Source organism: Amaranthus tricolor, chromosome 15 (genome assembly GCF_026212465.1).
Source record: "Amaranthus tricolor cultivar Red isolate AtriRed21 chromosome 15, ASM2621246v1, whole genome shotgun sequence".
Taxonomy (NCBI): Eukaryota; Viridiplantae; Streptophyta; class Magnoliopsida; order Caryophyllales; family Amaranthaceae; genus Amaranthus; species Amaranthus tricolor.
In genome coordinates, this window is record NC_080061.1 from 1,741,221 (window position 1) to 1,813,309 (window position 72,089).

The 72,089-nt window shown below is 30.7% G+C and overlaps 5 protein-coding genes across 5 annotated transcripts; 4 read left to right on the forward strand and 1 right to left on the reverse strand.

Annotated features, from left to right (window-relative positions):
* Nucleotides 1-253: 253 nt before the first annotated feature.
* On the reverse strand, nucleotides 254-9,464 carry LOC130800785 (glutamine-dependent NAD(+) synthetase). The gene is made up of 13 exons (XM_057664455.1): nucleotides 8,827-9,464; nucleotides 6,963-7,259; nucleotides 6,603-6,829; nucleotides 6,383-6,486; nucleotides 5,994-6,128; nucleotides 4,908-5,076; nucleotides 4,563-4,698; nucleotides 3,502-3,640; nucleotides 3,100-3,276; nucleotides 2,676-2,843; nucleotides 1,944-2,039; nucleotides 976-1,104; nucleotides 254-897 (listed from the first exon to the last, which is right to left on the reverse strand). Exons 1-13 carry the CDS (start codon nucleotides 9,018-9,020, stop codon nucleotides 673-675), a joined length of 2,196 nt encoding a protein of 731 aa, XP_057520438.1. The 5' UTR covers nucleotides 9,021-9,464; the 3' UTR covers nucleotides 254-672.
* Nucleotides 9,465-12,423: 2,959 nt separating this feature from the next.
* On the forward strand, nucleotides 12,424-15,821 carry LOC130800786 (uncharacterized). The gene is made up of 4 exons (XM_057664456.1): nucleotides 12,424-12,706; nucleotides 12,875-12,988; nucleotides 14,382-14,486; nucleotides 15,015-15,821. Exons 1-4 carry the CDS (start codon nucleotides 12,568-12,570, stop codon nucleotides 15,260-15,262), a joined length of 606 nt encoding a protein of 201 aa, XP_057520439.1. The 5' UTR covers nucleotides 12,424-12,567; the 3' UTR covers nucleotides 15,263-15,821.
* Nucleotides 15,822-16,859: 1,038 nt separating this feature from the next.
* LOC130800787 (ABC transporter F family member 3) lies at nucleotides 16,860-27,574 on the forward strand. The gene is made up of 18 exons (XM_057664457.1): nucleotides 16,860-17,262; nucleotides 17,869-18,084; nucleotides 18,634-18,826; nucleotides 18,997-19,205; nucleotides 19,358-19,516; nucleotides 20,863-20,991; nucleotides 21,061-21,162; nucleotides 21,260-21,406; nucleotides 21,599-21,661; nucleotides 21,962-22,008; nucleotides 22,131-22,190; nucleotides 22,391-22,473; nucleotides 22,987-23,081; nucleotides 24,015-24,101; nucleotides 25,624-25,711; nucleotides 26,179-26,264; nucleotides 26,868-26,930; nucleotides 27,022-27,574. The coding sequence occupies exons 1-18, from the start codon at nucleotides 17,059-17,061 to the stop codon at nucleotides 27,139-27,141; spliced, it is 2,151 nt and encodes a 716-aa protein (XP_057520440.1). The 5' UTR covers nucleotides 16,860-17,058; the 3' UTR covers nucleotides 27,142-27,574.
* A 1,192-nt stretch (nucleotides 27,575-28,766) lies between these two features.
* LOC130800788 (probable trehalase) lies at nucleotides 28,767-37,194 on the forward strand. The gene is made up of 11 exons (XM_057664458.1): nucleotides 28,767-29,933; nucleotides 31,760-31,879; nucleotides 32,974-33,089; nucleotides 33,187-33,287; nucleotides 33,374-33,483; nucleotides 34,215-34,287; nucleotides 34,373-34,528; nucleotides 34,614-34,701; nucleotides 36,050-36,146; nucleotides 36,260-36,473; nucleotides 36,738-37,194. Exons 1-11 carry the CDS (start codon nucleotides 29,338-29,340, stop codon nucleotides 36,822-36,824), a joined length of 1,758 nt encoding a protein of 585 aa, XP_057520441.1. The 5' UTR covers nucleotides 28,767-29,337; the 3' UTR covers nucleotides 36,825-37,194.
* A 23,011-nt stretch (nucleotides 37,195-60,205) lies between these two features.
* Nucleotides 60,206-64,249, forward strand: LOC130800789 (short-chain dehydrogenase TIC 32 A, chloroplastic-like). Its single transcript, XM_057664459.1, has 8 exons — nucleotides 60,206-60,706; nucleotides 61,232-61,463; nucleotides 61,570-61,649; nucleotides 62,215-62,371; nucleotides 62,880-62,961; nucleotides 63,452-63,539; nucleotides 63,678-63,724; nucleotides 64,022-64,249. Exons 1-8 carry the CDS (start codon nucleotides 60,583-60,585, stop codon nucleotides 64,208-64,210), a joined length of 999 nt encoding a protein of 332 aa, XP_057520442.1. The 5' UTR covers nucleotides 60,206-60,582; the 3' UTR covers nucleotides 64,211-64,249.
* Nucleotides 64,250-72,089: the final 7,840 nt, after the last annotated feature.

The window sequence follows — 72,089 nt, forward strand, 5'->3', positions numbered from 1 at the left end:
AGCGTCTACTTTGTATTGTTAGAATCTGAAAGATTAGTGCGAGTCTGAGACCTTACTGTTTCATGCTAGTTGGGTCTTGGCTTTGTATGTAGTCCAAACACCCAAAGGACATTTGACATATGTCTTGAGAAACTTCTCTATGTCAAGAAATAAAGAAATTTCAATACACAATAGAATGAAACAACAATTAACCTAGGAAAAGCAAATTCAGAAAAACTAGAACTTTTCATTAAAGGACTAGAAGGAATCTAGATTCGAGCCTACGTAGGCTATGATATCTCTATTTTTATTAAATTATATTAAATTATGCAACATACAACATTGAAAAAATAACAGCCGAGTTAGTTTTATACACATGTAAAGATAGTTTTCGGCCCACCTTAGGATTCCCTTGTTATAGAGCAACTCAAAGAAAAACAATCATGGCTTTATTGACACTTCCACTTCTTTCACCATTCTACACTTAGAAGAGGATGCCTATTTAATCTCTACCCTTTGTGTCGAGGAATAAGAAAATCGAGTCTGATGAATGAATCAATGACAAGCGTACATCGTGTCATCAGGACCAAGGACAGATGTTTGGTCTGTCTCAAGGCGAGCAAACTAGTATGATTCATAAAGATGTACAAGGCGAGAGAGCATTCAGAACGATCACAAACTAGTCAAATGCATTTAAAAACCCACATTAGGGTTTCCAGATCCGGCTGCTGCTACTCCCATGCCACCAACGTGATCTGAGACAAGTCCTGGTTTGTCATTGTCATCTGATCCAGCTAAGAGAACCTTGTCCCCATTCATCTCGTTTACAAGTTCATCAATTTTCCGAAACTGAAATGGCCATCTTGAGTTGTATAAAAACTGACGTAGATCAAACCTGTTGTCCTCGGGCGAATAGCTCTTCAAAAAACAACAAGGCACATGAGGAATTGAAATCGACTAGATGCTATACAGAAAAATAGTTTCCTGAGAAGATACCTCAGCATGGTAGGAAGGTGTGAGTACAGTCATCTTGTGCCGATTGATGGAGTAGTATTTGAAGAAGTATTTCACTTTTTCACCAATTTCTGACGGTGTCAATTTTGAACCCCATTTGAAGCACAAGTCCTGAAAGAAGTTGAAATTAAAATTGATAGGAAAATCCCAGAGTTTCTAACTAGCTAAATCACATTTAAGTATTGTCAATTTTCACCAATCAGTTTGATTTGTCATTGGCATCGGTTGACTTGTCATACACAGACTAGCTAAATCCCATTTAAGTTTTGTCACCTCATATTATACTTCAAGAAAACCACAATTATACTCATCTACTGTCTATCAGCAACTTCAACTTCTAGAAGCTACACTATATAAGACAATGAGGATGTTTGGCAATTAGCTTTTTTATTGGCTTTTTGATTGGCTTTTGACTTTTGACTTTTTGGTTGATCAAACAGCCAAAAAAAGGTGTTTGATAAATAACTTTTAAGCTAACCGAAAAGCTAGATAAGCCAAAACTAAAATGCTACACATAGTAGCTTCTTTCATAGGTCTCTGGCTTTTAGCTTACTTCTTTTCTAATAAATTGCCAAAAACCAACAAATAATGTTTACCAAATATCTCCTTAACAGCTGACTGAAACAACTAGCTTAAATAGCCATTATCCAATACTTTCAGCACGTCAAAACAGCCAACAATTCCAACTTACAGCCATTTGCCAAACAAGCTTAATATCATACATTGTCCTTTTTGATGGATAATGATGCAACAATTATAAGCATTTCCATTTCTGACCATGAAATCAAAAGAAAGTTGATCTTTTTTGATCTTTTGGTCTACACAAAACCACAATGCTTTTATTTCTATAAAAAGAAAGTCATGTTCTAAGCCTAATTGCAAGAATTGAGAAATGGATCACTACCAATATTTAACAACGGATCTTCAATATGAAGCAAAACAGTACATACCTTGAACATCGATACTGGACCACGACGGAAAACTTTACGCAACCTGCCATAAACTGAGAGCTCCTCGTAAGTCATTCCCATGTCCACTTCATCCAGCTGTAAGCAAAACACAACACAGAGGAAATAAGAATCAACATTCTAGTAGGCACTAGAAAGTATTGTTCAGCAATCCAATGGAAAACAAAAGTAAAACCCATGTTAAGTTGTATGCAATGCAAAAAAGTTCTAGCCACCGTATTTTCCCACAGATAAAAAAAAAGAAGGCTATTTTTTACCAGCTTTTTCTTTTTTAAGAAACTATGATTCCAAGAAATTCGAAACATCTTGCTATTTAGATGTTCAAATTTCTTCAAAGGGATACCAAGGTAAAAAAAAAAAGGTCAAGAGAAATAGTAAAATTGAGAAAAAAGAATAACAGATAATCTGTTATAAAAATAAAAACAAAGGCACTTCAAGAGAATAGAATAGGAGTTCAATAACTAGTCAATGTAAAAATGTTTAGTCACTTTGGGCTAAGAAGATGTACAAGTGGGAATAGAGAAGTACCACAACTAAGTTGATCCTATAAAATATAAATCTACAGTTCCTCGACCTTCACTCAGAGTTGGAATAAGAAAGTCCCTAGTCCCTCTAGGAAAATAGTCGAGCTACATATACTAATGGGTGACTAACATTATATAAGCTATACATTTGAGACGATGCTGTGCACAGGCAAATACGCTACAGTCTAACCTGAGTATAATCAGAGCGTATTGGTTCCAATTCAGCAGTTGGAGGCGCAGCTTCAACCTCGGCCAAGGAAGAGTAGCCTAGATGGACAGCAGCCCACCGCAAAAATGCTCGAAGATCTGTCTTGCTGATACTACCAATAGGATTAATGTCTGCTGCACTACAGTCATACTGAGAAACATAGGCAATTAGGAAAAACTCCATAACACAATCAACTATCAAGCTAGGTGGCTTAGAAGAGAATATCCATCAACCAAAAATCAGCAGTTATAAATACTTTAACATCACAGAAAGGGTTCTTCCCCGACGAAAAGTATGAATAATTAAGATCCTCAAGGCTCAAACTATTCAGTGACTGGCCCTGTCTAGAAAAGATAAGTTTCAATTGAATGCAACTTTTTGAACTTTTGGTGCAAGATCACACTACCTTTGTCAAGTAACCACGTAATGCTTCGTCAACATTGGAACTACCGAGGACAAGATAAAACCCAGATTTGCTATGAACCCAAGGCATAAGGGACGCCAACATGAAAGCCAACACCATTCGAATGCGAGCTTGAATGTTTTGCAGCCCTAAATTCTCAGCATTTGATCCCCCATCAACCTGCATAAGCAATACATAAAATCCCACACATCTTAAATAGTGAAATCTCATATAATAGCATTAATATTTCTAGCTTTCGGATGTAAAATACATCACTAAACCAATGATAAATCATTATTCAGAATGCAATGCAACAGTATTAATCATGACTGAATCCTCAATCAACTATACAATTATCAAAACTTCTCTTCTCTTTCTTTCTTTCAGAAGGGTATCAGCGATCACCTTATAACGAGGGCGTTTTCCTGTTAATGTCTGAAATAAAGTTAGCAAAGCTGAAATAACACCATCTATGCAGACATCGAGATGCCATGACCCAATTTCATCTGCAAGAATTTTGGCACGAGACCTAGTAGCTACAGAACTGCGAAAGAAACAAGTTCTAACAATTAATATCATTTTACATAATCTACACAGCAGCAGAAACACATTGTGTATGTTTTAATTACAATGACCCAACTGAATTAATTTTAACTTTTTGAGCTTACTTATGAAGTGAATTTGGTTGGACCTTATTCAAATATTGGAACTTATCTTTTCTGAACATCCCATTTATATTTACTTTTAGTTTGAATTCATTAAAATTCAGAACTTATCTCCTGAGATATTAAGGTGAACTAAACACAGCCCAATAATCCTGAACCTTACCCTTATCCTTTTACATATTATAGTATTTCATTGGCCTGCTATAAAGTTCAGATATCCAATTATCAAATACTGGATGGAAAAAATCAAGTTTAGAGATTTTTGAAACTCTTAACATGGCTTACTCCAAAGATGCAGTGTTCACATCAACCACACACATACTAGATAAATGATGTTTCAAAATATATCTTGCATAGAAGAACATTCCAACAATTGAAACCCTTATCACAAACTCTCTTTACCCCACAATATAGTGCCTTATTGATATACAACAATACAATTCCATTATCACAAACTCTTCACCCACGATAAAGTCCTTAATAATATAAAACAAACCAGCCTAGGTGGGAAAGGGAGCTCAAATATACATGGACTTGCCTATGCAATAACAAAAAGGTTGTTTATAAGTGATCCTCAAACTCTTATTACAAGTCACAATTTACGCCGTAAAGTCTTGTTGTCCCTCAATCCTCACAACTTTCTCTTCACACGACATCCTTTTAATTAATTATAACTCTTTAAATTTGTGTCATTGTTATCATAGAGAGCATTTGGGACTCATACATGATAACTATGTACACGAACAACTATGATGCAGAGTGAAAATACATTGCTTAAAGTCATAGAGAAGCAGTTTGAACCTATTTTGAGTTCCCATGAACACAGTATAAAATATGCGCTTTGCGAACTCCTTGCTATCACTTGGGAATTGTCCTTCAGGATACTGGCCAATCCTAATTGCATCCATTTTCACTTGCTCATCCCCATTTTCAATTTCTATAAATCAGAACACCTATATTTTAAAATAAACCATAGAACAATATATAGAGTAAAAAAACATTGGAAGATTTCACCCAAGGGCCAAGAGTACAAAATGACAGCAAAAATTTAAAAGAATAAGACCAGATCCCAATCATCCTTGTAATCATTATATACATATCCAACGAGTTAATACCGTAAAATAATAAGTACGTTTGTCAACTCACCTTGGACAACAAGCTGACACATACAACCAACAATTGCTGCAACAGAGGAACTATCAGCACCTCCAGAGAGGGGAAGCAAGAAACCAGAAGCTCCACTTCTTCTTAAATAGTCCCATAGCCAACAAGCAGGTCCAAAAGCTATCTCTTCCTCAGGTTCATGATACTTGATCTACAAGTCACCATTGGATCTTAAAAAATCGATAGGTATAGACAAAACTGTAAAAATGATCAGTCGGATGGTTTTCATGAAATCATTCGGGTTTTTTTTTTTTTGTGATAAATTCGGGATGTTTCTAGTTTCACCAAGCCCGGATTGCCCCAACGGTTAATGCTTTTGATTTTTTTCTTGTCATAAAATTTTTTTGAAAAAAATTATAATATAGTATATATTTCATATATTATAATTGCAAAAAAAACATAAATGTTATAAAAGTTACTTTCTTATAATAGTAGATCAATATACAACTTTTAAGCCTTCAACAAGGAAAAATCGAAACAAAACACAAAACTTGGTTGGAAGTATAGTAAGCCTCGACTCAAAAGTAATGATGTGGAACTAACAAATTTGACCAAATTTGCTAAACGGGTTGAAATGGTAGGGTTATTTTCACATCACCATTCAATGTCGTGGGGTTATGTGTATGACCCAGATTCACGTCAAATTTAAAATTGATAGGACTAGGTAAACACAACAAATCAGTAAACTCTTGTAAACAGTTACATGGATAGTAGTATAGCACCTCATCCATGTTCAGCAATGTAGGGGAATCCAAAATCGTAACTAATGTCACATGATTTACAAATCTCCTCGCGAATCGAAAATCAAAAATAGCCAATTAGCTGGCAAGTAAATTATGTTATAGTGGTCTTAATACGACAAATGCATCTTCAGGTTGTACCGGAGTATTGCAAACTCTCAACAAATGTTAGGTGAAGTAGTAAGCTAATCAATCGTCTTCTGAACCAGTGTTGGATTGTACCTCAAGAAAAAGATGGGGAGGTGTGCACTTCATGAATTACACTACCTTGACTTACATTCCTATCATGCCAAAAATTTTTTAACCGAGTAGCAGATGGAGGATTAACCTTAAGCGGGAGGGAAATAGGTTCTTCCATGTTAAATGAACGACAAAGCCTGTGACGTGCCGACACATATGGTACTTTTGTTTTGCAGCTTGCCTGTTCTTGAAAACTGCTTATTGAACCCCTAAGACTAACAACCTGTTACGAATAAGAACAATGAGCATGTTAGAAGTGATCAATCACCAAATGTGGCATGACTAGAAGCAAATTAATGCTAACCTTGGATCAAATCGAAAATCCAATATAAAAGGATTGTATTCAGGTCTTTCCAAAATGTGGAATTCATATAACATTTCTTGCTCAAGAGGAAATTTGAAACCCAACTATAAGGGCATAATAAAATAAATAAAAGTACAGTTGGTGCAAAATCTAAAAGATTAAAATCAACTTACTGCATCAAGGTCCACTTGAGCAATGACAACCTCCACATCTTTCAATGAAAATTGTGAGCCTTGAGCAACCACATCTCCATTCACAACAACACAACTACATCCATCTACCACATCAATTCAAGGAAACAAACAGACAAGTTAACTATATTGATTACATTTTATGTATTCAATCAAAGGGAAGAAAAAAGAAATGTATAAAGTACAAAAACTTAAGAGATACCATAGTATAAACGTCCACCATCACAACCCTGTTGATTGCTGTACATATAAACTCCTCCGCGAGGAGTTTGCGTAGCACCTATAAAAGCACTCATACGAACATCAAGTTTTCTTAGTTGATGGTGACTTCCACTGGCATTCATAAACACTTCAACACCATTCAAAGAAAGCTCAGCATGAGGTGGATCTGGAGTAAATAGCTCCTCACAAATTTCAGCAGCCACAGTTCTGACAGGGAAATAAAGAATTAACATAGAACAAATGTCAAAAGTTAATTATAGGAAGACAATTAAAACAATATACGCCAAGGGATTACTCAAGACGTATTGTGCAACAAAATGCGAAAATTCACATAACATACGTGTCCAAGAAATCAATGAATCCATAACCAAAGGGAGCTATCTCTTGAGATATGGCATCTGCAATCGGTAGCTGAAAGTCCACCAATTCTTTTGTCTTCCACGCAGTGAACCAACGGAGCTCTCTATAATTACCATCATTAGCAAGCCACATCTTTGGTCGTATCATGATGACCTTTCTATTCATACAAAGAACTTGACAATTGTAACGTTGTGATCTATAAATTACAGGCATCCCAAAGCTGCATAATATGCCATCTGTCCAATCTCCAAGCAAAAGTTTCTCTAAACATTCCCATCTGCAGTTCCATAGTCAAACATTACAATACGTATCTACTCACAACTTGCAACAATTAATTAAAAGAGGAAGATAGGGTGGTGAAACTTCCAGTTGGAAAGCAATTTACCCAAATCCAAACAACATAAAACTTGATAGGCATATAAAATATCCGCACCATTAATATGACATGGCCTAGATTGCGCTGTTATGTGAAACTTGTTAGTAATATTTAGTAATTCAAAACAAGAAGTCGCATAAGTGGTGACTGCATAAGCAACATTGCCAATTCTGGAAAATTAAAAAAGATGTTGGGCACAACCAATATGGTGAATTAATCATACCCGATGTCACATGATTTGTTAATCTCCTCGCAAAAACAAATTATGGTCAGTCTTTGTCCATATTTGGGTCATTTTGAGTTATGTTACATTGGGCATACATAATGAATATGTCTTCCCTAGCACAAAATGATAATAGCACATGAAATTTAAAAATAAACAATCAAAGTATATTTCATTAACAAAGTTACAAAATATGCAACTTATTAAGAATCAATCATCACTAAGCAAATATATAGAATCGTAATTTGCTAATTCATCAAAGACAAACACAACCACCATCTATCTCTTTGCACTTCCCATACATGGAAATAAAAGCATACCAATTACTCCCTCCTTCCCAAGGAATTTGATACAGTTTTTTCGGTTTCTATATTGAGTTATGGCCTATGACTCACAATTCTATATTTTCATCACATCCTCATATTCTCTTATACACCTTGTTTCCCATCCCTTGAAAAAAACTACTCGGCCTCGTGGCAAAGTGAATAAAGTTTCCTACCAGCTATTAACAACCTAAGGTCCTCAATAACTTATGAAACTTTAACTAAAGTAACCTCATTGCTTTCACATGATTCGATTGAAACTAATTGGGACAGCCTAAAAAAGAATATGTAAGCAACTAATTTAGGATGAAGAAAACACAATTGTGATGGAAATTTGGGGGCACGCAAAATTTATAATGGACCCAAATAATGTTGTATTACATTGTACTGAATACAAATAATTGTCAACGTCATAAATCGTACAAATTTGTTTTTGGTGGGACACTTGTTCCACACAGATATACCTATCTCCTATTTTTTATGTGAGCTCGTGTCTCATAGTACTCTCACAACTCTTGTATTTTTGTGTATGGTGAGCTCATGTCTCGCCTTTCTTATATTTGATTGGCTTACTCACCACTCTTGGTGTGTGATTGCTGTGAGCATCTACATCTCCCCTTACAACCATTATTCAACTGTTCAATTGTAATCTAAACTTTTCGAAACTCACCTATCATGGGCTTAATAATTGGGAGATAATTCACCATTATACTAGATTTTCAAATTATATTTCAACATTTTACTCATAATTCATCAATAAGTTAAAGTATTAACCATAAAAAATATGCATAGATAAGCTCAAAATCAAAAGAATGAAGTAGTGAACAATCATCAAACATAACAAAAGTGCTACCCTGATTAACTCCACCAAAATTTTAAAAAATGGGAAGAAGTTAAAAAACGAAAAAGGAGAAGAATTTACGCATGATCAATAGTTTCTTGCTCTAAAAAATGATCTTCGCAGCCATAACCAGTGATTTCAAGTTCAGGACCTAATCGAATAACAGCACCAGCATTTTTAGCCCTGGTGATTGATTCTTGTATGTTTTTCAAATTGCAGTCGAAATCCATTGCCCATTGATTCAAATTACATGTTGCCACTTTCAACAATCTCATTATTACTGTGCAGATTTTTAGCCCAGATAAAAAATATTAGGAATTAGGAAGGGTTGAAATAATGGCGGCGGGATTTTATATAAGGGATAATCAAACAAGGAGAAATTCCAGTGAATTGGGAAAATTCCTTCGATGGATTCAAACTCAAACCTAACTACAACGGCGTAGAAGTCGAACTTCAGAAGCCGTGGGTTTTGGATTTTATTTTTTACGGTGATTTTCAGCGGTTAATAAAAGGTATAAATATACAGGAATTCTTGTATGCGGCGTCAGGAGCAGGGGCTGGTAAGACGGCGGCAGCGGCAGCGGCAGCGGCAGCGGCAGCGGCAGCGGCAGCGGCAGTAGCTGGGGTAGGCGGCGGGCCGGTGGCGGGAGTGTCCTGTGGGTGTAGCGGCAGTTTTTTTTTTTCAGAATATTATCTGTTAGAGAAGGGGAGAGGTAATTGAGAGAATTCTGATCCCGATTCTTAAATATCGCCACCCTTTTCATTTTATCGCTACCTCTGCAAATAAAATTACGAATTTGCCCTTGATTTTTAAAAAATTACAATTTTGCCACTCATTTCAAATTTCTTATTTATAATAATAATAATATTAATAATAATTATAATAATAATTATTATTATTATTATATCAATAACAATAATAATAATAATTAACTTTTTTATATTCTTTAAAAAAATATAAATAAAAATAATAATAATTACAGTAATAATAATAATAATAATAACAATAATAAAATTAAAAATAATAATTATTATTGAAAAAGAAAAAAAAAGAAATTGGAGTCGCCCAGAACCGGGCGATTGAACCGGGGTCCAATCGCCCGGTTCTGGGCGATTCCCATTTCTTTTTTTTTCTTTTTGGAAAATTTAAATAATAATAATAATAATAATAATAATAATAATAATATTATTATTATTATTATTATTATTAATAACATTAATAACAACAACAATTAGTGGTTCCCATGACATTAATTATGAATTGGTGGTTCCCATGACATTTATTAATAATAAGCCTTAATAAAGGACATTCAAAGATTTACTCCTATTAGCATTGGGAATACATTAACGTTAAGATGCGCTCAGTCTCCCATACATTAACGTTAAGATTTACTCCTATTATTATTATTATTATTATTATTATTATTATTATTTAAATTTTCCAAAAAGAAAAAAAAAGAAATGGGAGTCGCCCAGGACCGGGCGATTGGACCCCGGTTCAATCGCCCGGTTCTGGGCGACTCCCATTTCTTTTTTTTTTTGAATAATTATATTATTTTTAATTTTATTATTGTTGTTATTATTATTATTATTACTGTTATTATTATTAATTTTATTTATATTTTTTTAAAGAATATAAAAAAGTTAATTATTATTATTATTGTTATTATTATTATTATTATTATTATTATTATTATTATAAATAAGAAATTTGAAATGAGTGGCAAAATTGTAATTTTTTAAAAATCAGGGGCAAATTTGTAATTTCCTTAAGGAGGGGTGGCGATAAAATGAAAATGGGTGGCGAAGTTTAGCAACACCCATTCTGATTTTGTTCGAGTGAAATGCGCCTTCTTCCCTATTCTGAATTTCGATTTTGTTTATTAATTTTCACAGCGGCACGTGCCAGGGTGACATAAATAAATTTGTCCCAGATTATATATGCCTTCAAAATAAGAGAAATTCCACGGTGTAGCATCTAGTTTTCATTAAATGTTAGTGATAGCACTTTTTTAAGAAAATTATACATGTTAGCATCTAGTTTATGCACAAACTAATTACCGTAGCATTTTCCGTTAAATTCTTGTTAAATTCCGTTAAATTTATCATTTTGTAAGTTTTTTTCACATGGTAGAATTCAATTTTTGTTTAATTTACAATTTTAATTTTAAATTCACCAATTTAATGTTTAAATAATGCCAACAATTTGAATGAAAACAAAATTATTACAACATTGATGGACGTTAATGAATAAAACAGTGAATTAAACATTAAATTGGTGAATTTAAAGTTAAAATTGTGAATTAAACAAGAATTGGATGCTACCATGTGGAAAAAACTTTACAAAATGATGAATTAAACGGAATTTAAGAAAAACTTAACGGATATGGCAATTAGTTTGTACATAAACTGGATGCTACCATGTGGAATTTTTTTTAAAAAGTGCTATCACTGGCATTTCATGAAAACTTGATACTACCATGTGGAATTTCCCTAAAAATAATTATATACATTAAAAGTAATTACATATATCTCAAAAATGATCATGTAGGCTTTAGAGGTAATTACTTACAAATTTGCAATAATAAAAAGTAATTACATAGACTTTTAAAGTGATCGTCTTAAAGTGACTACACATGCTTTAAAAGTTGTTACATAAACCTTAGAAATGATTACATAAGTTTTAAAAATGATGACATAGTATTAAAAATGTCACATATGTCTTTTATAGTAATCACATAGACTTTAAAAGTGATCACATCAGCCTTTTCAAAAAAAAAAGTAAGCTTTTAAAGTGATTACATAGGTTCTAATTATAGGACGGTCCTATTAAAAATTTAGTGTACATGATTTTTCAAACAAAAATATTTCGGGGTCAAACTTGAGAAGAAATAAGACTAGTTTTTATTTAGTACAAATGTATAATTTAAAAGGGACAATCTAAAATAATTCTTAATTAATACTTAACACATAATTCAATTATGCACTTAACCATAAATAATGTAATATCACACCAACACACTAACTTTGAGGGTGATCAATTCATAACACACCAAGATAATAATAATGCAATTAAATTGTTTGTGTTTTTTAATAAGGACATATTAACAATAAAATTTTGGTGAACTTTTGTAGGTGGACCAACCATATAAAGAAATATATTCAAGTAAGATGATTCATTATTAGGATTGATTTCAAGCTTAACTAGTACAACTCAAAAGTAAAAGGATAAGAATTTTTAATTTACGTTAATTGTGATTTTTTAGTTGATAAAGAGATATTGGTTATAATTTTGAATGTAATATTAATTGTGATTTTTTAGTTGATAAAAAGACATAGGTTATGATTTTGAATTTAAGCTTAACATAAACGTCACTTAAATAACAATTAATTAAATATTTTTTATCCTCCTCATCACTATCAACATATTGAATAGACTTGATCATAATCATATAAATTTGCTTTAATGAAAACTTCAATTTTTTTTTATTCTTTTACATAGGAAAATAACGTGTATTATTTTATTAGGAAATTTATACATTTTGAGTAAATATTTAAATCGAGATCATATATTGTATGAAACCTTTTTGAATAAATTATTTCGTTTCAAAATATAATTTATCCTTTAAAATTGTATTGTAAAACTTAATACTCCTATTAAAAATAGTGATACCGATTGTTAAAATGAAAATTTAGGTTTTTCTAATACTAAGCAAAAAATAATCGTTTTCGTCTTCTTTCCCCCTCTGCAACTCATTTTATTAGAAATGAACTGAACTGATTACTATAATTTTCGAGATTTGTAATTCTTGGAGGCACAATATGGCAAATTCTTCGTTATCATCATCCACAGAAGCTGTTGATAAATTGCAGGATGTTGCCGCTCCTCTTCCAACTCCATCGCCATCTTCGTTTTTTGACGACTGGGAAAGAAGAATCTTCTACCCTACACTTCTTGGAGGTGTCTCGCTAGTCAATTCTTCTTTAATATCTCTGATTTTCAAATTTTCTGAATTTCAGATGCTTGATTTTAACACTCAGATTGTCGGTCTTGAGATTGATGAATTGAACATATTGAATATTGATGATGTGAAAAAGGGCTAATTTTAATTTCTTTTTGCATTCCTAGGGATTGTTGGGGGAGCAGTTGGGGCGATGTCAAAGCATCGTAATGTTTATGGCCTTGCAAATGTTTCAGCTACTTATGCTACCAATCTCGCCGTTGTCACTGGCTGCTACTGTGGTTATTGTCTTAATCATTTTTGTTAATTTCTATCTTTATTCATTATTTGTTGAACTTATTGTTTTTCATAATTGCAAAGGGTAACTTTAATAATCTAGATTTATATGAAGACTTGTCTATATAATTTAATGATTCAATCTTTTCTTTAATGTAAATCATTATGCGAGCTCCTTTCTTAAAATTTGTTGTGTTTCCTTCTCCCGATATTCACCATTTGTACAACTTGTGGATTTTCATATTTGGTAAGGGTAAACTTTGTTGAAATTGTTTTTATATGAAGTTGTAATTTATAGCTCAGTTGACATTTTGATGTTATTCAATTGCCAATATTCTTTCTAAAATGTGGTTGTAATTGTTTTCTTATTAGTGTTTATGGGATTTACAGTGAATTTTTGAATAATCTTGGGCTTTGGGCATTAAGAAATGGTACTACAAACTAGGGATATTTTTTATTAGTTGGGGTCCTGGTGATTTTTAATGGTAGGGAAAGATTTGCTGATATTGTAATGTTATTGGCTGTTGGGGCTATCTGTTGAACTTATTCTGGTGAGAATCGAAAAGCCTCTTTGTTATAATTTGAGGAGTGATTATTATTCTATAGCAATATGAGTTTTGCATCTGAGTTAACAGGACATATGCAAGGCAGTGTTTTGAACACCTTAAATCCTTAATGCAAATATTGACCTGAGATTACTATTCAAGAACGGTGAGTATTCAACAAGACTTGCTGTGGAGTCAAATACTAATGTGACTGAGAGTCTGAGACCTCCCACCAACCCATTGTGGAAAGAGGAATGCCTTTCAGAATGCTGATGAGGATGGTAAAGGAGATTATGCTGCTTAAGGTCATTAGGGGACTGACGAAAATGGTTTGGAGTGTCAATAAGGAGGCTAAATTATAAGAGGATCCATGGGTCAAGGCGATAACATGTTCATGTTACAGAAGTGTTGGGATGTAGCTAAGATTTTTAAGCCTTTGGATACAGATTCAGCTACCTAACCTTTTAACATCTTTATACGTAAGTTATCAATGCTCAAAATAGAAGAGGCTTAGAAGATAATCGTTAAGGGCCTTACTTATGCCTTGGGATTGTGTTGCTTTGTTGCTTAACAAGATATTCACATTATTCTTGGACTTTTGTTCCTATGATGATGACTTTCAATTGTTGTAACTTGGGAAGATTTACAAACAATATGTGGCTAAACGCTATTCCTTTTCCATGGTTCTTTTCTTGATAGAAAATTCATTTCCCTTGGGTTCCTTGAGTGCGCACCGCACACTTGGTGATTAAATGCTAATTAGTATCCACTTGCCATATCATGTGAAGATACACTTAAGCTAAATGTTTCTTAAGATTTTAACTGATTTATAGTTTTCTTTTCCAATTTGCAGGAGCTCGTGAGTTTGCTAGAGTTACCCGAAAAGCTGAACACGATGATCTTATCAATTCTGTTGTTGGAGGACTTTGTAGTGGAGCACTTCTAGGTCGTTTTCAAGGTTAGTTTTCTCTAGCATATATAAGAGTAAGAGGAGAATGGGTAAGGGTTATATTGGAGGAGAAGAAAATACTGGATCTTCCCTGCTGTGTGATTCCGGACAAAGGCTTAGGACTTTGAGTACCATTCAAAAAGCACAATCCGTGTATATCCTTTTTAAAATCCAGTGACAGCATTCAGATGTCCTTGTAAATAATTTTGATATGTTGCTTCTTTGTCTCAAAGCGGTTTGTTTGATACATTTATTGGAAAGTAAACCCGTCACAGAATTTGGCCACTCATGTTGAAGGTTTTACTGATTTCTTTTAAGGCATATATGTGCTGAAATCTTCTGGCTTATGAATTCTTGTCTACACAACTACACTGTAAAAGAATAACCATTATAAAGTGGACCATTGCTTTGGCTTTGTTTATTAAAGTGCCATTGTAAACTGAGTTTGCGCTCTTATGTTTATTTTACTGGGGAGGGGGTGTTTATCTACTCCATTATATTTGTCTTAATATATGCCTTTGTATTGTTTCCTTACAGGTGGTCAACGTGGGGCTGTTCGCTACTCTCTTATGTTTGCCGTTGCTGGAACAGCATTTGATTTTGCCACACTTAAACTGGAACCTCTTGTGAGGAGCTACTACGATTCATTGTTCGGCGGGGACTTGAAGTTACCTGAGTGGTCTCCCATTCAGATACTCGATGAGGAAGCCCTAGCTGCAAAGAAAGCTCGTGAAGAACAACTTCGTGCTCAACGAGCTATTACTATGAGGAGCAAAGAATCTTGATTGCAAGCTCTTTACATGTGATTTCTCGAAGCATCTTTGCTCTATCAAATATGCTACCAATTTGAATGGATTGATTCCGGCTAGTCATATAGTCAGTTGGCCACATTCATCCATACGCGGTAAAATGTGGACTTCAATCAGTAGTAATGTGCAATTTTCTTGGTCTCTTAGACTGATATTTTCGAGTTAATGATGGGTATGGTTGTAGTTGTTGCCATAGTGCCATATGCATATCCTCAAGTTTCGTCTCATTGGTGGATACTGCTTGTTGTCCATACTGACGTAGACAAATATCGAAATTCCGGCTTGCTGAATCCCGGAATTGAGTTACAATACAAATACGCTTTGGCCTGATCAGATACCTAAATAAAAGCTTAACCTTCTTTGAAAAGTTTCTTCATAATGTAATTTTGATAAAGCTTTTGCTTTTATTGCTAGTTTATCTATCAAGCTAAGATCTTTTGTAATTAAGCTTTGGTTTATCATGGTTGAAAATGAATATGATTTATCGCAGTTCATATATATGCTGGGCATGAAGTCATGTCATCATCTTTCAGAACAACCTAGTTATGGTTAGAATCAGAAGTTATTTCTAATTTAAAAATCCCTTCTAACTCTATGTTTCTTCATAAAACATTGACAAAGATTAGCTTATACTTCTACGGTTTGTTGGTTATTGGTATTAAACGGTTGTAATGAGAATGATTTGTGGTGTAAATTTTCATCATGTTGGATCATGTCATCCCATGGTGATGGAACTTTTATTGTAAAAAAGTTTTTTTGTATATAATTTGCCATTGCCACACATTTTTAAATGATGATACATTGGAATGAATTTTGTGAAGATAATGAGATTGTTGAAAGAGAACAAACATAGCCATTAACCTTGTCAAGAAATATTCCTACTAAAATTATACTAATTTTTTATTATCATTCACACCATTTAATATCGATTACCAAACGGACCGTTAGTTCTATATGATTTTAGACTTCCTAATGCATGGATCTTAAAATGAAAAACTTAGCTTATGGGGATATTTTAAATCACTATTTTTTTAGTGTCTTAAAATGAAAACCCTAGATTACATGTACATCTAACAAATATACTTCTTCGCGTCAAGGTTAATTTTGCTTCACTTTATCCTATTTATATTTAATTATAATGAAAAAAAATCAAAAAAAAGTTATTTAATATGTAGAAAGAAATAAAAAAAAAGTCGATTGTATATCTCCATCTTTCAAGGGCCCACATCGAAAAAAAAAGAAATACTCATATAAACTTGTTTTTAAATAAAATATTCAATATTTTATGTAATATTTTCTTTGAAAATTAGATGCAACAATTAGAACATACACCCTCACCATAATAGTTCTATTTGACTGGGTATATTTGCTATTAGCCTATTATAATAACTATGTCAATAATATTTTTAAATATATATAATTAAAAATTATAAAAAACTAGTATTAATAATCTTTATATTGAATAAATCAAATAAAATTTTACTAACTTATATACTAAAAATAAAATATAAAAGTCAAGAGTAATCAACCATAATATTAAAAGTCAAATGAGATTATTAAGCAAATGAGAGGAACTAAAAAACAACTAAAACGGTGCACGGCAAAACAAGGTTTTAGTTAGTAGTACAGTTCGTCTTGAATCAGCTAAACCGCCGTATCCCCTCCGAAAAAACGCTAAACAAACAGTAAACTGCAATTCAGAAACGAAGAAGATAGAGAGAAAAAGATAAAATCTCAATCTCTATTCTGCAATCCCTGTTCACGTTTCATAGATGACGGAGGTTGCGAGCTCCGTAGTTCATGAAGTTTTAGGGAAAAACTTTCAAGACTTGGACGAACCTATAATCGATTACATCGTTAATGTTCTCGCTGATGAAGATTTCGATTTCGGCGAGGAAGGCGATGGAGTTTTCGATGCTCTTGGTGAACTTTTCGTTGATTCTGGCTGCGTCGCCGATTTCTCCGAGTGTCGTTATGTTAGTTTTTTTTCTCTCCCTCTCAGTGATTTTATTGCTTGATATGATGAATTGTGATGTTGTTGTGATGTTAATCATGACCTAATCTGAGAATTTCTCTCCCTCTCCCTCTCCCTCTTCGTTGTTATGCCTATTTGTGTCGCGGAGAAATTGTTGTAGTGTTTGTTTGGTTTTTGTGAAATTCCAGGGTCTAAAAGGTGTTATTTTGAGTTTTTTCTGGAAATGGATTGTATGTGACTGAGAATTGAATTTTTTTATAGGCTTATTTGATGATCGCAGAATCTAAGTGTGAAAGATGGTTAATTTTTTGAAAATATCAAAGTGAATAGCACATACTGATTTGCAAATTGATAATATGATACCGAGAGTTCCTTGAAGTTTTTTTTTTTTTTATTTTTTTAAAACAATTATTTATAATTCGTAAATTCGAGTTATGGCTAGAAGAACATTTAGGATTCGTATTTCTAATCTTATTTTGGCAGCTATTATCTCTATAGATTTAGTTTCCATGGCTGTTTAGTGTATGATGTTCACGATTTATTAATGTGTCAACTCGAAAACGTATAATATTTTTTTGATTGTTTGTGGTGTCTGCAATTTTGGCAGGTCTGCAGCATATTATGTGATAAATTTGGGAAGCATGGGTTAGTCAAGCCAAAACCAACAGTAAGAAGTTTGGCGGCACCAGTTAGGATGTTTGATGGGATGGATGAAGAGGTTGTGCCAAAGAAGAAGGTTGAGGAGATAGACGGCCCACTTTTGACTGAGCGTGACAAAATGAAGATTGAAAGAAGGAAAAGGAAAGAAGAGCGCCAAAGAGAGGTCACTTTTTTTATTTGATTATGATTTGGTTCGCTTAACCTTTTAATTCTCTATTTTTAATGATAGTAGATGCAATCAGGAGGCATTAATCATGGCCTCTTGTACGTGATCTTGTCCATGCTCCATATAGATTTATTCAACACCATATGAAAAGTGTGATGTGATGGAGCTTCCTGTACATTTATCTGGAGCCATAGGTTGAGTGCTTGATTTTTCTGATTGAATTCACATCATGATTCACTTGTAGCTATTGAGTAGTATTCTTAACACTCAAACTATGATGGTTTAATGGTGTGATCTGGCCCATATAGAAGCAGCTGAAAGTTTATATTCTACAAGCATCTGTTTTTCTAATCTTATATTCTATAGAGCGAGCAAGATTGAAGTTATACACGTCTAAAGCTGATTATATTTCTTATAACATGCTGTTTCTGTTCATAGTTCAAATTGGTGTGCATGTGTGTGTTAAGTATTGTTTTCTTGATCAATAGTAGTGTTCAGTGTCTTTTTGTGATTCGTTTTGAATATCTTGTTTTTCAAATGATGTAGGCTCAATACCTGAAGCATGTAGAAGAAATGGAAGCTGTCAGAGCAGGAATGCCTGTTGCATGCGTGAACCATGGACAAGACACTGGCGGACCTGCTATTAGAGACATCCATTTAGATAACTTTAGTGTATCCGTTGGAGGTCGGGAGCTCATTGTAGATGGTGAAGTGACGCTTTCTTTTGGAAGGCATTATGGTACATTTCCGCCTCACTATATAATGTGTCCTTATCTTATTTTATTGACGGCTAGAGATTAGAATTAGAATTAGAATTAGAATTAGAATTATAAAGGAATGGTTTGTCATATTTTTTGAAGCAATTATATATCTGGTGACTCATCTAATGTTAGCATTCTCCTTTTGCAGGACTTATCGGAAGGAATGGTACGGGAAAAACTACATTCCTTAGGCACCTGGCCTTGCATGCCATTGACGGCATCCCCAAGAATTGTCAAATATTACACGTGGAGCAAGAAGTGGTTGGCGATGACACAACAGCTTTGCAGTGTGTGCTTAACTCAGATATCGAACGAACGCAGCTTTTGGAAGAAGAATCTCACTTATTAGCGTTGCAGGTTAAACCTCAACTTGAACTCACAAGTGTCGTGTCTCGATAATTATATAGTTACAGTTTTTTTTCATTTATTACACTTATCCTTTTCATACGTAATATTTATTAATCATTTTGTGGAGCCAATTTATGTATTTCTTTTTTTTTTTTCTGTAGAGAGAACATGAACTTCAGGAGTTAGATGGGAAGAGCAATGGACAATTAAATGGCGATCTAGATAAAGATACTATTGTACAGAGGCTCCAAGAGATATACAAAAGACTTGAACTCATTGACGCAGATTCTGCGCCGGCACGGGCAGCTTCAATTCTTGCGGTTAGTTTAGTTGTATTGTGATATTACTGCCTTTTAATATGTATGCTAGTTCAGATTGAAAGTAAGATACTGCTTTTAGTTCTTTTTACCAATTTAATGCATAGGCCTATGACATTAGTATGTAAAACAGTAAAAGCAACAAGCTGAACTTAAGCAAACAAAAGTTTTAGGGGAGATCATGTCACATTGTTCCATATCTTGTCCATAATAATTATTGATATAGCTAAACGGAACCCATTAAAACAGTTCACTTACACACTACTGACTTCTTGCCGTTTAAAATTAAGGGTTGAGGTTATATCTAACTATTGTTTTAAAGCATTAACTAAAAATGCAAAATCTGATGTCTTTAAGTGCTTTGGGAATTATTTCGGATAGTTTCTACGATGCTGTATTCTTCGCCAAATTAAAGCTTAATGCTTATGAGGGCTATTGAATATAGACAACATACTTAGACTGCCACCTCTCGGGGAAGGGCTAAAGGTTTTCACCTATTATTCAATCCCTTGTAATGAATATTGATTGCTCCTGTTGCTTTTCATTGTTATCATATATGAGCAGTGAGCTCCCTTGTTAAGTGGGTGTATCTGTACGTCATTAGAGTTCTAATCTGGTTTGTCACATTTGTTCCTTGAGATGCTCACAGTTGTTTTTTTGACGTATTCTTTGGCTTGTTGTTGTATGCCTCTGCATTTATATTAGTATAAGCCTTTGTAGTCTGCACTTATATTTATATAAGCTTTTGTACTGTTGTTGTTGTGTGATGGGAGCTCACTAGTGGTATACAGTGGGTTGGTTTTGGCCAGAACTTGGGGCAGCCATCCATAGCTTGATGTGGATGGCTCAGTTTGCTGTCCATCTTTTGGTCTGGACCAGTTCAGCTAGCTTTGTTAAAACTTTTGATAAAATGGGGGGAAAACCACCCTATAATTTGCACCAGCTTGATATGCTGTATAGCAAGTCATAACTATGTCCCACTGGGATGTGGTTTATCGACTCCGGTACAGCTTAATGGCTGAAGCAGCTCAGGCCTGTTTCATGCTCATATCTAGAGCTCACAAATATAATGCCACTGCTATACTTCTAAAGAAGCTCTTGTTCATGGTAAGTATTTTCCTGGGGGGAAGGGTGAGGTATATCAACATATGCACCGTGTATGGATAATAATGAGCTGCATAACTGAAGCTGACTAATTCAAGCCCGATTCACTGCAGAGTTGGTGTAATATGCACTCCTTGATGATCCATGCTCTTAGTTTTTTTAGTGCAGCAAATCATTTGCTAATGAGTGCTGCTACGGTCTATATAAAATACTGAATAACTTGATGGCATTGGTAATATTTCCAGGGTCTAAGTTTCTCACCGGAGATGCAGCATAAGGCAACAAAAACATTTTCTGGAGGATGGCGAATGCGTATAGCTCTTGCTCGTGCATTGTTTATTGAACCTGATCTGTTACTTCTTGATGAACCAACGGTAAGTATTATGCCATATAGTATCGGTTGTAATTGATAATTGTAATGTTTACGTTTGCTTTATGCACAGAACCATCTTGATCTACATGCTGTACTGTGGCTAGAAGCTTACTTAGTGAAGTGGCCAAAAACATTTATTGTTGTGTCTCATGCCAGAGAGTTTTTGAACACGGTATGGGTTATCTTTTGGAGGATTGTTTTAATTATGCCCTGTTTTGAACTTTCTCAAGCATAGCTGTTGATTAAATCCTGCCAAACTATGCTTTCAGGTTGTCACGGATATCATTCATCTACAAGGGCAAAAGTTGACATCATACAAAGGGAATTATGATACATTCGAGAGAACACGAGAGGAACAACTCAAGAATCAGCAGAAAGCATTTGAGTCTAATGAGAAATCCAGGGCGCATATGCAGGTCTTCTGTTATTAGTTTTAATATTCTAGCTTGATTTTGCTGCGTCGAATGTTGCTTCCACATTTGTTTTCCACCTTCACACATATTTCATATTGTTTATTTCTTAAATTATTTGATTTTATGTTGAATGTGCCAGCTCCTCGACATTTCCTTCAGGATTGAATTGTCACCTCCACTCTTCCTATCTTGCAGGCTTTTATCGACAAGTTTCGTTACAATGCAAAGCGTGCATCTCTTGTACAATCTAGGATCAAGGTGATGATTAATTTTCTTACGCTGTTGAAATAGCTCGTAAATGTTAATGTCTTTGGTATCTGATAGAGGATCTAGATTTTTTTCTTCACCACTTAAAGTTCAAGTGGAAACATAATTAAAGCGGGTTTTGCAAAGATTTCAATTTGTAAATGTTACACATGTTTTATTACTGCATACTGATACTGCATATCTAGATAATTCCTATAATTTTTGTGAATCATACATTATGCTCACTTTTGCTCTTTCCAAGCCATGCTCCATATGTCTCTTGTATTCATATATCTTTCTTTTTTCTTTTAGGCACTGGACCGCATGGGTACTGTAGATGCAGTAGTTAATGATCCTGAGTATGCACTGCCACCCTCATTGCTTGTTTCTTGACATTTGAGATGCCCTTGGCTTTCTCTGTGAGACTGTGACAATGGTTGTTCTGCGAGTTAATTCAGCTTTTTTCCTCTTCCTATGGCAGTTACAAGTTTGAGTTCCCAACACCAGATGACCGTCCTGGCCCCCCTATCATAAGTTTCAGGTACCTTTGGCAGTCTTTCTTTCCACACCTACTTCATTTTCTAATACTTGGTCTGTCATTGAAGAATTTTAATCTCTTCAGGAAAGTATAGTTGATTTTTTTCCGAAGCTATGTAGAATCTTGTCCTTGATGTACAACAAATCCTAGATGTCAAACTTGGATCAAATTCTAAATGTTTTTAAATGGAAATGTTATTACAGTGATGCCTCATTTGGCTATCCTGGCGGGCCAACTTTGTTCAAGAACTTAAACTTTGGGATTGATCTGGACAGTCGTGTTGCTAGTAAGATTTTCATCTTAATTCATCATCCATTGTGTGCTTATAAGTTATCTCTTACCCTCTTGTGGCCTTTGTGATTTTGGTTTTAAGTTTCAACACTTTTCTTTTTTATTGATGGCTTGATTTCCTCAATTGCATTAGCATAACATGTCTGGACACTTGCATTCATTTCTTGATCTGGTTGTTGATAATTGTGTGGATTTGGCCAAATATGTTATTTAAAGGACCCTACTATGCTGCACAGGGGCAGTCTTGTCACTTGTGTAATTTTTTTGCTTATGCCACCAAGCAATGAACATGATTTAGGAATTGGTTTCTTCTGCATCCATCAATTTTTTTTCTGTATTGATTAAATGACAATTACTCAATTTAGATGAAACATTATGGTACCTATTTGAAACGCTGAATGATCCTGCCTTGATTTGGACAAGGCTTAATGGTATACTGTCTGTTTTTTAAGTTGAAAAATCTTTACTATATCTTTGTTCTGATTCATTTTTAAATGTTTTTCTGCAGTGGTTGGTCCTAATGGTATTGGTAAGTCCACAATACTCAACTTGATTGCAGGAGAACTGCAACCTAGCTCAGGAACTGTTTTCCGCTCAGCCAAGGTATACTGTGTGTTCATTAGTGTGATCTATCTTTGTAATATCCCACTTGACTAAAAATTCTTTCCTTGTTGCACACTATGCTGTTTAAGCTACGTATTGTATTGTGCAAAAATATGGTAATGGTCGCGATCGCAGTAATGGCATTGTAATGCGTTTATCATAACATCAAATGTCAGTCGAAAACACGAGATAGTCCTTGTAACGGTCCAAAACGCAATTTTTATACCCGTACAACGTCGCCTATACGACGGGATCTTGTTTTTGCCCTATGTTTCGTGGCACCCTACCTGTTTGTTTATATGTATAATGTGTTGCTTGCAGTAAGTTGGTTACTGTAATGAGCTGAGTATCCAACGTTTGCAGTGCAAATTGTAAAGGTGTCGTTTATTTGCTTCGACTTCGTTGGAGCCACTATGACTTGATCTCTGGCATTGTGATGTTGTCAGTTGTGGAATATCACAATTGGTTTCATTTTTTTCTTCTGTGTATTTTCAAATTGGAAAGAATTGACATCCTTTATACTGAATTATCATGAAGTCAGGGGCCCAAGGCATGCCTTCTTGGCTTGGTCTCTTTCCTGGTCACAATACATTATGCTGTTCACAGCTGGAGATAGATTTGCCTCCTTAGCTATTTTTTGAAATGAATAGTAATTCTGCAGTTATTTTCAAGGAGTATGAATACTGATACTGTTTAGGTCCATCTATTCACTGCGGTTTTTTTCCTTGACCTTGTTATGTTCTGAACATTCTGGGTTCAACCTTTAAAGCTGGCTTTTTAACTGGTCATTTTATTTGTCTATATGACTTGGCGTTTGATTTGCTAAAAATCCATTGCTTCATGGGCATGCAAGTTTATTAACAAGATTCGGGGTGTATGGTTTGTCATTTATGTCTTAATTCACTGAAATCCACTTCTGTGCTGTTTATGCAGGTGCGTATTGCGGTATTTAGTCAACACCATGTTGATGGATTGGATCTGTCCTCAAATCCTCTTCTCTATATGATGCGGTGCTTCCCAGTAAGTATTTGTAGAATTTGTCTCAATTTTCCTGTTTACACAATAGAGTTATATAAAGGTCATTGCATTTACTTAAAAGCTTATTGCATTTTGTAAAGAACACTCAACTTGCCATTCCTCGGAACCCGTCATCAGAGAAATGAGTTTTTTCATCAGCATTCACGTTATCTAGTCGTTAAAGCCATTACAAACTTGATATTACTAAAAGTTACCTTTACAGCGTCCTTGGGTAGAAGGATTTTTGATGGAAGGGAATCGGGATCCATTTTCCGTTTAAAGGGTATTACATCAATTAATATGAAAGCATATTAAACTTTACTGTATTTTGATCAAAGGGATCCATTTTTATGGAGCTTTATAGAATATAAAGATAACTTGTTTTTGTGCCAAAGGTAATCGTTGTTGACTTTATACCACTGTAGCATGTAGCATGTAGGAACTTATAGATGGTTAAATGCGGAATAAATGATAACAATTGTTAAAACATCTGTGCCTAGAAAAACATGTATAGTAAGATATGAATCAAGAAGGGTGTAAAGAAATAACAACCGTTGATGCGTGACTTGTACAACGTTCTTTGATGCGTGACTTGTACAACTTTGTAGGATAGATTCTGGTAATTAGTCCACTTAGATCCAGATCATTGTTGTGCTAGCACCGAGAAAACAGTGAAAGAAGGAAGCAAAACATTACGCTGCATTTTTCTATTCTTGACTACTAGGTCTTTATATACAAAAAGTTAAAACCCTATCAGAAAACCCTTTCCAAATAAACCTTAATATCACTTATTGAGGGCAATTGAGTCTATTATCTTAATTGTATTTACCTGGTCAACAAATGATCCTTGAACTACTTTGTGTGACCTTTTATGATTATACGTTTAGCTTTATTTAATCTATTCTCATTAATCTAAAACCGTATATTATTCTCTAGCAAGCAATGTTCGTATATTAAATGTACAATTTATATCTCTAAATTAATCCTATACGTATTTATTATGTATTGTTAGATTGATCCTCAAACATAATTCTTCAAGCTCCCATTTGTCCGTAGACAAGATGAAAATACTAGAATAATTCTAGTGATATCAGATTTTACCATAACTGCATACTACTCGTGCTATTAAATTGTTACCGCAAAATCCATTCTTGATTTCTTTGAGTTTGAATTAATCATATCTGAGTTAGAAATTAGCCCAGAATGCATGACCATGCTTTAATTCTTAGTTTTCACTTGCAATTTGCCTAATGCATTCATTTGCTGCTCTGCGTTATATACTTTAGAGTATTTTCTTATCACATTATGCATGTGCATGTGTCTGCGTACGGGGGCTTGCGCGAGTGTAGGTTTGACTGTGCCGAGGCACACACGCCTTCTGATTGCTGAATTGAGTTCTAGATGGGCCTCCAAAGTGAACATATGTGCTGCTTCTATTTATTTGAATATTTCTGTATGTTCTTGAGGAACATTCAGAATATATAATAGAAAGATTTGTAATATCTTATCTATTTTATTTTTTCAGGGTGTGCCTGAACAGAAGTTACGAGGTCATTTGGGTTCATTTGGTATAACAGGAAATCTTGCGCTTCAGCCCATGTACACCTTATCCGGTATGTCATTGTCAACTTTTTTTGTTATGTTATGGTCATTGTGGATGTTTAATCTTCTCCTAGCTTGTAAGATGGAAGAAGGAAAGCTGGAACTTATTTGTTTCTAATTGGTCCTATTTGTTAGAGTATGTAACATATCTTGGGACCTCAACTATTAGCTTAAGCTTTTCGTTGAGTTGGTTCCTTGACATGGTATCAGAAACCATCGTGAGAAAAGGTCACAGGTACGAATCTCAACCACCCCTCATCTATAGTGGAATATTTAGCGCCATGTATGAGTAGGGGCATGTGCTGCATCCACACTTTTAGCCCAAAGGGCTCTCATGTGAGGGGGCATGTTAGAGTATATAACATATCCTAGGGCCGCAACCATCAACTTAAACTTTTGGTTGAGTTGGTTCCTTGACACTATTGTTTTTTGAAGTTTAGAGATTAGAGATAGAAGATTAAATGGTTTTATGTAACAGGTGGTCAAAAAAGCAGAGTTGCATTTGCAAAGATTACTTTCAAGAAGCCACATTTATTGTTGCTAGATGAACCGTCAAATCATCTTGTAAGTGTCATTTTTATCATTGTGATCAAGGCAGCGAAGGGCTCTAAATTTTTTTAGAGAAAGCGACTTTTATGGTTTATCATATCAAAACATAGTTCTTACAAGTCTTGTAATTTTTCTACGTGTAATGTGTCAAAATTGCATTGAACTTTTCAAACTCTGCTTAGGTGGGAGTCAATTATTCATATTGGGGTAATGGAAATTTATTTGTGTAAAATCATGTTTTAAATTGCTCAAGATTTAAAAGTCCATCAACATAGTGGGGAACTATATAAAACTGTTGGCTTATGTATACACTACAGTCTACATTGGATAGATTAGTTTCTGGCATTTGATAGTGTTCTTTGAGATTGTGCATTTGATTTTTTGTAAAAAGAGTGCCTACCAATCTCATCAGCACAAATTGTGTTCCGTTTACACACGACTCTAGATTGTAGATGACTTCATCATTTTGTTTTACTTCTGGTATTCGAGGTAGATTTCGAGAGACTTAATTGCAGTGCTATGGAAGTATTGCACCTCTATAGTCTACCATGTACTGCGTTGATCATTGTAGGGACACTTTGCACATTCTTTAATAATGGCATTTTAATTGAACTGCAGGATTTGGACGCTGTGGAAGCACTAATCCAAGGTCTTGTGATGTTCCAAGGAGGAATTCTGATGGTATTATCATTATCCATTTGTCTCTGTATTTGAACTCTGCACACAATCACATAACAGCTTTTGACTGGACATATATTTTCTGTATATGCAGGTTAGTCACGATGAACATCTGATTTCCAACAGTGTCGATGAGCTGTGGGTAGTTTCTCAGGGAACAGTGAAACCCTTCCATGGTACATTCCAGGAATACAAGAAATTATTGCAGTCTTGAATTTATCATAAACAGCAAAAGTTTCATAGTTGGCTTAGCTTATCACAGTTCTGGAAAAGCAAAATGATTGAAACAATGGTATATGTGCTATATATTTCAAGGCCATAATGCGAGATTTTCTTCGTGCTGGATCCTGTATGGCTGTAACCGATCAGCATAAAGCATGGAATTTTGTTTGGCTCAGTTTTCTTTAGTTGATATGTTTGCAAGGATGATTGCAAACAACCTCTTTGTGGAGTATTATAAAGCAAATGTTGCATACATTTAACTCTTAGCTTGTTTAGGTGGGAGCTACATAATCTGTATTTTGGGGATAATGGTATGTGATGGAATGTTGGTTGGGTTTCCCCGGTTGTCCAATAAGAGACTGACAGTTCTATTTATAACCATCTCTTTTCATTATTGCGAATTTACTATATGATTTTGGAGAAAATTTTCTTTGATAATTGTTATCGTTTTGTTAATAATTTAATTAGAAAAATTTACTAGGAATAATATAATTTTTGCTTATTTTTCTATAATAATATCAATTTTTAATTAACCATAAATAATATCAACTTAAGGGGTTGTTTTCTTAGAATATACTTAACATGTTAAAAATTAAACTATAAGAGATTCTATTTAAAAAATTTTGTAATTTAGTTAATAAACTAAATTTAGTATTATTCTAGGAAAAGATTCCCTGTTGGTATTATTTATGGTTAATTAAAAGTTGGTATTATTATTGGGAAATTAACGAAAAATTGTATTATTCACGGTGATTTTTCATTTGATAATAAGCCAGGTAAGTATAATTTTCACTATCTTATTCGATTAATTAAAGTACTGTTGATCTTATTCCCTAATCAAAGATTACAATGGAAATAGAAATTTTCTTTTCCTCTTTGCACAGTTAAAGGTCTAGTTTGAAGTTCATATTGTAATGAGAACAAATTGGATTGATTTTCATATCTTGAGAATCGAATATTAAAAGCTTCAACAGGTGCGTAATTCTAGAAGAAGAATAAGTTTTTTGTTTACATTTTGTATTTGAAGATTGAAGATTTGGGAACATCTGAGGTTCCAAAATCAAACTTCAAGTTTAATTTGCACTCCTCAGTTAAAGTTTTTTGGGTGTTTTTCAATTTATTTTACAATTTTATTTATTTATTTATTTTTTTTATCTTATAAGGAGAATTCTTGTGTAACATTAGGGAAATGCAAATTGTTGTGAGAAATGGTCTCTTCGAGAGATATGTTAGATATATAATTCAATTAACACAAATTAAAGAGAGAAAATAAGAATATGAGCTTCTTATTTTAAGATCGTCTCTCGCAAGAATAGCTATAGTAATTTTTTCCTATGTGATCTTACTAATGATTTTCTAAGCACTGTCATTAACTTAAAACATAAATTCTAATGACGATATTAAAGATGCTTTTTATTATTTTTTTTTTCTGTTTTCTTAACATTATATGTGAAAAAAAATTGAGATTGGATCTCTAACGTCATATGTAAATCGATTCAGTGAAACAAGTTTTTCCTTATTAAGAGAAATTTGTTTACTTGGGTAAATTTCTATTTCAGGCCAAAAAATCTGATCCATTCATTTTCAACCAAACATTTTTTTCAAACTGTTCTTGCTGTTGAAGTTTTAGGATCAACAATATTGTATAATAATGCGTAATTATCTATGTTGTTTGCAAACATTTGATTAGCTTCTAATCTAAGCAACAATTAATCAATCATAAGCTAATTGGAAAATGGACGGTTAATCTTAAACTGTCCCATAAAGACACATACTTTATTCCTTTTCCAAGAAATCTTTTCATCAGTCCAATGAAAGTTACTGGGAATCGGAGAATTCACCTTTTCTTTCCACCAGAATAATCAAAATAGAATCAATTGAGAATTGACAAATTTCACTGGAGTATTGTTCGTTCATCAAATTAGGGTTTTTCTACGTATATAAATCTCAACCTTGCTACCCCTTCCATTGTGGAGTAGAGTTCTTCATTAATGAGAATACTCTTTTACAGTGGAAGTAATCGATTGTTTCGTTGACTTTATATTTTTCTATTCCCATTTTAGTTGACTTTGCCTTTTGGTCTTCCCATTGACCTTTCCAATGATGGGATTAATTTCTTTAAAATCTTCCAATCCAATTTCATATCATCCCACATACCCAGAATTTACATCCCATAATCTCCCACAGAATGGCAAGTTTTTATGGTAAATTTTCATTCATTTTTACAGTCTTAATCATTTATACTTCTATTTTATCAGTTATGTCACACCCTCAAAGATGTAGTTCGCTTGATTCAGGTCCAGTAACATCCACTATACCTCTCATATCTTTTCTTGAACAAGTTCAAGAAACTGCCCTTAATAGTTTAGGACCCAACAATTTTGATCCTAAACTTTACATTGATTTTTCATTGAAATCTAATCTGTCAATCACCCAACAAGCTTTTAATAGATTACCCAAAAATCAGAATGGTTCTGTTTCAGCTAATGAATTGCAGAAGTTCATACAAGAGTACTTTAATGGAGCTGGGGATGATTTGATTTATGCTCAACCTCCTGATTTTGTTGCTGAACCGCATGGGTTTTTACCAAAAGTGAAGAATCATGAGGTTAGAGCTTGGGCATTACAAGTGCATTCTTTATGGAAGAATTTGAGTAGAAAAGTCTCTCCTGCTGTAAAAGAGCAGCCTGAATTGCATACTTTGCTTCCTATTCCTGATTCCTGTGTTATTCCTGGTTCAAGGTTTAGAGAGGTCTACTATTGGGATTCTTACTGGGTTATAAGGTTTGCTTTTTCACTTTCCATACTCTTTCAATTTGGAATTTATTGTCATTTCATATTATCTTCCCAATCGCTCATACTTCACTATGATTTTAGTTTGAAAATTGATGTAAAATACTCCCTCTTGACAAATTTTGGGCTTGTACACAAGACCCACGCAATTGCACACAAACCTGACGAGGTTCTTGGTATTAGGAATAGCAAACCCCTCTCTATTTTTCTTCGACGTGTGATCACATGTGGGTTATTTTCTAAGACCTCTATCTCTTTGAATTTGCTGCACAACATTCAAAAAGCTCCCACTCTCACTTCGTTATGTAGCAAATTCAAGGGGATATAGGAACAATGTTTATTTCTTTATTGGCCATGTTCTATCACCTTTTTCTGCACTTACTTTTGTAAATTGGAGTTTTTTATGATTTTCTCTAGTGTTTAATTATGTTTGCTGTTTTTGAAACTGATTTTTACTTAAATTTTTTACTGTACAGAACTTATTATGTTATGCTTTAAGGCAATGCAAACAAGGCCATAATAGTTATTTTACTTATATTTGGTTATTTGAGAACTAAATACATACTTTTGTTGCTTTGTTCTTACCATTCAATTGGGGTGTATTTAATATTCAAACATAATTACATGGAGCAAAAGAATGCTGCAATTTCACAAAATTATGATATTTTTCTAACAACTTCCTATTGTTAAACACTTAACATATACTACATAACTTAATATTTTGGCCCCCAATTTTTTGGTGCGGTTGAACATGTTGAACATGTTGAATATGCTCAGATTTTCCCCAAATAATTAACATATGCTGAAGAAATGTGATCCAGTGTTTTTTTTTTTTAAAATCAGATATTTGACCATTGTTTTCTGACCTGCAAAAACATTTCTGTAATGCGGCTTACATAATTACTGGTTTCTGGTGATAAAGTAGCTAAACTTTAAGAAAGCAGATGGTTCTTCTCCATTCATTGTGTAGGTTGATGTGGATGTTTTGCTACCACTACAAAAAAAATCTTCAAACTTCAACGGCTAAAAGGTTTACCTATTTTTGGTTTTATCAAATGTTCATACACCTAGAAGTTTGACTTTGTATGTTTTTGGGGTGTTATATTATTCTAGAAATTCTTTTTCACTTTAATTGAAACTCTCTTTCTGATGTTGAAATTATGAATATGTAAGCTTTTTAATTATTACTTATGAAGACTTCAAAGCCAAACCAAACCTTTACATTTGTTTGAAGCCATATTGCTTTGACGTTCGAATATTTCATTATATTATCATCTAGAAAAGTCCGTGTCAATTTTTTCTTATTTGGTCATAAGGACAATTACAGATTGTTGCATTCGTCAGATGGTATATATGATTTAAAAACTTTAAAGAAAATTCAGTTTGTTTACTTTAATTATGAGGATAATTACAGATTGCAGCACCGTAGTTTGAAGTTTGAGTCTTGTATGTGTAAATGGTATCAATTAACCTATGATAATGGATTGAGTTAATGAAATACCATACCAAATAGTGAGTAACGGAAATGGTCTCTTGTTTCCGTTACCGAACCTTGATTCTTAACTACCAAAACGACTCCTAAATGTGTTGTTTGATATGGATTTTATTTCTTCTATCCTTGAAGGAGAGAGTTGTCTTAGATTATAAGGTTTAGTCACGTGACTTATTCCTTAGATTGCCGATTTTCATGAATCTTCTTGTGTAACGTCAGTTTGTTTTATCTATCCAAGAATTGTAGTAGAACTCTACACTAGTACATTAGTTAGAATATTTACTGCTTGAGACATTTCTTATGGTATTCATATATTCTTATGCAGAGGATTGCTAGCTAGCCATATGCACAAAACGGCGACAGCAATTGTAACTAACCTTCTATATCTTGTTGAGAAGTATGGCTATGTGCTTAATGGTGCCAGAGCATATTACACCAATCGGAGGTGACAGACTTATCTATGTCTACTATTTACATGGACAAAATTTCAATTCTAAATCTTTTTGTTATTATAGGTGATCATGAAATGAAGCCGATTAACCGATTTACTAACCTACAGGGTACACGTGATATATTTATTAGCATTTTTTGAAGTATTCTTTTAGTAGGGTGCAATAAAATATATTTCCCAAGGGATTGGATTTTCACTTCCTGTGTAAGTATGAATGACGTTATGATACCTAGTGACAATAAATTATCGTACGTGAAGTTAGATTTCCTAAATTATATTGCCTTATGGATCAGACTTTCAATTCTTGTGAAGTATGAATAACTATATGAGCCTAGTGAAAGTAAAACTTCCTTTTTGAAGTTAGATTTCCTACGTGTGCACTATTCTGCGTCTTCCTCCCTTTTATAAGTAAACCTTCCTACAAAGTTCACTTTTGCGCCATTAATGATCATTACGTGGAACGAGCCAACCGATGAAATCTACCCTAGCCTTTGCTCTTAATTTTGCAATTGTTGTTTATTATTTGAACTTCTCCTGGTCTTAACAGATCCTTCCCCTTTTTAAGTCATCTTGAATATCTTTCATCATTCCTGTGTAAGTATAAGCTTATTTCATTGAATATAAAGATTTTACTTTCTCGATAATCAACTTATTTGACTTTTGACAAATGTAGTGATAATAATTAATGAATTTGAAGTTAATCTAGTGTTACGATAGGGTGAATGTGAAATTTGTTTGAGAAAGAGGATATTATTTTGATTTGAGAAATCCAAATGGGAAGGAGGATTTTTGTAAAACGTAACGAATCTTCTTAAAATTTCCTTAACATGTCCATTTCCAAGGGGAGGTGAGATTATGCATTGATTTTGTTTCTGCTTAGAGTTTTGATGGATATATTAAGGATAAAAATAAGAGGTACATGACAGTTTATATTAGGGATTTCATTTTATTCATCAAGATTTAAAAGTGTTTAAGACTGCCGGAGAAAATTAATGAAATAAATTATGCTGTTAGATTCTTTTATCCAAGCTATGCATGCTACTGTTAATACAAGCCGTATGGCTTCTAAAACGGATTTTCATCTACAGTCAACCTCCCCTATTGAGTTCGATGATATACGAGATCTACAAAAGGACTAGTGACATAAATCTGGTCAAAAAGGCTCTTCCTGCTCTACTCAAAGAACACAAATTTTGGAATTCAGGTGCCCTCGACATTCTTATGTGTTGCGTTTCTGATGATTATTTGCATCTGCTGACCCTACTGCTATGTTTACCATCAAAACCAATTTGTTTTGGTAGGAATCCATAAGGTTACTATTCGTGATTCCAGTGGTTGCACTCACAATATGAGTAGATACTATGCAATGTGGAATAAACCCCGACCAGAATCTTCAACTATTGTATGTTCTTTTCCCGAAATCTAGAGAACAAGCTGCCCAAACAAGACCTACGATAGTTTGATGTATGATGATGTTGTTTTCTACAGGACAAGCAAACTGCTTCAAAGATCACTGATGCAGCTGCCAAGAAAAAGCTTTACCGTGAAATAGCTTCTACCGCCGAATCTGGATGGGATTTTAGTACAAGATGGATGAGGTAAAACTTTTTCTTGCTATTGGATTAGTGATAAAGTACATGAAGTTTATTCTTTTTCAGTTTTTGGTGTTGTGTACGGCATGGTTACCCTTTGTCTGTTTGGTGAAAATCAACCTGCATAGTATTGTGTACGGCATGGTTTTGAACTTAGATTAGTAATTAGTTACTTTTTGATCGTTTAGTTTTCATGTTCCTTCCATGTTCTAACTCTAGATTTGGTATAAGATGGAGTAATGGCAAAATCAAAAAGAAATTATTCATATTTCACGTTTGAGTTGGATTTACTTCTTGGGTTGAGCATACTCTAGTGTAAAGCCATGTCGGTGACATGGTAAATTTGAGTGTCACTAGCCGAGGGCTAAGTTCTTGTAGTTAGATTGTTCTGAAGTGTAAAAATTTACTATGGCATGCTTTTGTCCATGATTGTTGATTACTTGCTCAGTCCCTTTAAATTAGCAATACTTTTTATTTTTGTTCGCCCAAACTTTGCAACATTTCCTTCTATAGAAATGTCCCCACCATTTTCTTTAATTCTCATTGACACATTTTCTCTCTTTTAATACCATCATGATTATACTGTCTCGACCATTTCTTAATCTTTGTGCCACACCATGATGTTGCAAATTCATGGGGACAGAGGGAGTATTGAAGTTCATTCTGCTTTCTATTATGTTTTGATTACATTTTCTGGCAATTGGGTATTTGGATAAAGAATTTGGTGTCTTGTGCAGGAATTCTTCTGACCTAACCACATTGAGCACAACATCGATAATACCTGTAGATTTGAATGCATATATACTCAAAGTAAGCTTCAGTTATAGCTTTTTAGGCTAAAGTTTATATGGCAGTTAATCTCATGGAACGAAAATGGTGTTTGGTTTGGCTTTAGATGGAGCTTGATATTGCTTTCCTTGCAAAAGCTGCTGGAGAAAACAGTATAGCCGCGGAATTCTTCGAGGCCTCTCAAGCAAGAGAGAAAGCTTTTACCTCTCTTTTCTGGAATGAAAAAATGAGCCAGTGGCTCGACTGTTGGCTCACTTGCAAGGTGACATTTGCATGCAGATCTGAGTTATATCTTATAGTTGTATTCTGTAGACTTTCTTGTAATTTGTTAACCTCTTTACTTACAGGATGACCAAACTTGGGAAGTTTCTCACCAGAATCAGAATATATTTGCTTCAAACTTTGTTCCTTTATGGATTAAGCCGTTTGATTCAGGTACATAATCTTGCTTCTTCTTGTCATAACTCTTGTTTTGGCTGTTTAACTAAGGCGGTGAGGTCTCCCTACATTTTACGATAAATAATTATTCAACTCTTTCTTTTTGGACAAGCTAAAGCCTAAAACTTGGTGAATATTCAGTAAGATAACTAATCAAAAAAATTATAGTAAAAATTAATTTCAGTTCAATGAAAACAAATGAGGCAAAAGGTTTGATTGGTGCGGCGCTATGTAATTATTACTGTGCATTATGGAAATAAAGATCATCTAAGAATGATTCGCGTTTAAGACAATTATACTTTAGTTATATTTTGGTTTAGGTTAAGTTTGAGTCATCTAATGTCGGATTTGGTTCAAGTTCATGTCAAGTTAATAGCGTATTGAGCCAATCATAAGTCAAGTTAAATCGGATCTAGGATCACTTTGAGTCAGATTTCTATGGATTATGGCGGGTCTATTATAATTGGGTAAGATCTCAATTCTGAGTCAACTTCAATCAGATTAAAGTTAGATTGAGTAATTGACAGGTTTGGTGCTAGCCGAGTTAGATAATCCACAATTTCAGGTCATTTTCACCCATGTCAGATCAGCGCCAAAATTATTTGGTATGTGTTGGGTTGGGGTCACTAGTTAACATCAGACCGGGCTTAGGTTGGTTACAAATCAATGATCACCACATATGGGGTCAGGGTGTAGGTTGGTAATGTATTTTGGGGCCGAGTCTACTTTTTACACCCTGAGCATGAGTATGCTTGGAGGAAAATCTAGGCTGTTTTGGTTGGGCTTAATTTTGTTCAGTCTATTGGCATGCGAAGGAGCAAAATTGAGCCCAACCAAAATATTTTTCCGAAGTTATAAATTGAAAGGAAAATTATCAAAAAGTACCTAATAAAAAAAGTTTTGCTAAAAAATACCTAATAAAATTTTTTCTTCTCCAAAGAGTACCAAGTAAACTTTTCTTTCAGTTGACTGTCAAATATAACAGTTGACTAGTCAAAATCAATTATTCTTCTTCTTCTTTAATTTCTTTTCCAATTTAATTTCGATTTTGAGTAAAAAGTTGAGGAAGAAGATAGTGAGGAAATTGAATTGAAAAAGAAATTAAAGATAAGGAAGAAAAATTTTTGCTTTTCACCAGTCAACCGTTATATTTGATGGTCAACTGAAGGAAAACGTTAATTGGTACTCTTTGGAAAAGAAAAAGTTCTGTTAGGTATTTTTGACAAAACTTTTTTTATTAGGTACTTTTTTGGAAAAACAAATTTATTAGGTACTTTTTGACACTTTTCCCTAAATTGAAATGTATTTTGATTTTTGAACTAGTATTTTTTTCTGTAATTTGTAGCTCACTTGGGTGAGAAGGTCATGAAAAGTCTTGCAAGTTCAGGCTTGATTCACCCTGCTGGAATTTCTACGTCTTTGACAAACTCGGGACAACAATGGTTATTTGCCTCTCAACCTTCTTTATCGACTCTTTTTTCTCTCTGTAGAAATTCTGTTTTTATGTATTACCCTGTTTAGCGCGGTACTCAACTAATCGAGTTTGTATAACCAGGGATTTTCCCAATGGTTGGGCCCCAATGCAACACCTCATTATTGAAGCGCTTGCAAAGTCCAGATCGAAAGAAGCCTATTTGATGGCGGAAGATCTAGCCGTTAGGTGGATTAGGACCAATCATGCTAGTTTCAAGAAAACCGGAGATATGCATGAAAAGTACGATGTACAAAAATGTGGAGCGTATGGAAGCGGCGGTGAATATATACCACAGGTATTTCATCTTAACTATTAGTAGTACAGTTACATGGTACAGTCATTGCTTTCAGGGGCGAACCCGGTGCCCTTTGGTGCTCACACGCGAGGGTACTGGATTCTAAAAACATTATAATTTATGCGTCATCTTTTGGCAATCCGACTAAATTGCTGTTCAAAGAGATTATTTGCGGAAACTTTCTTTGATTTGACGCTAAATTAGAACTGATAGGGCATGAGCTTATTGATCTCGGGCTGATATCAAGCTTTTTAAATTGTGTAGACTGGTTTTGGTTGGACAAACGGAGTTGCATTGGCATTATTAGAGGAATTCGGATGGCCTGAAGATAGAAAACTTGATTGTCAATGAACTAGGAGCTTAGCAATTCATGTTGCTTCTGCAATGAAGTACGAGATTCGACTCCATGGCAGAACAACGGTAAGGGTAGGAGATATGAATTTATTATCACCGAAATAAAGTTTTGCGATTTGCATATAATGTAAACTAGGCTTGATTATACTCTGCATTGATCTGTTCTTGCATATTTCTCATTAGTACTGATATCGGCTTTCGGATATCAATGATTTGATTGGAAAACTAGACATCTTGTATTCTTGTTCAAGTAATGTTTATGTATACAACATACTCTATTAGCTATGGCTTCTTAAAGTCATTATGAATGCGTTTGCTTGTTACTCCATAATTCATGAATAAGATATTGCTAATTTCTTTAGTCTTATAGATTTTGAGTGCTATGCTATATTTTATCTGGAGTTGGTTTTGTATGGATTTAGTGCAGACTGCAGAGTAAAATAGTGTGCACAAACCTTAGAATTAGGGAGTAAGGGTTAAATGGCGTGAGTTACTAGAGTGGATACCGAAGAGTTTATTAATAATGTAGTGCACTAAGTCCATATTATACTTGTTCATTCTGTTTATAAACTCTTCTCCATCATAAAACCAGACATGATAGCCGAACACAAAAAAAAAAAAAAAAAAAAACCCGAAAACCGATAAACAACCCAATTTTTTATATTTTACATTTTATTATGTATACTATTACAATGTAATAAACACCCATTGCTGCAACACATGGTCATCCATGTATTCTTGCTACCTTAAAGAAGTCTGATTAATTTAGAATACTGTATACAATAATCTGTTACGTCAGTTGAGGAATTTATGGAAGAATATGCTGAACTATCTATGCAGAATGCACTAATAAATAATCAACCAAAAACAAGAACCATTATAACCAATTAACAAATCATGCTCGTACTACTAAATTGCCAAAATGTGGTACATTCCTTAATTCAAAGTATCATTCCTGTTTAAACGTCATGAAGCATTCTATATACTAAATCTATTATATATTATATTCTGTCAAAACTAGACTGTACTGTTATGACCGTGTTTATTTAGACAGGACACGACCATTCCTGGTTTTGCTCCTACAGGAGCCTCTTATAACACTAGATTATTGATTCATTCCCTGTGCTTAGTGGAGCAGTTAGTCTGTTTGGACACTTTTTTATTCAGTTTGTGGGACCTCAAACTTTCAGGTTGTTTCTGTTTCTGTGTAGTCTAAAATTTGGATTGCGTATATGAATTTGCTACACCACCAAAAAAGTGTTCGCTTCCATTTGCGTAATGTAATAAATTCAAAGAGATAGATAAGAACAAGATTATCCTGTATATTTCCCTTTGTTCTGATCTTATGTAATTTAATACAATCTCGACACACTGATATCATTTGTGCACACAAGTGAGTATTCGACACTCGAGTATGTAAGAGAGAGAGCAATACACAAGTTACATTAATATCTCATCTTTCATTTAGGCGGGATTTAGGGGTTGAATATATAGCAAAGAGGTTGTTTCTGATTGATTCTTGATAGCAAATATTATCTGCAACTTCACATATAAAAAGCACACGTGACATAATGCAATCCAAGCAATATACAAGCTACCATTAGTTTTATGATTATGTTACTAGTACTTTTCATTTTACATTAAATACCCATGTCAAATTCTTGATATAGTTTGCATGATATGACAATAAATCTGAATTTTATCCAAGCATTTTGTTTGTGCTTTGCCCTGCCTTTTGGTTTTAGTTTCTGCTGATGCACTCGGAGGCGAAAGTGTGTATATAATTTTCTGTTTCTTGGTATTGTGTAGTCATTCAATCTAAATCTAGTACAAATAATTGGGTTTAGTTATAAGCATCTCAGATTGAGAACAATAAACTGAAAAATCTAATTACTCTTTACTCATATCCAAATATAAGTACTTTTTAGCTTTTGTTCATACTCTTGTTCTTTTGAATTTGGTACATTATACAAATTGAAGAGACAAGTATTTGATACAAATGTATTTTTATGGTAATTTTATACTCTAAAATAGGTCCTTTTGATGATTTTTTTAACATTATTATGTACAAAGTTTGTCAAAAGCCAAAACCACAGGAAAATACAAAATTTATTTATCAAATGCATTTGAAGGAGCTTAAAATCTTTTTACCCAAGTACTCTTCTAGTTAAGGTAACACCCCCAATAAGGCAACACCCTCAATTTTATGTATCTTGTGCTGCAGCCTGCAGGTTTCAAAATCATGAATGTATCTACATTTTGGTGCAATAATCACCAATTTATATCCATTCTCCATGAAACTAAAAAAAATATGTAATTTTTACCTTCGGCATATAATAGCCTAGTAAAAGCACTTATAGCATCATCTGTTTTTCTTATTTACGAGAAGTTGTAAATTATATTTGCAATTAAAAGTTAGTCTGGTAAAACTGTACAACCATACAACCCCTTTGTTATAATAAAGCTAAAGCTGTGCATATTTACCTCTTTCAAACCCTACCTAGATGAGAATTGCTTGTTATGTACTCCCTCCCTCCCTCCCATTGAATTTATAGCATTTTCTATTTTTGTACGTCCCACTTAATTTATATTAATTTTATTTTTGGACAATGACTCATCACTTTCTTTTAATCTCATCTATATATTTTAACTTTTTTAATTTCATCCACATAATTCATTTTCTCTCTTCATTTAATACCCCTTAAAAATCCACCTTTTCTCTTTAATGCAATTCTATGAGTACAGATGAGTATTGTCAACGAACCAATTAAACTAAAAGTTTAAGTTGATGGTCGAAGCCTCAAACTATATTATGTATTTTAACACACATCTTCAAACAAGAGCCCTTTGGACTAAAAGTGTGGGTGCAAAGGAGCACAAACTACCAAAATTTAACTAGTCGTTTCTGCACAAAAAATTGTCAATTGAAAATTGCAAAGATACTCAAACACATTTCAGGTTAATATGCAGAGACAAAGTATAATAGATCATCAACTCAAACCAAATAAAAATTATTCATGAATCATCCCTTTCTCCGCTTCTAGATTTGCAGATCCATGACACTGTAGCTTCTCTCAGCACAATATAATACTCTTCAGTCTTGTCCTTTTTCACACTTAATTAAATTTGCATGACAACGTAAAATAAGAGTATATTTTAGCTAATCCTCCATTCCTACTACCTTAAACAACTCTAATTTTCAGATTTGCACTATTTTTTATACGTCAGTCGAGCAAATTATGGGAAGAATAGTATGCAGGGCCATCCAACTGAGGAATCTAGTCTCGAATGGTTATATACTCTAACACGTTCCCTCACACGAGAGCCTTTTGGGGCTAAAAGTATAGATGCATCACAGGTTTTCCTCGTATATGGTGCTGATAAATATTCTACTTTAAATGAGCAATAGTTGAGATTTGAACTCGTGATCTTTGTTATATACTCGAATGTTATAGAAGTACTACCTTTGTTTTTTATTAATAACTACACTTCGCTCAAAAAGCTCTTACATAAAAGGTGAAAGTGTATAATAAAAAAAAGAGATAGTATAGCCTAACATGAACTTCATCATGATCCGGGTTATTTGATTTAAAAATCTAAATAATAATCAATGAAATCGTGTAGCATATTGCAGTCATCGGTCGACTTTATACTAGTATTCTGGATTTTGGGACCATAAAAGCAAAGTTTATAAACAAAAAGAAGAAGCTTTTAAAATGAAAAAGCCATTAACTAACCTTAATTTTAGAATTATCTCAAGTAGAGGAGAATATTCCTTTAACAATCATCCAAATCCAATGATTTTATTATTGTTTTGTGTCAACATCTAAGGATTGAGCATATTTTTCTAGACAGATTGCTAAAGTTTCTGGGTTTCTTCCAACAGGAGACTTGAGAATTGCATATAATATAAGTGCTCCAAACTCAGTGGAGTTCATCTCTTTGGTCACTTTATTTAGTGTTTTGTTTCATGTCAATTTCTTAACCAAACTCTTGCAAAGTTTCCAATATTAGAGATCACCATCCATCAATCCTTTTCAGATTATGGGAAAATTTGGTGATTATATGACATGGACAATATTTTACCAAGATATCATAATTTCTTATTTTTGCATTAATGGAAAGAATTTACTAAGTGGGTTTTGGTGGGTTTTTTTTTTTCTTTAGAAGATCTTCTTAGATAATAATAGAGGAAAAGAGGTACAATCAAAAGGTATGATATTAGAAACCAATATGACATAATGTTACGAATTTGAGGGAATCGACTCAACTAAAAGTTTAAGTTTTTGGTTGAGTAGGTTTCTCTACATAGTATGAGAGACCAGCGTGACAAAACATCAGAGGTTCAAATCTTAACTATCTCTCATTTAAAGTAAAATATTTAATATCAGGCATGAAGAGGTCATGTACCCAAAGGACTTCCGTGTGAGGGAGCGTGTTCGAGTATAAAATATATTTTAAAGTCTCATTTATCAACTTAAGTTTTTGATTAAATTGATTTCTTGACTATCCTCTTATATAAATCGAAATATCGACCTAAGCCACATCAACATTTTTGGTGGGAAAATGGGACCTTGATCAATTGTTATTGTAGGAAGAATACTTAGACATGTTGGCTTCTTCAATACCAATTCTAAAAGGTTTAAAGATTTGAAAATGAGCCAATCCCAATTCAACATGCCAACTTTGGTGATTGTATGACATCAACAAGATTCACCCCCCATTATGAAAATGTGCTGATAATTATAAGTTGCATGTAATATAACTTTTTTATTTCATTTAGTGGGTTTTGGTGCTTATTTTACAAGGTATTATTGGTCTGAAATTTAATCACTAAACTTGAAATATTAATCTTAATTTTTTAAACAAAGTGGAGTTTGATGTGTAGGATTAAATGTTTGTTTGATCTTGAGGATACAACCAGGATGTGAGATCAGGAAATCAACACTGATGAACCTGCTCATATCTTATAACTACCAATTTATTCAAGAAATAAATAAACTTTCTAATTCCTTTACTTCAATTTCAACCTAACATTTGCTTGCATTTTAATTTTTAATATACAAATCTAAATTTGTAATTAATTTGATGATATATGATGAGAAAGTCATACTACAAGACAAGCACAAACAACGATGTCATATGTCGTAGCCTAACAAATGGTAAATTAATAGCTTAAGCGACGACCGGGCGACGGCCTTTTGCTCATCGTGGTAAGTGGACGCTAAATCACTAAATCAAAACACAAAGCCCAAACAGGCGACAAACCATATCATCACCATCAATCAACGTAAATGTAAAATCGAGTAAATTTTTATGTACTGTTTAGTTCTTTATTATAAAAGATCAAAAGCATCACTAAAATATGAACATTAAGCTATAAATAATTAGAGGAAGAATAAGATTAGTGTGATTTATGATCATAATTAAGTTGTGATTAGATGAAAGTAAAGGCATCCCTCAAATTGAGGAAAGGGCCCAAGAGAATCAAATCAAGCTTAGCTTCCTCCCTTTGCTAGAAAGTAGAAAGTAGCAAATCATTGATGGATCATCTATAGTTGCAATTTTATTTTCCAATTGAAACTAAACTCTTAATTAGAGACCTACTTAGTGGATCAAAAAGTATTATAATCCCCAATCAACAAATGTTAATGAATCTCAATTCTCAAGCATAGAATGGTCCCATTAAGAGATTCCTTCCTTACAATAAAAATGAATAATCAATTTTTTTACTATGTATATTGTAGTCAAATGTGGTTGGCTAACAAAACATCTTAATTATGAATCCACTAAAATTATTTACTACAAAATTAAGGGGTGTTTGTTTATTAAACAAATTTAGCTTATTTTGACATAAATAGATGATTAATTAGATGATTAAACCATTTAATTCTAGTGTTTCTTAAATTAGTTATTTAAAACAATTTATTGTTATGAATAAGCTAAATTGAAACTAGCCGGTCAAACAAACTCATAATAACCAGTTGATCAAATCATTTATTCTGATCAGTTATCAGACATTTATCAAACACTTACAAAGAATATAATCAATATATTTATGCATTTAACAGTTAGCATGCGCCAATTCTATGCTTAATTTATTTGACGAGGGAAAAGTAAGAATGGGTAGGCTATATATGTACAAACAGGAAACAAATCGTTGAAGATTCATACTTATTGTCTAATAGGTAGGTGTATCTACGTGGCGAGCCCCCTTGAAAAACACTATTAATTTTTTTAAAAATTCTATTAATAATTCGTATAAGTTGTTGATCTAATAAAGAGCTACTAATATTTTAGTTTCATAAAAAAGAGCTGCTACTTGTTTTTTATTGCAAAAATAAAAAAAAATATGTTATTTAAACAAGAATCAAGAAAATAATGAACAATTTAATCCTCATAATATTAAAAAGAAATCGGATTTTGTCTTAGTTATTAGGTTTTTGATTCGAATTTCACTTATTGTCTATATACCCTATAATCAGGTAAAAAAGATAAATACAACATCCATGATTAATCAAGGTTGTAATTTAGGTTATAAGGTAAATTGTCAAGGAACCAACTCAATCAAAAGCTTAAACTGATGGTTGAGGCCCCAAGATATGTTATATACTCTAATACGCCCCCTCACACGAGATCCCATTGGGCTAGAAGTATGGATGCGCATAGGCGCTGAATATTCCACTTTAAATGAGGGGTGGTTGAGATTCAAACCCGTAACCTCTCACGTTGGCTTCTGATACCATGTCAAGGAACCAACTCAACCAAAAGCTTAAGCTGATGGTTGAGGCCCCAAGATATGTTCTATAACATAAATTCACGGTAATTTTGCAAATCACGCAATAACCTAAGATCCATTGACCCAAATGAAGTTTATACCAAATAAAAGATAAGAAGAAGAGGATTTAAAAGATAAGAAGAAGAGGATTTTGTAGTTAGAACTTAGGAGTATATTTTTCCACGCTCCTTCCACATGAGAGTTATATGATTTATAAGATTACTTGAAACATATATAATTGCAAAATGTTTCATTTAATATCATTTCAAAAATTCAATCAAAAAATTAATTATGATTTTAATAAAAAATGAAGTTACTTCCAACTAATTAGCTATACACATAATTCCTAGAAATATATTATTGGATCGTGATATGATCTTACTTTCTTAAAATTCTTTGATGATCCAAATTGATCACAAAATTGGGTCAACAATAGGACGATTGCTCAAGATTTGTCCCGATCGATCGAAGCTTAATCGGTTAGGATCGATTGAAATTAGTTAGAATCGTTATTATAGGATTACATAGATCAGTCGATTCAATGAACAACTTGTTCTTTATTTTTATTTTTTATTTTTTGCACTTAAAATATATAATGACAATATATTTAAAAATATATACAAATACATAATATATAATATTAATTATTATTCCCTTTAATATATTTATTATTATACATAAATAAATTTAAAGACCATAGTAATAAATTAATTAATTACTAATTTAGTTAATATTAATGAATCTAATACCTACTATATTATCTTATAATTCAATTTTTATCTACTTTTTAGCTATTTAATTTTCACTTCCATAATTCTTAATCTCACAATATTATTAATTAGTCTTAACATATCTACAGAGTATATTTTTATCAAATTTTAAGTTTTTTATATAATTATAAGATTTAACGATACAATTTATAACAATTCGATTTTAATTATACCCCCTCATCGATCCAAAATAGCATCGCAATCCCCTCATGTAGAGTTTTCATATTCACAAAGCTGAAAGTTATATTTTAGAAAATAATTATTTACACTATTAATTAATCTAATAGTTGCATTATTGGGTTGTGGTTTGATATCAGTGCACGTACAACTTCATGGTAACAGTCTAACAGACCATCTTGATTTGCTAATGACCAGATTTAGCCTGTCATATATTATGTCAGTGATGGTTCCAATTTAATTAATATATTTTTATTATTATATGTTAGGCCGGATTTAATAATTATCAAAATATTAAATTGATAATTAAAGTCTGGAAATATATTATATGCTTTAACACGTTTTTTCAAATTTGGGCTACAAGTGTGAAAGTAAAACCCCTTTTCATTCGGTATATACCTAACATAAAATATTTCACTTTAAAATAAATAATTTATATCAATTATTTATATATTATTTTTAAACTTAAGAATTATAAAGTACTTAATGAGTTAATCTTCAATTAAAATAAAATAAAAATGGATAATTGAGGTATCAAACTTGGAACGCGCAATAAAACCTGTAATGAACCATGCTTAAAACCTATAATTGCTGGAATATTCTCCATTGCATCTGATTGCCAAGTACCCATTACACACTTTTTCTTTTTCTTTTTCCTTTTGTTTTTTACGGGTTATATTTAAATTTTTAAGACAATGGTGAGAATATTCTTCTTCAGTTCTTTAATTTCGAGTAAATCATGTTTAGTTAACCCACTTTTAAGTTGACTAATATTGTAATGGGTTTAACAAAATTTGCATGATTTTATAATATTTAGTGGCTGATTTAATAAGTACCTTATTGTAGGTAATCACTAACTATATAAAAGACTAAATTTTGTTAAAAACTTTTGTTATTTATACTATTGACCCGATTGATTAGTAGTATTAAATGAGGGTAATGAGAATGATTTACAGTATAAAATTTCATCAAAAGTTCTATCTCAATACATAGTGATGAAACTTTGATCACAAAAAAGAGTTTTTGTTATAGTTTTCATTATCACCTAATACCACATTTTTCAATGGTAATACATTTGAATGAATTTTATGAAGAAAATGAGATGATTGAAGTTGGACAAGCATGATCATCAAGTTAGCTAAAAGATTTTACGACTAAAATTAGATTATTTTTCATTCCCATTACCACTTACCAAATGGGTCGATATATATATATATATATATATATATATATATATATATATATATATATATATATATATATATATATATATATATATATATATATATATATATATATATATATATATATATATATATATATATATATATATATATATATATATATATATATATATATATATATATATATATATTAAATGGCATATTCACTAAAACTATTAATTAAATATCTATTTTTGCACTATATTAACTTAATTAGAATCGGGTCTCGTTTTAATTAGAGCATGTCCTATTTTCCATATAAAATGTTGGCTTTGATCGATAAGTTTCAATGAATTACGCTAGTTCATACTATTAAAATATAATTTTTGTTGATAAAATGTTCTAATAGTACAATCAGCAACTCTCAAGAAGAAACCAATAAGGGTGTTTGAAAAATAGTCGATATGGGATAGCTAATTGAAGTGGACGATCTGGCCAATTGATTATAAACAAATTGTTAAGAGCAGCTTGTTTAATAAGAAATAATTTATTTATAATAATAAGTTGTTTCAAGTAACTAATTAATTTACCAAACGTTATTATTAGATGGATTAACCACTCAACTACACAAAATAAGTTATTTTAACAAATACTAAATTCCAAACTAATAAAACCAGCTCAACTAATAAGAAAGTAATATTAATTTCATTTATTTTTCTCTTCGCAACAGGTTAAGATATTTGATTTATGTAATCAATATTTATCATGTTGACAGTTTTCTCACACATTATAATTTTATATACTGTTTTATCATTGGATAATAAATTATTATTAGAATCAAGATAACACATTATATTATTAAATGATTTATGTAGAAAGTCCATCATGCATAAAAGTAAAAGAAACTCACAACTCTTCTCTCAAAGTACATATGGTATGTTGGACATGTATAAAGTGGTAGTAACTAGCTGCCTAGAAGGGATGGTCATGGGGCGGGTCTGGTAAGATCCGGACTCGAAATTTTTAATTTTTTATAAATACAGACTCGAATCCGGATTCTAAGGGTTCAGATTTTTCAGACCCATACCCTCAGATTCTGGTGGGTCTAGGGTCCTTAATGGGTCTCAAAAAAAATCTTTTTCATTTGTCATATTTAAACCTTTTGTTAGTCATTAGCGTATTTTACAAATATTTAATACTAATTATAAATTCATAGCGTCATATATAAATATATATACATGTAGAGAAGTCACAAAATAGTAAGAGTGTAACACAGTTTATAATTAGCACATATATATTAATAATTATAAGGGTCTAGATCTAGGTGTAGGGGGCGGGTCCAAGGTCCGGGTTTAGAGGTAGGGTCTGGGTCCGAATTCAGGTCCTAACTCTTGGACCCGGACTCGGACCCGCCACCTACTTTTTAAATCCAGATCAGACACGGATCCGATGGGAATCAAAAAGTAAGACCCAGACCCTTAAAAAGGGGCGAATCGAGGGCGAGTCCAACAGAGTCTTGGACCCATGACCATCCTTACTGCCTAGCCTTTTAGCTTACTAGTTACTACTTTGGTCTCTCCGATTCATATTAAATGTCTAATTTTTTTATTTGATAACATGTTTTTGCTATTTATGTCTTTATAATGCGATCTAATTTTAACACAATTATCGTCAAATTATTTTTTCCACTTTTCATTCATATAATATGTAGTCCCTCCTCTCTTTTTCTTAAAATAGATAAATATTAAATTTAATGAGACATTTAATTTAAATATGAGTGAAGAGTCATGAGGATATAGCAACGTTTTGAAAAGGTGCAATGGGCACGTGAAAGATAAAAGTGGAAGTGTGGGACTAGTATTAGTTCAATGGCCTTGATGACCATCATGCTTTTTGTGGCCAAGTGGATATGAATGGCATTAGTGTTGAAAATAATATATATAATAATAATAGGAAAGGATCTAAGTAAATGAACTTTGTTCATCATTATAAATACGTTAAACTAAAAATTATTGTATTTGTCTAATTTGGTGAATTTGATTGTAAGTAAATTTAATTAGGTTTTATTCACATATAACTAATTGGTGATAGGGATTGTTTCAACTCTATTTTTTTTTATGATATGGGTTTGCATATTTTCCTATAAGAACTTTCATCATAATAAAAATTAAGATTAATTTAAAGATTATTAGAGATGAGAAACAATAAGGGTTGTCATCCCTCCACCTCATGTCTATACATATCTAAAAATTTATATTTATCATGTATGTGTTATCTACGACATGTTTAACTTTTAAGTCTATAATATTCATTCATGGTGTATTTATATCTACAATTAATATCTACTACTGTATCAGATTTACTCATACCCTTCTTATACTAATAAATTGACGAAAAACATATATTTTCTTCAAATATATCACATAAATTAAGTTAAATTAAATGAATAAAGTTAAAAATCAACAATAGGAACATGATCATCCCAAAGTACATACATTATGAATAATTATGTATATTTTAGAAAAATTTAAAATTTTTAATTTACAAATTTAAGTGAATGTAAGTAGACGAATATGAGACCGATAAGATTTCGAACTCAAAACATTTTTTCATTATTTTTAACCGGTTAGGTTTATCTTTTCTGTTCATAATCATGTATTATCAATCAATTTTATAATTATATCGGCTTCAAATAAATTAAAGACTTTATCCAATTGTTATTCCTAAAAAATTGAAGAGGACGGATGGCGTTGAAGTAGGCTTTTTAAATTTATGATAAAAAGGAACCCTTTTTGGTTAATATGCATGACAGATGTATTCGATTCTGATTTAAATCTTGTACATCATTTTAATAGAACTTCCCACTAATTTAATAGTAACTCCGTATTTAAATCTTGAAGTATTTAACTTTACATATCTTTTAATGTAGAATTTTAATCGTTTTTAACTGTTAATATTTTTATTTATGTTTATTAAAAATTATGAAAACTACAAATTAATATATTTTAGATCGAAACAATTCAAACAAAATCTTATATGATTATATTTTAATTTATAGTTAACGACAACATAAGAGTCAAATTTTGCTAATACATAGTGCATGATGGTCAAATGAAACAAGATTTAGAAAACGGATGAAGTACTTAGTGTAGTTATGTGTGACCGTTAGCCCTATTGACTTCTAATGCAGAGATTTATATATTGATTTATAGAATATTTTAAATGAAAAACTATATAGAGAGTAAAAGTGATAGAGTTATATTTAAAATAAGAAATGAGGTAAATTTATTGGAACAAATTAAAATAAAAAATTGGACAATTTGAGAGTGGTAGAGGAGTATACTACTCCCTCCACCCTAATATTATCTTTCATTTTTTCACACATGTCCGTCCATGTACTATTTAATTGTTAATATCTCTAATTAGGTGTAACTAAAATTTATAAAAAGTTGATATTAATAAAATTTACAACGAGACGAATTGAAAAAACTTTACTATACTTTAACTTATAAATTAGGAATAATATAAAAAGGAGTTATCCTATTACATTATAATTTTTTTAGATTACAGAGTAGATTAAGAAAAGAAAAGAGGCTATGTGAGATTCGATCTTATTATCTTATTTGAAAAATATAATATTTGTTTCATTTGAAATAAAACCTAATTCTATGTTATATTAGACTTTATGTTGATATAAAATAGAGTGACATATAAGATTAGATAATTTTGTTTTATTTTTATTTTGAATGGAAGATCAACTTATGAATTTGATGTGCATTATTAGAATCATTCCCCTTTTTCTTCTTTAATAGAAAAAAGAAAATAAAAGAATTGAATATGATGTCATTAGGTCCAAGTATGGACCTTAATTTAAAAGATCAAGTTTTTGATCAATCTTTATTTCTATACTTTTAAAAAACAAACTCCTTTATTATTTTATCGTTATTTAATTTGTTGTGAAAACTCAAATTCCCTTTTTAGTTTTGGCTCATAATTATTCAACTTTGGGCCCAATATCACCTTTATCTTTACTTTATATATTATAATTAGCTCTATAGAAATCTCTTCTTCTTTGCTCTGAAGTTGCATGTTAATTATCAACTCATTATGATCTAATTAGCCTAATAATCACATATATTGAATGAAAAAAACTGATAATTTTATGAACTTCGGTACAAGTTATTGGTAGCCGTATTTAAAATATACTAGATTTACTTAAAAAAAATATAAATGTGAATAAACAATTTTTGTTTTGGGATAATTTAGGTTTGAGTCTGTTTAGATCATGGTTCGAATTATTAAATTAAAAATTCTCATAGGAGTATTAAAAATTATGTGTAATATACTTCCTCATATTCATTATTATTTTTCCATTTGATTATTGCACGTTTGCCAATGCACATATTTAATAATGAATATTTCAAATTCTGTTTAATTAAAAACTATAAAATGTTAATGCTAATAAAATTTACATCAAGACGAATCAAACAAGATTTCACTTGATTATATTTTAATTTATATATTAAGATAAAATACAAATAAAAGTGGTTAATAAATAGTAAGTAAATGGAAAATCATAGTGAATAGAGCGGAGTATAACATAAAAGAATGATAGCTAAATTGATTCAACACACATGTCAATCTACCAGCCTATACTGTATTTATATCCTAAATTTGCCGTTAATTATCATATTAATTAATTAATATATAAAAAATATGTAATAATACTATAATAATAAGAATAATAATTGAGAAGGGTAGAGTACAAATGACTTTTGTAAATCTTTTCAACTAAGATCGGTTATATACATGATTGGCATTTAGCAAAATGATATCTAAGCTCTAATCATCACCAGTGGCTGGCAGCACAAAGAATTGATACCCAAACTTTTTTTTTTATGCATTTATTATCCTAATTTATTTTATATATTTTAAATTTACAAGTGGTTCAAACTACCTTTTACTCTTAGGAATATACCTTTATTTAATAATTTAATTAGGATGAGAAACTACACAGTTTGATTAATAAAAAATTAAGGGACGGTGGGAATGAGAGTAAAAAGAGACACTTTCTAATTCATGCAAGGATTTGAGTATCTTCTTTTTTTCAGGTGAGTATCTATCTTTTATCAGTACGAAATTGATTTTGTTTATCTTTTAAAATTACGTTTCTTTGTTTAAATTATGTATATTTACAATTAAATATCATACTCTCTCATAATTACTATTATTATCTTATTTGGTTTATTATTTTATTCATAAATTAGTTGTAATTTGTTTTTTATTTTTAATTTATATATAAAATAAAATATACTCAAGTAAGGTCTTATTTAATTCATTTAAATATAAATATTTTTCATATTGAATTTTAAAATTTTTTTATCATCAATTTAAAATATTTAAAATTTAATACTCCTATATACATTCACAATTGACAAAAACTTGATGAAATAATAATATCGTGAATAAGAGGAAGCACTATCACAATCATATTGTTAATGCACTTTTTTAGGAAATTTATCAATCAATTAGAGTAATAAAGTACATTATAATCAATTTTAATACATTTACTACAATTATATTTCCCTTCTATTCTAATAAAATGTCCCCTTTATACTCTTATCGATGCGTTATTTTAATACTAAATATCTCTAATCATACTTGGTTAAAAATTATAAAAAGTTAATTTTAATAATATTTACATTAAGATTAATCAAATAAAATTTTACTGACTATATTTTAATTTATATGGACTAATAATAAAATACAAAATAAAACTCATTTAAAAATGTAAAAGTATTGAACAAGATTAACTACATGATAAGAAATAAAAACATTATAAAAAAAATCCTTTGATTATATCCGTGTCAAAAGTAAGTTTACATAAAAAAATCTAAAATTTTATTTATGTAATTTAATATTATTTTTACTTTGAAAATATAAGAATTGAATTTAGTTTACTATTTAATCTTTCTTAAAAAGTTAAATTAATTAAATATTAATTATTTTTTAATTTCTAAATTAAATTCTCTTGAAAAGTTAAAATTATTAATAACAAAGATAATCTTTAAATTTTATATACAGTCTTAAGGATTGTAAATATCATTACGACTCAAAATAATTTATCTAATCTAATTCTAATAAAAATGATTGAAAATAACAAACTTCAAAGTATATTTCTTTTAAATATTGAATCGAATTAATTGAATTTATTTGTGCTGAAGTGAATTTAGTAATCATTTAAAACCTAGTGGTATTTTAAACATTGATAGAACTTTAACTTTTGAACTACTCCATCAATTTATTTTTCTTCCCCTTTATCTTATACATAGTTTTTGAAATAAATTTTAATATTCAATATCTCTTAAAACGCATAATAAAAAATAAAAAAAATATATAATTAAAAAGTATACATCAAAACGAATTTAATGAAATCTCACATTAATATGTTTTATCTTTTATATATGCCGTACAAATCTTAGTCAAATTTTTTTTCTTAAAATAAAATATTTTAAATGGAAAAAACAGGTATAAAACGGATGGAGTAGATACAAAGAAAGTAATTCTCTCAAAACACATTATAAGAAGAGAATAATTGCAAGTTAGCAACTATAGGGTGTTCGATTTTCATTAGCTACATAGTGAATAATTTCATCTTTTATATACGGTAAAAATTCTATAGTCTATTCCCAACAAAAAAGTATAAATTTTTATTTTTTTAATAGAAAATTATGAAAATAAATATGGTAGCCCTTAAAAATAGTTCAATGTCTCGATGCTAATCCCCATTTGGCCTCCAATAATAATAAGTGGCATAGTGGTGATTACAAAATAGCCGCATAATAGTCAATGTTCCTTTTTTCGATTAAAGGAAATAAGACTAATAGTCAATGTTGAGAGTTCAAAAAAAAAATTAAAAAAAAGATAGGAAAAAGAAGAAAGTTGGAGAAATTAAAGGTCGAAATTGGATTCAAGCATGTGGCTTCCATGTGTCAGTTGTTTCTTTAATTAATAAAAAATCAAATATATTTCGTAATTATTTTTAAACTTTTTTTACGTTTAAATACATTGATACCTTTTGTGTATGTTTGACCAAGATTTTAGGCTTCGTTATTAGCCCCTTGCAGAAAGTTTGGTTTAGGTTTTGTGAACGTTCAAAAGAAAATTAAAGGAGGGTTTGTAGACATGTTCCAAAGTCAATTTAATTTCGAAAGAAAAAAATGATAAATCTAATTTAATATATTTAATAATTAAGATAGTCTAAACAACAATATATTATCATGTAAGTATATAATATATTTTAGGGTTTTATTCATTAACTTAAGCATTTTAGTGTAATATCTCGTGTCGGATTAATTTGGTTCCTTAATATATGTAAAATTCATTGACAATTAGATTTTTTAAAATTTTATATGCGAGTTATTTCTGGTCAATCGATCATACTCAATTACAATTAATCAGATCAATTTTAGACAATACTAAACTTTTAGGTGAGTTGGTCTACAGATATGATATCATATTCCTACATAATGTAATTGATTATATGATATATCATCTGTCTTCATCCAAAGTTCACGAAAATGGTTAGAAGTCCATTCTTTTAACTAAATATTTAAGCTAATGCGAAAAAAGTGTATTACACGGAATCTTATTATCTTAATGGTTGAGCTTCACAATTAATTCTCCATAACAAAAATATAAAAAAAAATAACATTTTAGTAAATAATTATTTTTTTTAAAACAGATATAGCAAAATAATTAAGATTATAGCATTGATTTGTTGAACTACAAGAAAATTGACTTTGGGCGACAAATAGTGTATCCCATACCAAATATCACCCATAGTTTGAGGTTATGTGGCCATAATCACACTTTGAGGCTCACCTATCACTAGTGGAAAAAAACGTATTTGCTGCTCATTATTTATTGCGGTTTTTGTATATACGCAGCAATAAATTGGAAAAAGAATTAAAAAAAATAATTAATTGTTGCGGTTTTTCGGCATGACCGCAGCAAATACTCTGTAGCAAAATTAATTGCTGCGGTTATTCCAAAGACCGCAGCAAATAAGTATTTAAAAAAAAAAGCGAAGAATTCAGACAGAGTAAAGTCCGCGCCCTGCGTAGTTTTCCGCGGCCAGCGGAGAACCATAATTACTGCGGTTTTGTTTCTTGCCCGCAACAAATAAGTATTAGAAAAAAATAAGCGAAGAATTCAGACAGAATAAATTCCGCGGCCCACGGAGAGCCTTAATTACTGCGAAGTCTTAAAAAAAACTCCCCTACAATTAAGGAGTTAACAAGTATTCGTTTCAAATTTAGTTTGTGGCTCTTAATCCAATCTGGTTAAGATGGGTTGGTTACTCAACCTATAAGACAAAAATTTTTCAATTTTAATTCGACATTTAAGATGTGAGTTTACAGATTGGCGAGTTGGATCAAGCAGGTCGGAAATTTTTTTAAGAAGCGTACAAAGGAAGATTACCAAAATTGTACTAACATTCCTGTAGAGGCTGATTGTCTCCATCCCTTCATCCTTGTAGACTTGTGGTCTATAACTCTATATATATAATGTGGAGGCCCCAACAAGAAGAGTGAAACAGGGGAAGATGTAAAATTAGAGGTGCGATATGGTTTCAACATCTTTGAACATGAAGTGTAATTAATGATTAAATTATTGTTATCATTATAAATTATAATTGATATATTAAATCACAATTATTTTTACAATTACTTCATTTTCAAAAGTTCGAGGCCGTGGATTTGACCGATTAAAAGTCCAACTATAAAGCCCTCACGTGCAATCCCACTTGACTAAACTAGAAATTTTAGTCATAATTAAATTATTATTTATCCATCTTTTAAATTTCACTTTTATCTTTTTTTGAAATACATATCTTAATTTCAAAGACATAATTTTATTTTTAACTAATTACTTCAACCATTAAAATGTTAATTTAAACCTTAAAATCTCTCAACAAAGGCCTAATCAGTATTTTATTTTATTTTTTTTTATTTTTTTTAATATGTAATATTTTTCAATTCAAATTTAAGACTTAAAAGGCTAAATCTAAAACAACGTTGGAATATGTCTTTTAAGCTTTGGATTTGATCTTTTAAGTATTGGAGTTGGAATTTTTTTAAAGGGAAATTATAATACCAAATTAAAAATAAAAATCAAATTGACTTAAATTTTGAAATTATTCTTTTAAGTCTTAAATTTGACCTTTTACATCTTTAATTTAATATTTTAAGTCTTAAACTTGGTATACAAGCACTAAAAAAATTTTGAAAAATAAAACTGAGCCGCGGACTATTTGAATCATTTTATGAGTGGTCACATTCATGTAACCGTTATATATAAGATTTTGTGAAATAATATTAAGCTGAATTGCTATTACGACAAAATCACAAATTCAATAGCTACTTAGTATCCTCTCTTTTTTCTTAACTTTAATCTCATAATAAGGATAATGATATTTACAACTCTTAAGGTTGTACATAAAAATTAACAAATTTTGTTTATCATTAATGACTTTAAATTTTCAAGAGAATCTAGTCTAGAAATAGGAAAACAATTAATATTTTACATAATGATTTTAACTTCCCAAGAAATGATAAATAATATAGTATAATTAAATATTTATGTTTCCAAAACAAAATAATATTAAATTATATAAATTAAATATAAGATTCTTTCTTATATATAGCCCTTAGAGTTGTATATATTATTTTCCTAAAATATAAAATAGAAACTTTTTTAAGAAATAAAAATAATGATTTAAAGAAGAATAAGATTGAGCAATAAATTCGATTGAGTGATCTTTTTCCAAAATATCCTAAGGAGTATGTTACGACAGTTCATTAATGGACTACTCCACGATATTATGGTTGTCTACTTGTCCGGGGCAGATCATGCAATTGCCTCATATATACTTATTGCTTCTTGTTATCTGCATAATCCCATATTAATTGTATCAGATATTAATTAATAGTATAGGAGTATCTTTTTACTCATCTGTTTTTTTTAATGAAAAATTCTATTTGGTAGCTTTTAATTTTCATGAAACGTTAGTAGTAACATTTTTGTAAGATTTTTCCACATGGTAGCATGCAAATGTATTATCTACCTGCCGTAGCATTTTTCATTAAAATTTCGTTAATTTCTGTTAAATTCATCATTTTGTAAGATTTTTCCACATGTTAGCATTCAATTTTTGCTCTCAAATGTTTAATTCACCATTTTAACCTCTAATTCACCGATTAATTTATCAACGCCCATAAATATTGTAACAATTAAGTAGATATGTATTAGTGCTTGGAATGAGCCTTTTGAATTATTTATTAGTGTTTGTAATGCACCTTTTGAACTTTATAATGTCAATAATTTGAATGAAAATAAAATTGTTATAACATTTAAGAGCGTTGATAAATTAATCGGTGAAATTAAACATTTGAGAGCAAAAAATGGATGCTACCATATGGAAAAATCTTACAAAATGATGAATTAAACAAAAATTAACAAGAAGTTAACAAAAAATGTCACGACAGTTAGATAGTGCATAAAATGGATGCTATCATGTGGAAAAATCTTACAAAAGTACTACCACTAGCGTTTCATGAAAACTGGATGCTACCATGTAGATTTTTTTTATTGATGATATCTTGGGCAATAACTAGCTAAAATTAATTGTTCTTTTAATTGATGGTTATCTTGGGTAATAATTAGTTAAATAATTTGTGTACGACTATTAATGAATAAATATATCAATCTGTATTGGTTAATTGGTAGAATCATACTATTTAATAAATATTAAGCAATAATTCTAAATGGCTATCTCTTAGCAATTTGCTTATTTATTGATGATTAGATATCTTATGTGTCATCATTAAATTAATATTTTGTTTTAGTATGATTATAAATAAAGCAACAATCAAATCAGTGTCATTTCTGACAATTTTTAGCCCCTACGCGAAAAATAAAAAGGATCCTTATATAAGTAAAGTTTCAATTATTTTTCTCCAACTATGCAGTTCAATAGTCATGTGATTAACTGAGAAATCTAATGCTGCATGTTCAATTCATGTTAAAACGAAGCTAGTTATACAAAATTTGGGCCCCTTCATAAGTTGGGTCATAGGCAGTTGCACATTAAAACTACCCTCAGAAACGGTTCTGAATCAAATATCACACTATAAATGAATTTGGAATTATGCATTATGTTTTATTAATGTTGACATATAATCATATTCTCTCCGAACCAATTTAGTTGTCTCATTTTCTTATTTGGCAACGTCTTTTTAGTTGTCTCATTTCTATTTTTGTCAATCTTTTTTTACCTAAATATTCTTAGTTCACACAAGTAATTACGAATATACCCCCATATACCTTACTTACCCAACTACCCTTCACTACTTACCCTTTACTACTTACCCTTTTTAATGGACCCCATAACATTCTTAATAACCGTGCCCAAGCAAATGGGACATCTAAATTGGTTCGGAGGGAGTACCATTTAATAAAGTTGGAGCAATAATTCCAAATTGCGATCTCTTAGCAATTTGTTTATGTGGATTAAATTTATGGGTGATTAAATATCTTATATGTCATCTTTTAATTAAAATCTTATATTAGTATAATTATAATTAAAGCAAAAACTCAATATCATACTATAAATAAATTTGGAATTAAGCATTATTTTTATAAAAGGAATAAACAAATATTTTTACATTAATATAATTAAGAGGACTATAATTGATTGTGTGTTGGTAATAATTTATTTTCTTAAATGAATTTAAAGTTAAATTAAGTATTTAAAATATATTTTTACATTTAAAAAATATTTTATACATAAGTAAGAAATTATTTGAAATTATTTATGAAAAATATATAGATCTAAAATTATCATCTTAATCATTGCTATTAATAAAAAGAGCTAGAAAAAAACAAATAATAATTTTTTAGAGGCTTGCAATATTTTTTAAAAATTTTATTTATATATGTTTCTATACTAATATGCATTGCATGGCCGGGCTTCTAAACTAGTATATTATATATACTTTGTATAAAAGTTATGTTTCAAGAATATTGGCCATTCATACATTCTTTTTAAATGTTATTTTCTCATTTTACTCGATAACTTAGGTCATGTTAGTTAAAATAAACACATGACTTATAAGTAATTGGTTATATTTTTAGAGGGTAGAATGAGAATAATATGACAGGACTTAATATTGAAAATGAACTCTATGAGCAAGAATTTTATCTAAGAAAAGTAATATATTCCAATTAAAACAAAACTTAATTTTCGTGAGAAACTATGCATTACCATATATATATATATATATATATATATATATATATTCCTTACATTGGAGGATGGGAATTATATATTTTGTTCATAGCATTTTTGATGAATTACAAAGGAAAAACATAAGAATTAAATGTAAAAATGGATCTACATAGCACACGTGGATCAGATCTCACACAGTAGGAATAAACTATAACTAAAAAATTTAGTCAAACAAAATTAAGAATCAAAAAGAGTACAAATTGAGTAAATTCATGGTATCAGAGTAGTTTTTTCCGGTATTAATTAGTTTGATTAGAGAGTTTTTCAGTTGCCTTATTCCATTACAATGTGATTCATTGTACCAGAACCTTCTAATCAAAACCCAACATTATTCCCACGCTTAATATACACAGTGGAAATTAAATTATTCCTTTACGTCAACTTGGTAAAAAACAAAAAAAAAATTTAAAATATAATACTTTCTTTGGAATTGTAAAATTAAGAACTCCACTTGGTTAGTTTATTTATTTTTATTGAATGAAATAATTTATAGTTTCTGAAATTATTTATTTTTATTATTACTCCCTCCAATTCACTACTAATTTCCTATTTGCTTTATGCACTCTATCCAGTGCACTTATTCAATCATTAATTTCTCTAATTGTGCATAGTTAAAAATTATGAAAAGTTGATATGAATAATCCTTGCATTGAGACAAATCAAACAATAAGATTCCACTCGACTATGTATTAACTTATAGATTAATAATAAAATACTAATTAAGAGTACAAGATGAATAGTGTCCAAAAAGGAAATGGAACATTAGTGCTGAATTGGAGGGAGTATTATTATTATTATTATTATTTTTATTATTATTATTTTTATTAATATTATTATGTAGGTTTGTGGAGGTGGTTTCAGCTTCATTCAGCTCTATTCGTTTCAGAAACTTCTCTTGTTAATTAAATTGTTCATGTTCTTTCAACAAATGTTAATTTATGTTATACTCCTTCTGTTCTCTAATGTTATTCCCATTTGTAATATTCTACCTTAAGAAGAGAGAAATTTAATATTTTTGACACATATTTAGATGATAAAATATATTCATGTGAGATCTCGTTAAATTCGTTTTAATATATGCTTTTTTATAATGTATTTTTTATAATTTTTTATTATGTATATTTAGAAATATTAAGGTTTAAATTTACATTGAAAACTGTGCAAAAAGTAAATGAGAAGAAAAAAAATACGAAGTAAGTATCATCTTATCATACAAATTCTTTAATTGGTAGTAATTTATTAGTACTTATCATTAAATAAATATTATTCATTTATTATAAACTAGAGTATACATTATTGTAATGAGTAAAATTATACATAAATGTTAATTCATACCACATAATGTAAATCATAAAAAAATTCTTACAAGAGTTGTAAAAAAAATTCAAAAATAACAAGTAAAAATATTATGATCCCATGATTAAAAGTCAGAGTCAATGAGAATTAATCATTATGTGTAGTCGTCCAAGCTCCAATTCACCCAAATTATTTCATTTGGTTTTTTACACACTTCACCTATCATTTTTAATTTGCATTTTATTCTTAATATATATGTTAAAATATAGTCAAGTGACATCTTATTTAATTATTTCAATGTAAATTTTGTTAATATTAATGTTTAAAATTTTTAATTATACACAATATAATTAGAAATTTTTAAAATTAAATTAATGCATTGATAGAGTGTAGAAATCAAATAAAACAATTAATATGATTATTTGAAAGTAGTATGTGGTATTCTACATAGTAGTAACTAATATAAAACACAATCAACGAGATACTGATTAAAACTTTTTCCCTTTCTCAGCCAATAGAAAACTCTATAATCTTACTTTTGAGTATAAAATAAAAAATAAATAACAAGAAAAAGAAAAAGAAAAAATGGTTGGAAATAGTAAATAAAAGAAGGATTAGTATAATGATAAACAAGCAATCAAATTACTCATCAATAACAGTAACCAATCATGCAAATATTTTTTATCCTAATCAATCCATGACAAATATGTAATCCTCTTTTATCATTAATTTCCTTGTTTAATTAATGAAATAATTAATTAATATCTCTAAATTTGATTCCCCCCACTACCAACAACAAAGTACCATTATAAAAATCCTTCCTTCCACTCCTCAACTTTCCCATTCTCACCATCTTTACCACTTTTTCTTCAGCTCTCTCTCTCTCTCTTCATCAACTTCTTCTTCATCCTTCTACCATTTCTCTTTCTCCTTTCTTTGGTATTATTGCCTTAAACATATCTCTTAATTTGATAAAATGACTTCTTTTTAATTTCTTTCTGACAAAGCTTACAGAAATTTAATCTTCTGATCATCTGATCTCTTTTTACTACTACCAAAGTATAGTAGTAAATACTTACTTTTATATAGTAACAGGCTATATATTGTGTAGGCTTTGTACGTCAAAACAATTAAAACAAGTAGTTGGGAAGTAGAACTACTCCTTTATAACTATCCCAGCAGAAAACATCTGATTTAAAATCCCACAAAATATTACAATATGTTGGAGGCTATTAAGTACTTGATCGGCTCCACCGGCTCTAGTGGCTACGGCTCCAAATCCACCGCCGAGGATGTTACCGAGAACTGCCGTGATCTCCGTCATATCACCGCCATCATAACTGGTATTTAATCATACTTCATCCGTTCTATTATACTTGCTACTATTTATAATGACATTTATACGAGTATTTCAAAACGAATAAAATATCAGACCTTGGAAGAGGGAATTTCGTTTTTATTCCAACTCCCAAAGGGGTTGTTCTAACTGCGTCGATAGTTTAATTTAACTTTATCGACACAGCCTGATTAGGTCGAGTCTGAGTGAGTCAATAAAAAGACACACTCAAACTCAAAATAATGAATCTTTTGAATCTGTGGCATGCACTTTTATTTTTATTTATAATCCTTAACCCAATTTAGCATACTAACTAATTTTACGGGTGTGTTGTATCAACTCGATCAACTATTATATTTTTTACATCATTTTATATAACTAAAATTAACCAATGATTAAAAGTATAAAAAAGGAAATTTATGTTAATGATTAAGCAATGATTATAGCTTTGATTTCACGCTTTGTAATTTTTATTGATAAAATAGTTTAGTTTTGTGTATTAATTTGGTGTGGTCCAAATTGATGAAAATAGGAGCGACGTCGGGAATAGGAGCAGAAACGGCTAGAGTATTGGCTAAGCGAGGAGCTCGGCTTATACTTCCGGCTCGAAGATACAAAGCCGCCGAAGAAACTAAGGCTCGAATTTTAGCCGAGTGTCCAGAAGCTAAGGTGATCGTCATGGCACTTGATCTTAGCTCTCTTTCTTCTGTAAAAAAGTTTGTTCACGAGTTCGAATCACTCCACCTGCCTCTTAATCTCCTTATGTAAGATTTTGTTTCCCTTTTACAAATTATTTAAAATGAAAATTTGTTTCAAATTTAAATATATTTACGTATTTAATTAATATTTGAAATTAAATATTATTGACAGAAATAATGCGGGGAAATTTTCGCATAGACATGGGATCTCAGAGGATGGCATAGAGATGACATTCGCTACCAATTATTTAGGTAATGAAAAAAATAATTGCATGTGATAGTCAGTTTTAATTTCATTGTTTAATTATATATGTGGACGATAATTTTAACTCAATCGATTAGAGCATCTCTCTCCATTTTATGATTCAAACTTAATTTTTCATTAAATTGAATTTTATTTTATTTTATTTATTTGCCAATAAATAAAATAACAGATAAAAGGCCTAGTTTAGGATATAAAATTTTTTTGGATAAGCTAAATTGGATCCTATTTTCATCTCACTTTTAAAATCCATGTTAGAGTATATTTTTTTGTTGAGATATTCTTTAACATGGTATTAAAAGATAGCGTGACAAGAGGTTAAAGGGTTTTAATCTCAACTATTCCTAATTTAAAATAGTTGAATATTTAGCGCTAGATATGAAGAGTGTTTGTGTTGTATCTACACTTTTATCCTAAAGTCTTTTAAATAGTGTTAAAGTATATAATATACCATGAACCTTAACCATCAACTTAAGTTTTTTATTGAGCTGTTTCCTTAAAAATCAACCCTAATTTTTTATCTATTTAGTAAATAATAAAGATGTAAAAATGCAGGGCATTTTGAGTTAACAAAGCTATTGATGAAGAAAATGGTGGAAACGGCGGAAGAAACAGGAATCCAAGGAAGAATAGTGAACGTGTCGTCCAGCATTCACAGCTGGTTCACCGGAGATTTGATTCCTTACCTCGAGCTCATCACTAAAAACAAAAGGTTATTACTCTTTTTTTCTTTATTTTTCTTATACTTTCATTGATTTGACTATTAATACTCTTATTAATAGACCTAATTAAGAGATATATGCTTCATCTGTTTTTTTATTGACTACACTTTCAAATTTTATATTATCTAAATCATTATTTTAACATTAATTATCTTTAAATGATATATAATAATAATAATAATAATAATAATAATAATAATAATAATAATAAATTTAAAAAGTTGGTTTATGATGAAAATATAAATCATGACTATATTTTTCTAAATTTTCAGGTTTCGAAAAAAACTAAAAAATAAAATTAATTAATAAACAGTAATTACTATCATTTAAATGTAATTATTCATTTAAAAAAGAATTATTTATCAACAAGACTTATTGATTAACAACTAGCTTTGACCAAAATTTGTAGCTTTAGTTCTCTTTATTTTATGGGTATAGGTTAAATTAACAAGGTAATTAGCTTGACTAATTAAGGATTTGTATTTGACTTTTTTTCAGTCAATATGATGCGACACGTGCTTATGCTCTCTCTAAACTCGCCAACGTACTTCATACTAAGGAGCTTGCTCATAAACTTAAGGTTGGTTAATTATTCCTTATTTTTCTTTTAATTTTTTTAAATTAAGCTTGTGTTTTCTTAAAAGAAAAAATTTTACAAAACACAAGAAAATTTTACTCTTTTTTCCTTCTAATCTTATGTGTATAATATTTTTCCATTTTTAAGTACAGATGAAAAATAAAATCCTAATGATTTATCTAATCTTTATTCATTTAATTCTCTATAATTAGCAAATCAAGGAATTAAAGTTAAAATTTGATTCTTAGTACTATCTTAGAGATATAGGAATTATATTATGAGTTATGAGCTACTACTATATGGACTATTTTCTTACACCTATTATTTTCATTGAAATTAAATTAACTATATTTTTAATTTATTTGTGATGAACCAAATATATACAAAAGCTCATACATGTCATCAAATAAATAATTAAACAATCTTTAGGTAAATTATAAATTATATATTTTAGTTAATTAGTTCCTAAAATTTTCTTAAATGGGTTATGCAGCAAATGAAAGCAAACGTTACAGCAAATTGTGTTCATCCTGGAATTGTGAGGACTAGACTCACTAGAGACCGTGAAGGCCTTATCACAGGTAATTTAATTTTTTATTTTCACATAAAATTACCATTTTTCTAGAATTTATTTGGATGTTATGAAAAAATACAAGCATTTTATACGCAAATATATTGAGTTATCACTAATATATATGTATATATGTATGTTCTTGCAGATTTGGTGTTCTTCTTGGCATCAAAACTCTTAAAAACTATTCCTCAGGTATATTACATATCTTTATTTAAGTTCTAATAAAATTCATAGGATCGGGCCAAAAATAAATAATATATGCATACAATATGATATTATCAGAGTCTTTGTTAAAGAGAAATTAATAAATCAATTTCAGATAGTACTAAACTTAAAAAATATTTAAAATTTAAAATAATATAAATATTAATTATATCAACTAACATAACATTAATTTGAAACTCAATATATAATTAATTATAATCTCTTATTTAATTATCATATCATATATAATATAATAATAAGAATTATTTATGTGAATATGTACAGGCTGCAGCAACCACATGTTACGTTGCAACACATCCTAGACTTGAAAATGTATCAGGAAAATACTTTGCAGATTGTAACGAAGCGTTTCCATCTAAGTCCGGCTCCAACTCTTACCAGGCGGAAAGACTATGGATTACCTCTGAAATCATGGCTGATGCCAAAACTCCTAAATCATTTTTTAATCAATAAATTAATAATAATAAAATTAATATTATCCGTTAATCAAAATTACCATCATGTATATTATACATATATATATATATATAAATATATAGTACAATAGAAGATCGAGAAAGTCGAAAAATCTTGTAAAAGATCAGGGATCAAATTAGTCAAATTTAATATCGTATGATATTACCTCGCACGAAAAAAAGGAAAAAAAAATAGGAAAGGTTAATTAATTGGTTAAAATATGTATGATATTAGATATATATTATATGTAAGGAATAAGGTATGTTCTATTTATTTAGTTATTTACTAGGAATAGTTGTAGTTAGAAGTGGAGTTGTAAGAATATATGTTTATTAATTAATGAAGATTGGAGATAGTTGATGATCATGATTATAAAAAGTAGTAGCTTGTAATTATAAAGCAATCCTTGGATGATCAAGGTTCTTATACAAAACAGTTGTAGCACAAATATATATTGTTATTGTACCATAAAGTTCTTTTTGGAGAAATATATTGTTATATTAATATATCAAATATTTTGTGGGGCTTTACTTTGCTTGAGTTGGTGTACTATAATTGCTTTTCTATTTTGTTTATTTGCTCAATTAATGTAACCATTGACCCTTTTCATGCTTAATTCACTACATAATTTGATTAAAGTTTTGTTTGATTTAATGTTAATTAATTAATCTAAAATGGAAAAATGAGAAAATTATCCTATAACATGTTTTTGAAAATAAAATCAATTCCCTTGATCTTATTATTCTTTATCTTGAATTTTGTTTTCTTAAATACTTAGATTATTTCTTATAAATATTAGGCAATCATAATGATGCTGAAGAGAAGTTAAACTTTTATAAATAAATAAAAGGCAAGATTTTTAAAAACTGATCATCTAATTACTAAGAGTTTACATAAGTTAAAATTTTTAGATTAAAATTATTCTTTTAATTTTAGGGTGGGTAATCTCTTAGGGACAAAAAAAATTTTGAATGAAAGGGAAAATGAATCTTTCAGTGACTGTTGATTAGAATCAAACCCTAATCACAAGAGTGGTAGCATCATCATCATCATCCTATTCAGTGTATCCCGCTCATAGAAAACTATGGTCAAGGTCTAGGGAGGGAAGAAAGACGACATCTCATACCCATAAAGGAGAGTACGGTCAAAGAGCTCCTCGACTCGACAAAGGTCTTCAAAGAGAGAGAAACCTGTAACTTACAAATAAAATAAAAAGAATATGTATAGATGACTAAAAATAAAGATAAAAGTAAAGAACGAGGTAAAGAACGATAATTGAAGGCAATTAACGATAGCAAACTATGGGTAAAAGGTACATGTTTAGTTATCTAAGACGTGGATAAAAAGCTGCCAACTGCCCCTATCCCTGGTTAGGTTCTTGGAGAGGTGAAGTTCACGCAGGTCACTCTTAATCTGTTCCTCCCACGTTCTCCTAGGTCTTCCTTGACTTCTCTTGTCCTCCACTATGATGCATTCGATCATTCTTACTGGTGCGTAATGGGTCTTTCTCTGCACATGCCTAAACCATTTCAACCTGTTCTCCCGCATCTTTACGGAGAGAGGTGCAACCCCTAACTTCTCCCTGAACTCCTGATTTCTTATCCTATCCATCATAGTATTACCACACATCCACCTTAGCATATGTATTTCTGTTGCTTCTATCCTCTGTTCAAAAACCTTCTTTGCGGGCCAGCATTCTGTCCCATACAACAATATTGGCCTAATTGCGACGCGGTAGAATTTACCTTTTAATCTCCTCGGAAACTTTTTATCACAAAGCACCCCGGTTGCTGCTCGCCACTTAAGTCAACCCGCTTGTATACGATTAGTAACGTCTCCATCAATCTCACCATTACTCTGAATCACTGATCCCAAATATTTGAACTTGGATGTACATGCAACAACTTCTCCCCTTATGGTACCTCTGGCTCCCACATCGATTCTGTACCACTGAAATTGCATCGCAGGTATTCTGTCTTCGTACGGCTTATGCGCAACCCCTTACTATTCAAGGCTTCTCTCCACTCTTCTAATTTACTATTAGCCTCCTCATTGATTTCAGCGACTAAAATTATATCGTCAGCGAAAAGCATGCACCATGGTAGCAGACCATTTAATTTATTAGAATATGAAAATACAAATTAGAAGTATTAGTAGACTAGTACATATAGAATAATGTGAGCCTAAATAAAAAATTAAATTTTCTAGAAAATAAAATCAAATAATAAATTAAAACTTAATATTTATAACATAAGCATATATAGTCAATGTCCAATGGCATGTGGATGCTTCATTTTTAATTCATATTTTGTTGTGGTATAATGTGCAGTTGAACGTGTGGTCCTGTACAAAAAGGATTTGTTTAACAGGAAGATGTAAGAAGACAAATTATGTTAGTTGATTGATCATATGATAACTAAATCGAGTTGGTTTTTTTGAAAATAAATATTAATTATTTGATATATATTAGAAGAACTATCTCCAATTAAGCAGCTAATTATACATGAGAGAGACAGGTATATAAATTTTTATTAGTTCAAGCTAATTAAAAAATCAGTTTGTACCCACTGAAATATATAATACTAGGGGAATTATGAAGTTGAGATAATTTCTTAAAAAATGATTTGAAATTTTAAAAAATTATTGAAAAGACATTATTTGTTCCTTAAATTAATTAATGAAATTGTTTTCTGACTTAGAATTTTACTCTTCTTAATGAGCTTATTGGGTATTAAAAAAGAAAAGCACAATTATTACAAAGCCGTCTTGGATATTTTAAGGGCCATGAGCAAAAACTAAAGTACGCATATGTATGATTCTTTTTTTAAAATATCATTGAGATGTATTAATTTTTTTCCAATTAAGCAAGATATTACTTAACACTTCACATGAAAGGATCAAAATTTGTAATTCAATTAATTAATTTCTTGAAAAAATTACATGATAAATATACCATTAAATTCTCAAAAAATCAAGCAACCTCCGATTCTATATCTTTAATGATTAGGAATTAGGATTATGATTCATAAAACCATATGATATGTACATGACAAATTTCTCAATAGAGGGATATATAGTTTTGATAGCCGGTACATCTTTGTATAACTAATGTTTATACTTTTTTCCATTTGAAATATTTAATTATTTTTTATGGATGATTTGTAAGAAAAAAATAAAATCAAGTGGGCATACATTCAAAATATTATTTTTTTTTTTACAATTTTAGTTATGAATCATTAAATATATAAATAATGAAATAACACATGGAATTATGTATAAAAGTCACATATCTTGAGGCGTTAATCATAAGCTTAAGCTTCTAGTTGAGTCGCTGATTTCTTGACATGGTATCAGAAGTCAGAGTGATAAGATTTCATGGTTTGAATCTCAATCACCCATAATTTAATATGGAATATTTAGCGCTAGGTATGAGAAACGCATGTGTTGCATTCACACTTCTAGCCCAAAGAGCTTTCGTGTGAGAGTGCGTGTTAAAGTATATAATATATGGTGCGGCTTCAACTATAAAGTTAAACTTTTAGTTGAATTGGTGCTTTAACCTGCAACAAATATGGTGTAATAGAAGAAGTATATAATTACTCCTTTTCATATACAGAATGTCATTGAATTTGGCCATTGATTCATCCACTTTGAATTAATCATACCATAATTTTGTAATTATTTCACAATTGATCATTATCTATTGTATCCATATGCATGGTCTCATTAGTGGAATTCAACAAATCATTCATCATATCCACTAGCTAGTTTAATAATTGTATATAAAGGATATTACTCCCTTCGTGCTCCATAATTATTTTCACAATATATAGCCAAAATAAAATTGAAATAAAAGAATTTTACATGAAAAATTAAGAAATGATTAAACTAATTAAATTATGTAAATGATATTAAAAAAAAGTTGAAATGTGCGAATAAAAATTATAGAAACTAATGAGATATTTTCATAAAATAAAATTGTAGCGAAATTAAAAAGACAGACTAATTAAAATAGAAAGTATATAGAAAATATGAACAAATCACAACGACAAAAAGAATCCTCTTTTTGTCGTCTCTTTTATTTAGCTATACGATACATAAAAACTCTAACTTTGATTTTTTCACAATGTAGTAAAATTAAGGGGATATAGGAGTATTATTTATTTCTTTTTTCTATATTGAAACCCAATTTTATTTTTTTTTGGATCCAAACACCAAAAATAGAAAGGAGTCCAATAAAATCATAAAATCATGATAATCTCTATTCCACTTATAATATCCTATTAATATACCCATAAAACACATTATTTTTTAATCATCGTGTCATTTATTTAAAACCAATCTAAAATATAGGGAACAAGAATTAGGAGTAAATCAAATCTCACACTAGAAGTATCAAATTATGGGTTTGAAAAACGGAGATATTAGAAAATAATGGTGATTTATAAAATTAATAAATAACTTTTATGTAGTAGAATTTAATAAGTTGAAAATTTTATGTAATTTTAATTTATCTTTTTAATTTTGTTGATTTTATTTTATTTTTTTGGTGATTTACAAATAAAGATTATTGATTAGGAATTATTGATAGAAAAAGTAGCAAATGACCTAATACTTCTATTATTAACATGTTCATTTGTCACTATCACGCCTAACTAGTCATAAAATCGCAACCTAGCTAGGGATACTATATCTTGCTTCTCAAGTCATAATCACTACTCCTATTTGTACTATAGCTAGTACAGCTAGGTATTTTTTTGAAAAACGTAGGGCATAGGCGTGTTGGATAATTCTACGCGCATCTTTTGATTATTTTGGTTAATTTGTACTTTTTGTATAAAGACATACAATTATCTCTTTGTCGTTACCATAATTTGATGATCATTTTCCACATGTATCTTTGACTTATGAGGGTTTGTATATGGTTTATGAGACAACTCAACTTGATTAATTACTTATTAATCATACTTAATTTGGATGATTAATATGAGACTTATGAGTCGTGATTCAATTAATTGCATGCATGTATACCTGATAAGTTGTTTCGGGTGCTCAATTTTAAGTGATAATAATACTTATAAACAATGCCGTTGATCTGAAAAAGGTCTTAAATTTCAATATATATTATAACAATTGAAAATAAGTGACAATTTTTTTCATACTAATGACTAGTTTATCCCATTTATAGAATGCATGTATCACTATTTCTCTAATTAGTTTATTTTTTTAATTGATTAGTTTAACACATTAAATATATATGAATCAGTTTAATATAGATGGTCTCGTCATTAAACCATCATATTTAAAATTTGTGATCTATAAATTTCAAAAAATAAGTAAAATAGTATGTATATTTATTAAAAAAAAGAGAGATGATAAAATAAATATTTGTAAAATTGCAACACATGGAAGTGGGTGGTTTATGTCAAAGAATCAACTCAACCAAAAGATTAAGCTGATGGTTGAGGTCCCAGGATAAGTTTTATACTCTAGCACGGCCTCTCATACGAGAGCCCATGAGGCTAGAAGTGTGGATGCAGCACATGCCCTCTTCATATCTAACGCTAAATATTTCATTTTAAATGAGGGGTGGTTGAAATTCGAACCCATGACCTTTTGTCACGCTGGCTTCTGATACCATATCAAAGAACCAACTCAACTAAAAATTTAAGATAATGAATGAAATTTCAGAATATATTATACACTCTAGCAATTTAGATACTTAGATTATAGTATTAGGAGTCTAAGTACCTAGAGTATCCTTTGTGATTTGATAAAGTCTTAGCATCAAAATCAATCTTTGATATCGTCTAGGCATGTTGACCATGAAAAATGCAATTACTAAGTATTTAAATCCATTTCCATGGAATAATTCACTTAGAAATTTGCTACCATTTCCTTCTTAATCTTGTTTTATTTGGTGAATGTCTTTTCACCGACATGCTGAGTTTGACAAAGGAGCAAGTCTAGCCTCTTTGCCCAAGAATTTCATGTCATTCGAGGTGCCTACTGCCTAGTTCGTCTTCATCGATTTAATTGTACTAGTCTTTTGTATACTTGGAGACTTGGAGTGATCGTCTAATCATACCATGTATCCTTATATTCCCTTATGATAAAGAATTAATCTTATCTAATCCAATTTTTTTTTTTTTTATCTTTTTAAATTAAATTTGTAATTAAAGTGATAATTTTATGTACTTGTTATGGCAAATTAATAGGAAAAGAGAATATGCTTTGATGCAACATTTTAATTGTCAAAATTCAACTTTTATAGAAAAGTGAATGGGTAAAACTTCAATTATTAAATCAACTATTAATTTATTGGTTGTTCAACTCAATTACTATAATTTTTTTTATTTGAGGGTAGTTTAGAGATTTTCAACACGCATGAGATGAAAGAAAAATCGATCATTTATGTAGATGGTGAAAATCAAACTCCTATCACAGAAAAGAAAAAATAAAACTTTTAATTAGTTGATTAATTCAGAATTGTGTGGTATGAACAATATTGGTAACAAACGCAAAGAATGAGAGAAGAATGCTATCAATCCAATTAGGAAAAGGCAAAAAGGCAAACAGCATTGGTGCTGGAAAGAAGCATGGCATAGGGCCATAAAAGAATGGAACATTCAAACCAAGCCAATCCCCTCCCCCCCCCCCCCCCCCCCCCCCCCCCCCAAGTGTTTCTTGTTATCGTGTAATGCTATCAGCCCTATCACTATTTTTTTCATTATAAGGGAAGGAATTTATGAAAATCAAATCTAAATTCTTTACCTTGAGACAATAATTTAATAAAGGTATTTATTCGAGTTATTAAATTAATTTCGAATCAGATGTACTTTAAAATCTTAATCTCTATAATTATGTTATATGCTAATTTATCTACATTGTTTATAGAATCATAAAATTTAAAATCATAATCATTCAAAAAATAGAAGAAGTCTTTTTTATTTTTTATTTTTTTTAAGGAATTGCACATTATTTTATCAAATTCAAGTATTCTATTTATCCGATATTTCGACATCAAATATTTCGTAGTGGATATTTGTATTAAGCTCAAATATTTTTGCACACCCCTAACTAACGCTAGTTATTTTCCATCATTGATTTGAATATTAATGCACAAGCTTGTAGTGATTAATTGATGATGATTACAAATCCAAGTCGAAGAAAATCGTTGTTACACTTTTTTTTTAAGTCCATAATTATGTATCATTATAGTCATTATAATACATGTATAAAATTGTCATATAATTAAATATGAGTTTTTTTATTACATCATTGTCACACTATATTTTTTAATAGGTTTTTTTAAAACAAACAAAGGATATGATAAAAAAATAAAATCATAATCCAAATAACTAAAATGTTATTGTGTTATTTTAACTTGCAATATTTTCAACATTTCTCAGGCAAAATGCATCATATGCACCAAAGTAATCCAAAAACTTGATTATCTTTTTCACTTTGGTTATAACTTAGTTTTTTGATATCTCATACAAATTATATAGTACAATTTATTTTTCTCCTATTTTATATTTTTATAGAATACTTGAATTTGGAAAAATAATGTGCAATTTCTTAAAAAAACTTCTTCTATTGTTTAAATGATTATTTATTTTAAATTTTATGATTATTAAGGAATGAAAATAAATTAGCATATATAATTGTAGAGATTATGATTTTGAAATACTTTTAACAAAAAATAAAAAAGCTAGAGGATTGGAGTCTCCAAACCCAAAAATATAAACTAATAAATTCATTACCTATAAGAACACTAATTTGAGAAATATTTTTCGATGAACACTAAAATTGAAACTTTTATTTATTCTATCTCTATTTTAACAAATCATTCCTTTTGAAGACCTGTAACAGT

Bases quoted from the DNA above. Each gene is read 5' to 3' on its own strand.
- LOC130800785 (XM_057664455.1), bottom strand. From the start codon at position 9,020: ATGAGATTGTTGAAAGTGGCAACATGTAATTTGAATCAATGGGCAATG. The intron at 6,830-6,962 runs GTATGTTATGTG...TTTCCCTGTCAG, and splicing joins TTCATTGATTTCTTGGACAC to AACTGTGGCTGCTGAAATTT. The intron at 3,277-3,501 runs GTGATCGCTGAT...TTGCTTATGCAG, and splicing joins GAAAACGCCCTCGTTATAAG to GTTGATGGGGGATCAAATGC.
- LOC130800788 (XM_057664458.1), top strand. From the start codon at position 29,338: ATGGCAAGTTTTTATGGTAAATTTTCATTCATTTTTACAGTCTTAATC. The intron at 33,484-34,214 runs GTAAAACTTTTT...TGTCTTGTGCAG, and splicing joins TTTAGTACAAGATGGATGAG to GAATTCTTCTGACCTAACCA. The intron at 36,147-36,259 runs GTTATTTGCCTC...TTGTATAACCAG, and splicing joins ACAAACTCGGGACAACAATG to GGATTTTCCCAATGGTTGGG.
- LOC130800789 (XM_057664459.1), top strand. From the start codon at position 60,583: ATGTTGGAGGCTATTAAGTACTTGATCGGCTCCACCGGCTCTAGTGGC. The intron at 63,540-63,677 runs GTAATTTAATTT...ATGTTCTTGCAG, and splicing joins CCGTGAAGGCCTTATCACAG to ATTTGGTGTTCTTCTTGGCA. The intron at 63,725-64,021 runs GTATATTACATA...GAATATGTACAG, and splicing joins TCTTAAAAACTATTCCTCAG to GCTGCAGCAACCACATGTTA.
- LOC130800787 (XM_057664457.1), top strand. From the start codon at position 17,059: ATGACGGAGGTTGCGAGCTCCGTAGTTCATGAAGTTTTAGGGAAAAAC. The intron at 21,662-21,961 runs GTGATGATTAAT...TTTTTCTTTTAG, and splicing joins TTGTACAATCTAGGATCAAG to GCACTGGACCGCATGGGTAC. The intron at 25,712-26,178 runs GTATGTCATTGT...TTTATGTAACAG, and splicing joins GCCCATGTACACCTTATCCG to GTGGTCAAAAAAGCAGAGTT.
- LOC130800786 (XM_057664456.1), top strand. From the start codon at position 12,568: ATGGCAAATTCTTCGTTATCATCATCCACAGAAGCTGTTGATAAATTG. The intron at 12,707-12,874 runs GTGTCTCGCTAG...TTGCATTCCTAG, and splicing joins CTACCCTACACTTCTTGGAG to GGATTGTTGGGGGAGCAGTT. The intron at 12,989-14,381 runs GTTATTGTCTTA...TCCAATTTGCAG, and splicing joins TGTCACTGGCTGCTACTGTG to GAGCTCGTGAGTTTGCTAGA.